The 71,757-nt window shown below is 48.7% G+C and overlaps 1 protein-coding gene across 1 annotated transcript; it reads left to right on the forward strand.

The window, feature by feature from the left end:
- The first annotated feature begins 17,064 nt into the window (after positions 1–17,064).
- Positions 17,065–56,304, forward strand: DAP (death associated protein). Its single transcript, XM_056862807.1, has 4 exons — positions 17,065–17,119; positions 22,346–22,445; positions 51,945–51,987; positions 56,124–56,304. The coding sequence occupies exons 1-4, from the start codon at positions 17,065–17,067 to the stop codon at positions 56,241–56,243; spliced, it is 318 nt and encodes a 105-aa protein (XP_056718785.1). The 3' UTR covers positions 56,244–56,304.
- The last annotated feature ends 15,453 nt before the right edge of the window (positions 56,305–71,757 follow it).

Genomic DNA, 71,757 nt, shown 5'->3' on the forward strand with positions numbered 1-71,757 from the left:
GGCACGTCGGGACGAGCCAGACAGTAACAAGGATGGGCGACGGCGAGGGCGGAGGTCGACTTACCTGTGTCAGCAGCATTTCCCATTGGAGCCCTTCCGCGACGGTACCATCCCGTATTTCCTCAGTGATCTCCAGTGGCAGGCTTACCACCAGGTCTTGCCGGTAGCCACTGTGAGGAGGGCGTGCGGGAGGGATCCGTGGCATGGCCGGCGAACAAGGAGGAGGCATGGAAGAGACGGGGTCGAGGAGGAGGAAGAGGAAGAGAAGGAGCAGGAGCAGGAGGAGGAGGAGGTGGGGAGACGGGAAGAAGAGCAGGCGGAGTGGGAGGAGACGGATTTGCAGGCGCTGCTTTGCAGCCCTGCCAAAAGACTGATGGCCACAAGAAGACGTTGAACATGCCATTAAGGGCTGCCCGGCGGCGAAGAGAGAGTGGGCTGGGCTTGCGAGGGTGTTGAGCTGGCCCTTCCTGGTGTATCAGACCTGGGAAACGATTGTTTCGGGTACTGAGCCAAAGGGAGGGGCAGGGCAGCCGAGGCAGAGGCAGGGGATGCAAGCACATGGCCGTGCGTGTGCTCCTCAGCCGCCACGGAGTGTCGTGCACCTCCTCAACCTGTTGATGTTACAAGCAATCATGGCCAATGGGGTTGTGGAGGCGCGCAGTGGTCGGCCGGTGCCCCTGAGGCTCACCTTGCGTGCCGTGCTGAATGGTTTGGGGCGGGTGCGAGATTGGGAGGAGCAAGGAGCCATGTCCAGGGGTAGATGGCTTCAGCGCTGGCAGTGGTTCAGAGATGCCAATCCACCTATTCCTTGAGGCGATAAAGGACTTCGGAGGCAGGTGGAACCAACAGACTATTACTACAGCATTGTTTGCGCTGCTCCCTCCTGCTGCTCCTTCCTGCTCCTCCCCTTAGGGGATGGAGGGCCAGAGACAGAATAAAGGTGATTGGACAGAAGGAGCAGCTTGTGGTTTCCCTGCCCCTGGCTACGTAGTAGAGTAATTGGGTAGGTAGGTTGGTGATGATAAACTCCAGTATTTCTGTATTTGTGTGCTTTTGTCGTATGGTTTGCAAAATAAAACTCATTTCAACTCATTTCATCTCATTAGGGTTAGGGTTAGGAAGGCTGTAGGAGCAGAGATAGCGGCCCCGGTCACCTTGGTAATGAGGGGAGAGAAGGAGACGGAGTTGGAGGTCAGCGTGGACTTCATCCCTGGCACAGAGTTGGAAGGCAAGGGGGCGCTGCGGCTGCCTCAAGGGGGGTGGCTGCCAAGCAGGCACCGCCTTCACTTGGGCTCTTGGCCTCCCCTCCCAGCCTGGACTGCCGAGGGAGGAGGAGGCTGTTAAAGGGCCAGCGACAGAGGAGGAACTTGTTTTCTAAATGGACTTGACAAAGAGGGGGGAAGATCCTGAGTGCACTCTTTTGCATGGACTGGAGCCTCAGCCACTGGGAGAGCCTCTGGAGGAGGCGGGGACTGCGACTGCGGCTGCTGGTGGGCCTGACCTGCCCCAAGAACCTGTAGCAGCAGCAGCAGGGGGAGTGGTGGGAGGTGAGCCCCCCTTTTCGTCCCTCTGAAGAAGTGGAGATATTAGAGGCTTGTCGCAGAGTGGAGGAAGCTCGGTAGAGCAGTGAGGAGCGTCTGGGCAGGATCAGGGGCGTGACCCTGAGCAGCACGTGCTCTTCCTCTTCACTGCAGGAGGCACCCATGGGGAAAGTGGCAGCTGCAGCGGCGACCACTCCCAGCAGGGAAGCCCGGCTGATGAAGGATTGGGAGAGGAAGAAGAGTGGCCTGGCTTTCTTGGTGCCTGACTCGGTGGAGCTCTCGGACTTGCTTGGTGCACTTTTGGGCGTTCCTCCTGGCTCACCTCCACTTGCCGGCCGTGCTGCTCCGCCAGGCATTGGGCAAGAGGGGCAGGGATGCTCTCATGCAGATGTTGGAGAGGGAGGCGGAGCTCTTGAAGGACTATTTGACTGGTGAGGGGAGGATGGAGGACCTGGAGTGGATGGTGGAGGTGCAGCATGCTCGCTCCCTGTCTGAGGCAGTGGCAGAGCGTTTGCTCCGGGGATGGAGAGCAAGGACTGCAACCCAGCCGCTGCCCAGGATGCTTCAGGAGCGAGGTCTCATGACTCTGCTCAGGGGCATCAGCCGTTTTTGGATGGAGGGGCAGAGGGGCAGAGAGCACATGGCGAGCACAACTGTGCTGAATCTGCCAGGCAGGGTAGAGACGGAACTGGACCCGGCTTCCTGTGTGAGGACCTGGATCTGGCGGAGTGGTGTGAGGAGGCGCACGCCAGACTGCGCGTGCGTCTGGAAAGGCCCAAGGCAGAGGAGGAGGAGAGAGCGCGGGCGTAGCACACAGCAGCAGCAGCAGCTCAGCCAGCAGCCCAGGCCAGGCGGGAGCTGACTTGGCTGCTCCTGGAGCAGAGGCCTCCACATGATTCCCGATGGCAAAGGCGACAGCAGCAGCAGCAACAAAAGGAGGAGGCGAAGCAACAGCAGCAGCAGCGAAGGGGGCAGGGGCAGTCTGAGCGGAGACAGTCACAGCGGCAGCCATGAAGGTCTGAGGCTAAACAGGCCTCTGCTCAGGCCTCTGTTCAAGCGTCTGCTCAGGCATCTGCTCGGGCATCGGGGGGGGAGACAACAGCTGGGGAGGGGGAGCCCCACAGTACAGGGGTTCCCCCCACCCCCTCCCTTGGACTTGGACATAGACATGGACGTAGATTTGGGAAAAGGAGGCGGTGAGGAGGAAGAGGAGGAGGAGATTCCGTTGACAGACCTACGCTGGCAGGGTCGTTTTCTCGCCTGCATAGAGAAGCAATACGGGAAAGAGGAGACGGATCGATGGTGGTCTGCGGGGGAGTGGCAGGCTGCTGGGGGCCACGAGAGACAGCTGGCCAACAAGAAGGGTCAAAGCTTGGAAGGGGGAGCAATGGGCGAGCTGCCAGAGGAGCCCATGGTGACCGGGCCGGCTCCAGGAAAAGGCTCCAGCTTGGGCTCTGGCTCCAAGGGCACCCCACAGACTCCCCAGACCCTACTGGTCCCACAGGAGGAGGTGGCGGCACCACAGGAGACTCAACAGGCTCTGTTGGCCTCAGTGAAAGCCCCACAGGCAATGACAGTGACACCTGTCTCCAGCGTGTCGCCAGCCGAACTCCACTGCACCAACTGTTGTGCTGACTGTTGTCCAGACTCTGCCCTCACTTCCTCCGTCTCTTCCTCCCAGTGATGGGGGCGGGGACAAAAGCTGCGGGTGTTACGGAAGGAGGAGGAGGAGGAAAAGGAAGGGGGACCAAGGCGGCAGTGGCAGCCATGTCAGAGCGCACGGGCTCCCCCTTCCTCGCCGCTGTTGTTGTCATTCCGGCAACCAGCCACCAGCTGCCCTTGGCTGCCTGGCCCATTCCCCTTTGCACCTGGCACTTGCCTCCTGCCACTGCCACCACTGCTACCGCTGCTGCCGCCGTCACCATTGTTGTTGTGGTAGTTGCAGTGGTTGCGGTTGTCTTTTCGGTGGCTGCAGTCGTTGTCGCCTCCTGCCAGTGCTGCTGCTGCTGCTGCCACTGCTGCTGCTGCCTCCAGAGATGCGGGTGCAGGCCCTTCAGGCGGCCGTAGACTTCCCCATAGCACCAATTGTAGTAGGCCTGAGGGCACAGCAGGTAGATGTGGCCGCCCTGCCCGCACATCTTTCAGCACAGGCCCACCAGGCAGCGCACCGACATGTGGCCCCTGTCTCCGCAGGTCGAGCAGAGCGGAGTGTGGCAATGGACACGGATGTGTTGATAGGAGCCACAGGCAAAGTATGCCCAAGGCTGCCTGCTGTACCGGGTGATGCCCCAGTCCGCCCCCAGGTAGAAGTACTTGGGCAGGTGGAGCTGGTCCCGATCAAGGCTCACCACCGCCTTGAACTCTCCAGTCCACACCTCCCACTCATTCAGCACCCTCCTTGGCGGGAGGAGGACCTCGCAATATTTTGCCAGACCTTGCGATATTTGGTCAGTCCTCGGCAGGGATGGTCATGGTATGGAAGGCAATGGTCACCACTCTGGTCTTGCCCCGACAGAGCAGCACCAGGTCAAAGTCGGCCAGCAGGTTGGCCTCCTCCCCGTCCGGCCTCCTCACCGCCGCTGCCGCTTGCACTGCAATCCAGAACTACCAATAAGCCGGCTCCGACAGAAGGCACACGTCTGTTTTGGTCAGGTCAGGCGGGCTCAGAATGGCCAAGATATCCTCCGTCCGAAGACGCAGGTAGCTGAGGAGAAGCTTGCCCACCACAAAGTCCTGCATGAGCTGATAAGGGTCCCTCCCCTTGTAGCGGAAGCGCACGACAAAGCGCTGCTGTGGATCAAAGTCCAGCTCGGCCGTGACGTCCATCGGCTTTTGTGCGCAGTCTCTATAGAACTGCTCCAAGAAAGCATCATCCTCCAGGAGCTGCTGCTCCTCGTCCACCTGCCACCGCCGCGGCCCTCCCTGGCCCACCTGTTGTTCCGGGGGGCCACCCGCTCCTCCTCCTCTTTGCCATGCCCCCCCTTCCGTCACCACCTTAGCATAGGAGAGCTTGGCCGTCACTCCCTTGTGGGGGGGCGCCCTTCCGTTCTTTCCCTGTCTCAATGGGACTGGTCCCTGTCTCTGTCTCCATCTCTGCCTCTGTTTCTGTCTCTGTGAGGGGCCCTGGGGTCCTCAAGGGCCTCGAGGACCGTGGGGACCGTCACTGGGGTAACTGGCACCGCCAATGTCATCTCTGTCGGCGACGGCGCCAATGGCAGCATTTGGACCACCTGAGGCTCGATCAGGTGGGGGGGAGGGCTCTGCTGTTGGAGAAAGAGTCGGCGCCCCGCCAGAGCCAGGAGCCCTGGATGGCTCGCCCCCCCTTCCCCCACATCATACGAGACCCTCTGTGGCCCCTGCTCAGCCATCTTCCACTTCTGACCCTTGGCAGCCTGCTGCTGCTGCTGCTCCTCCCCCTTCTCCTGCTGTGCAGTCCGCTTTTCTGCCTCTCCCCCTGGATCTCCCATCGTTGTCGCCTCCGAGGGAGAAAAGGTGGGGGGCAGGGGTGGGGGGCCCTGAAGAGGTGGGGGCATAGGGGTCCAGGGCCTCCACCAGCTGTTGTTGTTGCTGCTGCTGCTTCTCCTTCTTCTTCTGTCTCCATCCCTGCTGCTGCAGGAGAGAAGGGGGGGGCTCTGCTCCAAGAACAGCCACTCCAACTCCCGCCTGGCTGAGGGTCTTGGCGAAGTGGGGTGGGGTGGGGTGGCACAAGTGGATGCCCTCTGGGCGTCCCCCTTTGAGTCCGCTGCCAGCATGCGCTGTGTCCACTCTGCTCGCTTGCTCTCCTCCAGCTCTGCCTTCTTCCTCTCCAGCTGCACCTGCAGCCTAGCCCGTGCCTCCTTGCACCACAGACTCCACTCCTCCGCCTCCAGCTCCATGTCAGTCTGGCCCAGCAGGCCCAGCACGGCCATGCACCTTTCCCTCCACTGCCCCCCTTTGTCCAGGAGCGAGCAATCCCCTGCAAGAGAGCCATGGCACAGTGTACACATCTTTAGCGTTGGGAAAAAAAGGGGCATAGCAATATACATTAGAGATCCTACTATTAAAGTTTTGGAAACTATACAGGATGCCAAAGGCAGACAGCTAACACTTAAATTACAACTTCCAACAGGAGAAATAAAAATACTAACTTCTATATATGCACCATTGACATCAAAGGAAAAATATTTCACAGAGCTCTTTACAACAATAGTAGAACAATTGGAATATGAGATCATTGTCATCGGGGACATGAATGGAGTTCTGGATGCCAAATTGGATAGATCTAAAAATCAAAAAAGCGGCAAACTTCCAAAAAATGTAAAATTAGATATGCAGCGTCTCAACCTGCAGGATATCTGGAGAACTAAGAATCCTAATACCAAGGACTACACATTCTACTCAGATAGACATAGGACCTTTTCAAGAATCGATATGTGTTGGATTTTGACTACTTTGGTGAAAAATCTAGAATATATCAAAATACTACCTCGGATTTTGTCAGACCACAATCCATTAGTAATAAAATGGCAAAAACAGAAGAAGACAATATTCAGATGGAGACTAAATGATGCTCTACTTAATAAAGAGAACGATCTCAATACAGTCACGAAGAACTTAAGGAATTCTTGCAGAGAAATGAAACACAAGGAATGAGTCAAGCAACAATCTGGGACTGTTTGAAGGCCTACATGAGAGGTATCTTTATTTCAATAAACTCAAAAAATAATAAAGATAGGGAAAAATGCTTGATAGATCTCCAAACTAATCTGGCACAATTAGAAAAAACTCATCAACGATCAAATAGTAAAAAAGCTTTGAAAGAGCTCAGAAAGATAAGACATGAAATCGACTTACTTTATACAGATGAGATGGCAAAAAAATTAAAATTTATAAAACAGAGACACTTTGCATACGCAAATAAGCCGGGCAAGTATTTGGCATCTATGATCAAAACAGAGAAACAGAAAAGAACAATACTCGCAGCAAAAATAAAAGGGCAGCTAACACACAAAGAAGATGAAATAGCACAGTGTTTCCTAGAATATTTCGATGAACTGTACAAGAAGGAAAAACAAAATGAACAAACGGAGGAGATAAAAAATTATATCCAACAGAATCATCTGAATTATCTTTCAAAGGAAGATATAACCTTTTTAAATCAAGAAATCACTACAGAAGAAGTAAAACAGGCAATCAAGAAATTAAAGAGTGGGAAGACTCCAGGGCCAGATGGTTTTACCGCCATATATTATAAATTGTTTATGGAAGAAGTGGCCCCAACGTTAGTGAAAGTAATGAATGAAATATATAAGAAAAAGAAGGTGCCAGATTCTTGGAAAGAAGCATATATAACACTTATCCCCAAAGGAGGAACGGATCCAACATTACCTTCTTCATACAGGCCAATATCCTTGCTTAATACAGATTACAAAATATTTACAACAATAATCACACAGAGACTGTTAGCTCAGGTAGAAACACTGATTAATCCAGATCAGACAGGCTTCATACCTAAACGTCATATGGCAGACAATATTAGGTTTCTGATCAACGCGAGAGAGCTTGTAAAGTACAGAAAAGAAAAAATGGCCTTTATTTTCGTGGATGCTGAGAAAGCTTTTGATAACATCTCATGGAATTTTATAAGACAAGTAGTTCATAGTATAAGCAATGACGGTAATTTATTTCATTGGATATCTAGTATATATACGAAACAACAAGCGAAACTTATAATAAACGGTACCCTGACAAAAGATATTAACATTGAAAAAGGAACTAGACAAGGATGTCCTTTGTCCCCATTGTTATTCAATCTAACACTAGAAGTATTGGCAAATAAAATTAGAGCAAATCAGAAAATAACTGGTCTAAGTGTACAAGGAGAAGAATTTAAAATAAGAGCATATGCTGATGATGTTAACAATCACGCAACCAGAGACCAGCATTAAAGAACTTATGAATGATATTCAGGTTTATGGACGATTGGCGGGTTACAAACTCAACAAAATCAAAACAAAAATCTTTTTAGAACATCTAACAAAAGAAGAGGAAATAGAAATAACAACTATCTCAGGATTCACAATATCAACTAAACCAATAAAATATTTGGGAATAATCTTTCAAAAAAAAAATATATATCTATATGTCTACAATTATCAAATGGTCTGGAGTAAGATTGAATGTGATCTCCAAAATTGGACTAAGTTGGTTTCTTGGCTGGGCAGAATATCTTTAATTAAAATAAATATACTTCCAAGACTCAATTTCCTATTTCAAACGATCCCCATCAAAATTCCAGTCAAGGCTTTAAAATCCTGGCAACGAAAAATTAACAGATTTGTTTGGGACAAAAAACGTTCCCGAATAAAATTCAAAATTATGACGGACGAAAAGAAAAGAGGGGGCATGTCTCTTCCAAACTTAATAATGTATCATCAAGCGGCAACCTTGGTATGGATTAAAGACTGGATAATGCAGACTAACAAAAGGACTACTAAACTAGAGTTGGCAAGTTTGCAAGGTGGAGCACATCATCTATTATGGGGAAAGAACTGGAAGAAGAGTCTAGAAGAAATGGGAGGCCATCCAACTGTAGAAAATATGGTGGCAGTATGGAGGAAATTGAAACCGAGATTGAGTTTTGAAGGGTCACTATTGATGGCGCCCTTTAATGTTTATGGTTCAGTAACTGATAAGAAAACATATGGGACAATACAATATCAGGACTTGGTAAAAACAGATGGCTCTCTCAAGACACTAACAGAGTTACAAATCAACTATCCGCAGATGCCTTGGCTGACATACCACCAATTAATTTCAAGATTTAAAGAGGACTGCTGGACTCAGGGAGTTCCAAAAGGTAAAACAGAGTTCGAACAGTTGATAAGCAAGCCAACAGACCATCTTTTAGGTAAAATTTATTGGCTATTGTTGACATACGATACGGAAGACGAACAAATAAAATCATGTCAAATTAAATGGATGGAAAACCTTAACGAGATCATAACAACGGACGAATGGGAACAGCTATTTCGTGGAAATCTCAAATTTACTCTGTCAGGGGATTCAAGAAAATTGGCTGAAAATGTTGCACAGATGGTACATTACGCCGAGTGACATCCAGAACATGAACAGCTTGACATCTGGTTTGTGTTGGAAGTGTGGTAAAGCTAGAGGTACTTTCTATCACTGTTGGTGGACGTGTACATCAGTCCAAAATTTTTGGAAGAAAATTCATAAGAATGTAGAAACTATAATTGGTCAACCTATCACATATGATCCCAAACTTTTCCTCCTGAGTAAAATACCAGATGAATGCAGTAAAGATCAACAGATCATATTAAAATACCTAATAACAGCAGCAAGAATAGTGTTAGCATCACTATGGAAAACAGACAAAATACCAAAAATTGAAATTTGGATTGACAAAGCGTATGAATTTATAACAATGGCACACTTAACAGAACTATTACAAACAGATACTCAAAGATCAAATAAAGATAAATGGCATGCCTTCTATGAACATATTAAAACTAAAAAGGAACAATAAAATCTTGTAAGAGTTATGAAAGTTAAGTTGACGATTAAATATATTAAGTTAACAAATGATGACAATTTGAACCTTTTAAGGGGGTAAAAAAAATATGTATTTCCTTGCTGTTTTCCCCTACCCTTTTTTCCCCACAAGGAGTGGGAATCTCAAAACAAGGAGTGGGAATCTCAAAGCAAATGAACATCAAAGTAAACATGCGAAAACTGGCCTAACTCATGTCAGGAGCCTGACCGCTTGTATGGGCCAGCCCAAGCATGGCTAGGCAAGGACTCAGAAGACATTCAGTGAAGAACCAAAGGCATCGAAAGGCAACCTCTGACATTATTCAGTGAAGAACCAAAGGCATCGAAAGGATACCTCTGACAGTAGCGGTGGCAGCAACAGCAGCAGTGACAGCACCCAGGGCTGCCAAGCGGCCAGCGAGGCTATGGACCTGTAGCGGCAACACCTGGTCGGCAGGCTGAAAAATGGAAGGGGGGAAGGGGCCAGACGCTCTTGACCCTGGGCTCATCCCTGCCTTGGAGTCCCGCAAGAGGCGGAGCCGCAGAGAGCGGAGGCGTAAGTGGAGGAGGCTGGCAAGAGAGCAGTGGCGGCACGGGGACTTTGACAGAGGACTCGGGATGAGCAGGGCTCTTTTGCATGGCATGGCGGACGAGGAGCTGCACAGGGTCTCCAGTACCACAGTGTGGGAGCTCGACGTGATCCAGCAGCGCATCAGCGGCTTTGCAGGGGTGGAAGACTGGCCCGATGAGGAACAGCAGGAGCACTGGCTGAGAAGGCTGGAGGTCTTGCAGGTAGAGTTGGTGGACATCGTGGCTGAGCTGGAGTGTAGGCGAGTGCAGGCTTCGGAAGGAGAGGTGGAACAGCAGTCGCAGGATGTGGTACAGTAGTCGCAGGACGTGGAAGTGGTCCCTGAAGAGCCATCAATGCAGGGGACCGCCACTGTCACCACTGCCACTGCCACTACTAAAATGCCGGTGGTGGAGCTGGTGCAGCCGGTGCAGCTGATGGAGGCGGAGGGTGAAGACTACGGACTTCAGGTGTGGGAGCGGCAGGCCCAAGTGTGGTGGCAGCAACTCTGCCAGCACCAGCAGGCGAAGACAACGACGGCAGCAGCGGCGGAGGACATGGTTAAGGCCACGGACGACATGGGCGGGGCCGGCACTGCGGCTGCAGCCATCACAGTTCCTGAGATTGTGGGTAGAGTAGTGCCACACTTGCCCAGGGGGAAGGGCGAGAGGTGGGAATATAGGACGGTACAGGTCAGTGAGGTCACTGGGGACATGTACGGCAACTGCAGCAGCAGCAGCAGTTACACAGCACTTAAACAGTGGTTTCGGGTGAGGAATCTGCCTATCCCCTGGGGGGAGTCGACTGTTACAGGCTGTTACAGTGGTGTCATAGAGGTTGGTTACAGCGGTTCCTCACTGTTTCATCTCCTCCCAATAGGGGTTGGAGGGCCGACCGACTGAATAAAGGCCATAGGGCTGGAAAGAGTGAGGAAGTGTGAGGCAGGGTGAGGCAGAGATGGTGGGGAGGCTGGCCTTGGGCTGGGTTTTGACTGAGACCTGGACCTAGGTATTGACCTCTTCCCTCTTCCTTCCTGTATGATTGGTGTGTGATTTGGGTGGGGAGTTTGATGGCTGGCGATGGTTTTTGGTGGAGGTGTGCGTACTTGTGTATGCTTCTGTACTTGTGTATGCTATGCGTGCTCATGTATGCCCCTGTATAATTATCGGTGTTCTAGTATTTGTATACTGATTTTTACTGATTTTACTGATTTATACTGATTTATATTCATTTATACTCATTCCTTTATAGTCATTCATTTATATTCCTTTGTATTCTGTTATATTCATTTCTTTTTTATTCATTTGTATTCCAGTCTATTCATTTATCTTCATTTATACTCATTTATACTCATTTATGCTCATTTACTCATTTATTCTCATTTATAATCATTATCATTAGTAATCATTTATATTTCTTTGTTGATTTCATTTAATAATTTCTGTTTATGTTCTTTTGTGCTCAGAGATGCTTAGTATGTAGTTATTCTTAGTGTGTAATTATTCTTCATGTGTGGTTATTCTTTGTAGTATGGTTTACAACCAATAAATCTATTTCAATCTAACCCTAACCCCTACCCTCACCTCCACCCTCACCCCAAACCCCTCCCCCTCACCGTTAGGGTTAGGTGCCTCTTCACCCTCCTTTAATCATCCTCTCCCCTCATCCAGATGTAGACATCGTCGGCATGGGCCATACTCAACAACCTCAGCCGAGGGATCTTACTAGAGGTCAGGGTACCGATGACAGTGTCCCTCCAAATGGTCTGATACAAGGGCTCGAGCACCAGTACATACAATAACAGGCTCAAGGGACAGCCCTGCCTCAAACCCCTCCTTAACAAAACCTCTGCCCCCGATACCCTTCAACAAAGGGCTGCACAGTCGCACCCTCGTACAAAACCTTCAACAAGACCCTTAAACGTACAGGAAAGCCCAACCGTTCCAACAACAACCAAAGAAAAGGGTAGGAGACTCAATCGAATGCCTTGCTCTGATCGAGCTGAGCTAGCCACTGCTGTTTTCCCTCCCGCCTAATGATCTCAAAAGCTTGACAGAAAGCACAGGCCGTGTGGGTCATCTTTCGGTCGGGACCGGCGCTGGTTTGGCTGAGACTGAGCACTTTGGCTATGTGAGCCTTCAGTCTGGTGTTGATGATCCTGGTCAACACTCGGTAATCTGTATTAGTCACCATGATTGGCCTCCAGCTCAAGAGCAATGTGGCGTTCCCTCCCTTGAAGATAAACAACATGATCCCGTTTGAAACTATTCCCCAAACATGCCGCTTACCCTCACAAGCCAGCCACTGGGGGGTGAGGGGGGGCTTTTGGAGGGGCAGAATGTCAGGAGCAGGTCCTGGGAATGGTATGCTGTGGTTGCGAGCAGCTGCTGTTGTGTTCCTCGTTCAAGGTCTCGCCTGATTCCCTGTGAGAAGCACCATGAGAAGCACCGAGTGCCCCGTTGGTCTCCTTTGGTCTCCGGGGTGGTGGTGGTTACCATGGTCCCGTTATCAGTCTTCATTTTGCTACTTATGTTCTGTTTCTGCCTGTCGCCTGCATTAGAGTCCATTTGACTTTTAGGCTTCTGAAACCTGTTGACTTTTCTGAATAAACCTGATTTTCTGGACTAAACATCTCATGGAATTTATTCATTAAATTATCATGGGGCTAGAGCTGACAAACCCAACCCTAACCCCAACCCAACCCTGACCCTAACCCTACGGAAACCCAGGTGAGATTTGGAGGCCAGTTGAGGGAAATAATGAGGAAAACAATAAGGAAATAAATAGCAATGACAAAAAGACAAGGGCACAACTGGTGGAAGAAGTGGAGCTACAGATTAGAGGACAAAAAGGAAGTAAAAGAAAGGTTCCATGGTCCGTAGTAAGACTTATAAACTTATTATTTAATTCTTATGTGATGTTTAATAGAATAAAAGAACAACAGGAAAGCCAATGGAAATCTCCAAAACGGTGTTTTATATCTGGAACAGATTAAAACAGATGAAAAATTTGGGAGGGGAGAAAAAAAACCCCACACAGTGGTTAAAGCATTGGTTCTGGTTTCAGGAGGAGAACCCTCCAGTGACCTGAAAGAAAGTATAAAAAAAGTATTAAAATGTATGAAAATGTAAATTTTACATTTTACACGTAATGTAATCTTATTTGTCAACAGTAAACCAATGTACATTTATATAAACGTATGTAGCATGCTTAAAAATTTCTTACAGTTAATGGTTAAAGGTTAACGGTTTTCTTCAACTGCTCTTTCAAACGATTAAATGTTTAAACTGATTTTGTGATATGAAACTATGTAGAAAGATTTTATAAATAAATAAAAAAACATTTTCCTAAAAAAAAAATATTACCCTGACCCTAACCCCAACCCTAACCTTGACCCGACCCTATCCCTAGCTCTAACCCCTAACCCTAACCCGGTTCGGGTTCAATTTCAACCAGTTTAATTTGGATTTGATTTTAACCCGTTGGTTCTGGTCCAAACTTCTGGGGCAACAGAAAACAACTCTGCTCCATCGTCTATAATGATAGTCCTTCAAATACTTGAAGATGGTTATCGTATCACCTCTCTGTTGTCTCCTCTCCAGGCTAAACATATCCAGCTCCTTCAACCTTTCCTCATACAACTTGGTCTCCAGACGCCTTACCATCTTCGTTGTCCTCTAGATACGTTACAGACGTCAATATCCTTATTAAACTGAACACAATACTTTAGGTGAGGACTAACCAGAGTAGAGTAAAGTGATACTATCACTTCGCATGATCTGGACACTATACTTCTATTGATACGGCCCCAAATCACACTTGCCTTTTAAGCTACCACATCACACTGCTGACTCATGTATGGTCTAGCTCAGTTCTACTGCCAAGACAAGTCTCCCCCATCCTATAATTATTCATTTGATTTTTCCTACCCAAGTGCAGAACTTTACATTTATCTCTGTTGAAATGCATTTTGTTCATTGTAGCCCAGTTTTCCAGCCTGTCAAGATCATCCTGTATCCTGACTCTGTCTTCTGCCATATTTGCTACCCCTCCCAATTTGGTATCACCTGCAAAGGAATAGAGCATCCCCTCTATTCTTCATCCAAGTAATTTATAAAGATGTTGAACAACACAGGTCCCAGGACAAAACCCTGAGGCACTCCACTTGTCACTCCTCTCCAAGAGGATGACCAATCACACTCTTTGGGTGTGATTGGTCAACCAGTTACAGATCCACCAAACAGTAATAGGATCCAAACCACATTTTACTAACTTGTCAACCAGAATATCATGTGGAATCTTATCAAAACCCTTACTGAAATAAAAATTAACTATGTTCAAAGCATTCCCCTGATCCACCAAGGTACTAACTCTCTCAAAAAAGGAGAACAAGGTTAGTCTGACATGACTTGTTCTTGAGAAACCCGTGCTTGCTTAGACTCTGCAACTATACCAGCAAGTTCCTTTAGCACCATTGGATGCAATTCATCAGGTCCTGAAGACATCCAGCCCATTCCTGAGAGCTGCAGTGGCCAGGGACGGCATGACCACGGTGGTGCCAGTGCAGTGGGGGGGGGGATGCAGGGGGCAGCTATTTTTAAATGAAAATTAAGAAAACACCAATTAAAACACCAGTGCAGCACCACTGTCGCTTAAGGTGGGGTTCCCAGACTAAAAGGGGTTAGGAAGATGCCTAACGGCAACTCCACCCCCAGGAATGCCTCCGGGGATACCGGCACGAGGACTTGTACTAGGAGGACACCAAAAGGAGGCCAAGCTGGTATCTGAGGGCCACGCTGCCACCACAGTCCATGAGGTCCAGCATAAGTGCACCTATGCTTGCATCCATGCCAGTTTAGACAGTGCAAGTAGCACGGATGCTGGCATAGGGGTCCATTCAGCCCACAGCCTCAGGAATGGGCTGCTAATTTCATTTAAAGAAACGAAGTGTTCATGTACCACCTGTGCCTATCCTAGGTTGCAACTCCCGTCCCTCATCATCAGTTCTCTTTTTGCCAGCTTGATTACTGTTTCCCTCGCAAGAGAAGACTGGGGCAAAGTAGGAATTGAGCAGTTCTGCCCTCTCACCAACACCTGTTAAAATTTCGCTGTACTTCCCTGCAATGGGCCTACCGCTTCATTATTTTTTCTTGCTCTGAACATAACCAAAGAAACCTCCCCCCCTTTTTGTTGTGTAGCTTCTCTTGATACTGAGCTTTAGCTTGTCTAACACACTCCCTACAAAGGCTAGTTGTTTATATTCATTCCTGGTTATATGACCCTCCTTTCATTTGCTAAATGAGTCTTTTAAAATTCTCAGATCTTTAGAAAGTTGTTTATGGAGCCACCCTGGAATCTTTAGGCTCCTCCCATTTTTCCTTCTCATTGGAATCATTTGTGATTGTGACTGCAATATCTCGCTTTTAAGAAACTCCCACCCCTCTTGAACTCCCTTGTCATTAAGACGATGGGATTGTACCCAGCACAACTTTGCTAAAATTGTTTTTTATAAAATCCAATCAATACATCTGACTACATACAGCTTTTTCCTTCCGCAAGATCTTGAATTCCAAATAACAAGGCCACTACTACCCAGGGTGTCCAGTACTTTCACTTTATCAGCCAGTTCTTCTCTACTGGTGAGAATCAGGTCCAAGATAGCAGACCCCTTTCCCTCTCCAACTTCTGGAAAATGAAGTTGTCAGCAAGACAAACCAGGAATTTATTTTACCTTTCATTTTTAGTAGAGTATAACTTCTAACAGATACCTGGGTAACTGAAAACTCCCATGACCGCTATGTCCCGTCTCTTCGAGAACTTTGTAATCTGGTCTAGGAGTGCCTCATCGTCTGCTTGGCTTGGTGTTCTACAGCAAGCCCCCACCATGATATTACTGAGGTCCAAGTGCTTGGAAGAGAGGCATTTTGTAGGCATAACATTATACCTTGTTGTAGATATGCAACATTTCAGGTTGGCAACTCCAATGATTTTTTTAGCTGAGTAGAAAAGTGAATTTGGGCTACATGTACACTGGGTATAGGGTAGAGACTAGAGAATCTTAGTCCTAGAGATCAAGTTCAAGTCTCTACCTGGCTGATAGGGTGATCTTGGGGGACAGTTTTCCTCAACCTGATTTAACTTATGAAGTGGTAGTGAGAAAGTGAGGCAGGAATCACATCCCTCACCATGAGCTTCTTGAAGGGAAGACAGGATAAAAATGAAACGAATAAATGTGGTTTCTGCTGGTCAGAACTAAGCAGTGGGGTCAAACTCTTTGGGGGGTAACGGTGGACGGGTGTAAATGTCGGTCCTCCTTTTGCAGGTCACACAGAAGCAGAGGAAAGGCCTGTGGGGAGCAGCCATCCTGATGACGGCCATGACTCTTGGGCTTGTGGGTGCAGCAGCGGTTATGACACCAGCTCTGTTCAAGATCCAAAAGACGCAACGCCAATAAAACGGGATTAACCAGCTGACCTCATAGCGCCTCAGGGCCCATTTTGGGGTATAAACATTGGCCCTGTGCTCATTCGTAGTGTGCGCGCCACCCCTGCGTGTGTGTGTGTGTGTGAGAGAGAGAGAGAGAGAGAGAGAGCTCTTTCCTTTGCTCCTGAAAACACTGGTTGTTTTTCTCTTCAGCGCTGCTTTCCCTAGACGTAACTATCACCCATCCCTGAAACTTTCTCCAACTTTCTCTTCGTTAGCTCTTGCATGCGTGTGTGTGTGTGTGTGTGGACAATCATTGGCTGAAATCTATTTCTTTTTTTATGTACTATGTTTATTCTTCCACCACCCCATTTCAATGACACACCTGCCTGCTCACGGGAGACTCTTCCCGCAGGCCTCTCCTGGGATGCGGCCCCCAGCTGCCCCCTCTCGCCCTGTGTCTCCCCGGCTAAAGCGGAGGCCCCTCTGCCCTACGGAGGGTCGCAAGACAAAAACAGCCCCCCCTCCACAAACCCCGCCCCCTTCGCCCCCTCGGCCCCTCCGGCGGCGGCGGGAGGCCTCAGGCCCCACCGCTGATGGAGGCCCGTCGTTTCCTTGGAAACCGCCGCCCGCCCGAACGCCCGGCTCAGGCCCGCCGGACTCCCCCCCGCCGGCGAGGGGACCCGGGCAGCCCTCCCCTCCCCCCCGGTCTCCGTCTCGGCTGCCGCGGGGGCGCCGCTCGAGCTCCCCTCCCCTCGCCGCGGCCTAGTGGCTTTGACGGGGAGGGAGGGGGAGGGGGGAGGGAGGGGCTCCTCCCCTGCCCACGGCCCAGACGTCGGCGCGGGGGGGGCGGGCAGGCGCAAGAAGCCCCGCCCCCCGCCTGCCGCCGCCAGGAGCCACGTTGGCAAGGGGGCGGGGCGCGGAGGGGGCGGGGCTTCCCTCGGCCGCCTTCTTGCCTCCCGCGCCTGGCCTTGGGGGTCGCGGCTGCTCTCGGGCGACATGGCCTCGCCGCCCAGCGGGAAGACGGAGACCCGCGCCGGACACCTCCCCGCCGGTAAACCCCCCCGGCCCCCCTCCTCTGTCGAAAGGCGGCTCGGGCGGGGGGGGCGGGGGGGGCGCGCTCCCTCGAGCGACGTCTCCCTCTCGCCGGCCCTTGGTCCGCCTCCGCCGGGCCGCGGGGGTGGGGGGCCTTGCGAGGCCCGGGGGGGGGGCGCCTGCCTGCCGGCCTGCCTGCCTGCCGGAAAGCAGATCTCTGAGGCGAGGCGGGCGCAGGCAGAGAGGCCTGACTGAGGGGAAAGCTGCCCCACCCCCCTGGGAGGCCTCTGCCGTCCGGCCCGCGCAGGCGGGGGGGGGAGGGAGGGAGGGAGGGCCCCCGTCTCCCCCCGGGCTTCTCTCTCCCCTCCCCTCTCCCCCCGAGCGTGTTGTTTGCTCAGCGCGGCGTCTCCGTTGGGGGGGGGGGGGTCCGCCGGTCTGCCTGGCTCCCGGGTCGCGCTCGGCGGCGAAACGGGCCGGAGGGGGGGGGGCAGCGGGGCCGGTTTTCCCGCCCCTGGGGCCTGGAGGCAGAGCGGCCGCGGCCCGCGAGGGCGCCAGCGGAACCCGGTGGGCTGGGCGGTGTTGGCTGCGCCTTGAAGGGGGGCGGGGGCGGGGGGGGGGCGCACCCCGAGGCTCTAAGCAGCACAGAGTGGCTTGTGATTCAGGTTTTACAATTAAAACTCCAGAGCAGCCATAAAACATCAAAAATAAACATAAGTCTTAACAGTTGGAATTAAATTTTGAAGTTTTGCTATTAGAACATGTTTAAGTTTTTGAGTGTTGATTTTTTGTTTTGTTTTTTCAGTAGTAGAAATTTTCAACAGTAAAATAAAGTCTGAGCTGCGGGAGTATAGTGGATTGCATCATGCCACTAAAGGTGACAAACTGCATAGTGGCCGCGTGTTGATGTAGTGATTTCCTTTCTCTCAAACTCCAGCAGCTGTTCAGAAAGTCCAAGTAAGGTCTGTAATATTGTGTTGTGCTCTTAAAGTTAAAGGTCCTTTACCGGGTCATTCCTGACCCATGGGGTGACGTCACATCCCGACATTTACTAGGCAGACTTTGTTTGCGGGGTGGTTTGCCAGTGCCTTCCCCAGTCATCTCCCCTTTACCCCCAGCAAGCTGGGTACTCATTTTACCGACCTCGGAAGGATGGAAGGCTGAGTCAACCTTGAGCCGGCGCCCTGAAACCGACTTCTGTTGGGATTGAACTCAGGTCCTGAGCAGAGCTTTTGACTGCAGTACTGCAGCTTAACACTGCGCCACGGGGCTCCTTGTGCTCTTAGCCAGTGAATATGGAGCTCTCTTCAATTGGTTGGTGAAAGCCAGAACTGTGTTGTTGAATTTCTCTGCGTTTGGTTTCCCTTCCTCTTCCTGGAAGCTATTGATCAGTGGCCAGCTCTTATTTCTGACTCCTCCATCTTTTCTCAATCTGTTATTGAGTAACAGGTACTTTTTTACTTCTTGTTTTTGGGTTCTGCGGCGATTTCTGAGCACACTGTCTGGATGCCAAGCAGATGCGCTGACACTGAGACAAGGTCCCTCCCTGTATCCCTCCTTAAATTCTACACAGGCTGCTGCTGCATAAATGATAGTGCTTTGTAGAGGGATAATTCTTCACCTCCAGACTTGTGGTGAGAGCAAGCTGCCAGTTGGGGTCATTTCTTAGAGGTTCTTCAGACATTGAAGCATTGTTGTGACACTACTCTGGGAAGAAGAAGGAGAGTCAAATGCAGCAAGCTGCCACTGCAGTAAGAAAGCAAACCATGATCAATCAGGCTCTCTTCCGAGGCTGATCCTTTAATATGTCAGAAGAGTTCAGGATGGGCGTCGGCCCTGAGTGGCTACTGGCAGCAAGGAGGAAGCTGAGCCGCATGGCCCCTGGTGGGGGCTGGGAGTGCCCTGTAGGCCTCTCAGCTCAGATCTGCACCGTGGTGTCGATGGTGAGTGCAGTCTGTGCCTGCCACAGGGCTGCCTTGTGTTGAAGCAGACCCTCGGTCCATCAAGGTCAGTCTTGTCTACTCAGACTGGCAGCAGCTTCCCAGGGTCTCAGGTAGAGCCAGTGTGGTGCAGTGGTTAAGAGCAGTGGTTTGGAGCAGTGGATTCTGATCTGGTGAACCAGGTTTGATTCCTCACTCCTCCACATGAGTGGCGGAGGCTAATCTGGTGAACTGGATTTGTTTCCCCACTCCTCCACACGAAGCCAGTTGGGTGACCTTGGGCCAGTCACACACTCTCAGCCTCACCCACCTCACAGGGTGTCTGTTGTGGGGGGTGGAGGGAAGGTGATTGTAAGCCTGTCTGAGTCTTCCTTAAGTAGTAGAGAAAGTTGGCATACCAAAACCAACTCTTCTTCTTCTTCGTCTTCTTCTGCCTGGTCCTTTTAATGAAAGATGCTGGGGATTGAACCTTGGCATGCCAAGCAGGTGCTGTTACCACTTAGTCGTGGCCCCTTCCCTGTCTTCCTGGCAGGTTGAGGTGTTTGCACACTCTGTTACAGCAGCCAGACGACAGAGCCACTGAATCCCCACCCAGCATTATCCAAAGAAATGCCCAAACTCTTCTTCCCTCATGAGGACTTGTACAAGAGGCCACTTCTAACCCTCCCGTTCCTGACCTCAGCATGAAGCCCAGCACTAGTGGGGGCTGGACCTGACTTGTGTTGATCTTGGGGGCTGAACACAGCTAAAGCTGTTTTGCCAGAAGGATCAATATTCATTCATCTCCATCCATGGATCTTCCTGTCCCTTCCAAGGTTGTTTGCACATGGACCTTCTCATGCCTTCCCTAGGGCATTAAGGCAAAATAAGCACTTCTCCAGCTCATCTGCAAAACATTTGTCCCCTCATGCCACCCACCCCCCCCCCCCCCGTTGTTGCCATTGCTCTGAAGGGAATTGTTTGTAACAGGCAGTTGGTGCTGCTGGATCTTTTTGTGATGAAAAAAAGGGGCTTGTTATGTGTAGAATGTAGTATTCTATATAGAATGATGAATGTTTTATAGACTTGTTACAAGAGCTCAAGGATCTGTGTTGTGAGAAATTCTGCATATTTCCAATAGGGGGATTGTCCATTGTGATACACAAAGTGCTTTTCAGGTGTGCACATTGCAAATTTATGTCTACTCCCATTTTAAGTAGTCCCATTCAATCCCTGGGAGATCTCTGGAGATGTTAATATTGGGAGATTTTCCTTTACAACCCAGGTGACATTACCACCAGCAAAAATACAGTTTTCAGGCTCAGTGGAAAACCAGCGGACCCTGGACTCACTTGGGGCCCATTTTTGTGTCCAGCAGGGGCAATGAGGGAGGCGACGCTGGCTTGGTAGGCCCAGCAGCGCTGCTGGAAAGTGGCCAGGGAGGACTTCACTCATGCACAGACGTCCCTGCCTCCCCTGGCCTTCTGCGACCTTCCAGCCTTCTCCTCCTGGCCAGTCAGGTTTGTCCTGGCCTGGCTGGGAGTGTGGTCCTGACTGGTGGACCTTACTGGAGGTGGTTGGCCCTCCGCCTTGCAGGACCCGGATATCAATGCTTGGTGCACTGCCGCACCTCAGGCAGCATCGTGGCTTTTCCCACCCATCCCACCTTTTGCTGCAGAACGTTTTGGGGTTTTTGTTGCGCTGGGTTTATCTGCGCATTTATGGCTTTAAAAAAATTCTCTTTTTGTCACAGCTGCATTGGGCAATATCAGCATGGAGCCGGATACATTTTGTGGGGGAAGTGGCCTGGGTACCTGTTTCCCCCATCTTCAGGGACCCCCTTAAGGGCTTTCAGGGGACAGGCCCAGCTCGGGGGCTGTCAAGGTGCCCTCACTTTCAAGCGATAGGGGTAACCACGCAGTGGCTGATGCTCAGGTGGAATCCTGCAACCTACCATCCCATGGTATCACCCCTACCCAGCAGGCAAGTTGGGGCAGGGTGGAGTACATCGGTCAGCAGGCAGGTCTGTCGATGCGGGGATCTGTCACCACGCTGTGTCGAGGTTCTGTCAGCTGCTGTACCAATAAAGTTGTGGCTGTTTCAAATCCAGAAGATTGTTGTGTCATTAAATGTATTTTACTGTGGTGCGTGGTGCCTTGCCATCTCTTCAACCCTTCACCTCTAGGGCTGCAAAACCATGTTTGTGACACTGATTTTTAAATGTCTTGATTTGTTTTATGAGGAAGCACTTTCCCAGCAAATAACTTTAAGAATTTGATTTTTCCTAAACTGGCATGCCACTGTTCTTATCTGTTAAACTCGTAGCAATATGATTCAGTACGAGTGAAACTGAGTAGAGCTGAAAGTTAAGATTCGGTTATTGGGAACTGTGCAGGAATAAAATAAGATAATAACATAGCTGTGCAGGAAAGCTTTTGGTTAGGCAATTCTTCAGAGCAAACTTGGTGTCGGCTCCAACACCAAAACTAAAAAGGTTGATGGGTATTGCTCTTGTGGAACATAATGGAAATAATTACAGTGTTACTTTTAGAGACAGTTGTTATACAATTAAGTCATGGTCTTGCTGGCAATATCTATTAGTTTTGAATAATCAGAAGTTTGGATGAACAGGTTTATATTAACCCCATTTTTCTCCCCAGTGGGGAAGGAAACCAGCTTACTAAATAAATAAATAAGCAAGCAAAAACCAAACCCTGTACTCAGGGCTACTCTTGGTTCTACTGGCCCGGCTCAATCACAGCCATAGGCAACAAACCAACGATCCAGCATTGCTTGGTTCGTGCCTGATCTCCAAATGCCAGAAGCAGAGGAGGAAAAGATTCTGGGCCCATACCTCATTTCATCTCGCAAAAAGATGTTCTTAACTTTCTTCCTCTCCCTCCCTCCCTGCAAGGTGGTCCCAATGCCTGGTATAAGGCATGGGATATGGCAACCTTACAGGAACGGCGCAGTTCTAGTTCTGGGGCAGGAGACCTTCTGAGGACTCAGTTGTCTCCTGCCGCAGATTCCATGCCAGAGGAAAGCTGATATGGGATGTAAAGGTAATTCTGTCCTAATGATGGCTTCATAGGGATCATTCACAGTACTAACTTTTCCCATGTGCAGGACAGTTTTTTCATAATTTCTGTGGGCATTTTGCAGAACGATGGTTTTTACATGGGATGAGAAATCTGAGAGTGCAGAGATATGTTCTTTTGTATGACTGTAGCGTATTTTTATTTGTTTTATTAAAACACACACACACTTTGCTCACTTGCTTTGGTCATCTGCTTTGCCCCATCACCTAGCATATCTTCTTTTTATTGCAGTCAGAGCTGGTGGAATGAGAATTGTGCAGAAACACCCACATGCTGTGGACACCAAAGAGGAGAAAGATAAGGATGATCAGGAATGGGAAACCAACAGCAGGTGAGGCATCCATGTACATTAGAGAGACACTTGTTCTGTTCCAGCAAAGGGCTGATTCACACATTACAAAGTCCATGTGGTAGACTGCAGCAATGAAGCTGTAGCAATGATGGAACCTATGATTTTGCACAGGCCTCTTCCACTAAAATAACTGTAGGTGTGCTGTATCCTAGGGTTTTTAGTGGCTAAAAATTATACATTGAAATGGAAATTGAATAGTGTTCATGAGCTGATTGTGCACAGTTTCAGTGATATAGGTAGCCTGCACTTTTTAGACTCTTTGTAATTGCCCTATAAAAGCATAAGAAGCATCTTCAGATCCAGCATCCTATCTTGCATGTTAGCAGGTCAAAAGCCTTTTCCCTGTCTGTGTGTCCTAGAGGCAGCAGCTGTCTGCTGTCACCTGCACCTAGTATGCTGCCTCCGTCCATTGCTTCTGTCCATGTTTCAAATATGTGGTGCTTTCCACTTTTGTAGAGTTATTCATTTAACATGACCAAGGCATGTAAGATCCAGACCTTTTATCCTTTCAGTAGGCTCCAGGAAGAAGGCGTGTACCCTTATATTGTAGTAAATGGATTAATTGACCCACTTAACATTCTTGTGTAAAAATAATTTGTTCATTAATTTCTAATAAAAATAGCATGATAATTGGCATACACATAACACCTGTCAGCTCTTGGCTGCTTACACCTCTAGCATTTATTTGATAACTTCAATGTAAGAATTCCACTGGGTGTCCAATAATTTCAAATAATATATTTTTAAAAAACCTACTCTGGAGAAGTTTAACATTATACAGTGTTTCTTTCTGTGTTGTTTTCTGAATTTTGATTCTGAGTTTCATAGTTCTGTTGTAGTTGAGTTAGGTTCATGATCAGGTTTCAAGTAGGCATATAAAGATTTGTACACTTTTGGTGATAATTCTTTGGATGTTGGAAAAGGGAGTTCCAATTGGCAAGTACATCTGGGCCAGACTGCCCACAAAGGCAGTGGGTTAGTTGCCAATGACTGGGGGGGAGAAAATCGCAGTCCGTTTGTAAGTCTCTAAAAGGCATAATAACCTCATCAGGGTTTAATAGTAATGTTGATGAAATGATACTAGATTCGGCTAGGGTTGCTAGCCTCCAGGCGGGGCCTGGAGATCTCCCAGAATTGCAACTGATCTCCAGACAACAGAGATCAGTTCCCCTGGAGAAAATGCCTGCTTTGGAGGGTGGATTCTTCTAACCAGGTGCAAGGTTTTCACAAACCCAAAATGTCCCCCCGTTTTGGCACTATGGCTCCATCCCAACACCACCCTCCGTAACTCAGTGGGGACGTAGTGTTTATCCTCGTGGGCGCCTTCCCCTAATAGTACCTGGGATGGGAGTGACTTCTCCCTTCGCTGAAGAGCCTCCCCCCACCTACGCTTGAACGCCTCTGGGAGCTCCTCCGGGATTGCTAAGGAGCGCAGGGTAGATGCAGGTGACCCCTGAGGGGGGACCAGGATCGATTCCTCTGCCCTGTCTCCCCACTCTCTTTGATTCGGACCCAGTAGTAGGCTTCTGCCAGGTCAAGTTTCGAGAACTCACAGCCCTCCTGGAGAGCACTCAGGAATGGGGTAGGCATTAGTCTCGGTAATTGCTTTAAGCCCCCTATAGTCTACACACAGTCTGAGATCAGAGGTCCCCTTTTTCTTCACAAAGAAGCAGGGAGAAGAAAACGCAGCCTTGGACGGCCATATGAAACCCTGCTCCAAGTTCTTGTCCAGGAATTCCCGCAGTACCGCCTTCTCTTGGGGGCTCATGGGATAAACTCAGGCTTTGGAAGGCTTAATGTCCTTAAGTAGTTCTATAGTACAGTCCGTCGTGCGGTGAGGAGGTAACAGGTCACAGTCCGTCCCCTCAAACACATCTGCAAAGTCACTATACTCCGAGGGCAGCGCGTGGGTCTCAATCGCAGTGGCATCCCCCCCTTCACCTCCGGGAATGTCGTCCCGGCCGTGTCTCTCGCACTGGGGGCCCCCAAACACAACCCGCCTCTGTTCCCAATCGATGCTCGGGTTGTGCCCCGCCAGCCAGTTGCTGCCGAGAATTACTGGGTAGGAGATCTTAGGTACTACCGTGAAGTGGATCTGTTCCCAGTGGTTTCCCACCCCCAGCAACACTTTCCGAGAGCGCAAATGGACCGGACCCCCCCCCCCCGAAGATCACTCCCATCCATTTGATGGAAATGCAAGGGCTGGTCCAGTTCTTGAGTTCCGACTTTCAGGCGTTCTACCACAGCCTGATCAATCAAGGTCCGGGAACACCCGGAGTCTAGGATAGCAACCACCGCCACAGGTTCCCCTCCCCGGTGGTTCCGTAACACTACGGGTACCGTGTTTCCCCGAAAATAAGACACAGTCTTATATTTATTTTTCCTCAAGAAGACACACTATGGCTTATTTTCAGGGGATGTCTTATTTTTATTAAGTATGGTACAACAATCTACATTTATTCAAAGACTGCTTGCTGAAGCTTTTCCCCTATCCCCTATCCCCTGGTGTTTGTGTGGGGTGAGAGAGACCCACAGACTAGGGCGTCCGCCTAGGGGTGTTAAACAGCTGCTCCTCCCGCTCGCCCTCCCCGTCGCTATCGCTCGTGCCATTGCCATGGCCGCCCCGCTCCAATGGCTCCCGCCGTGGCCTTCGCCCCTCATGGCCACAGTTGCCGTCGCCGCCTCCTCCCCTCCACGCAGGGCTCCCCCCTGCCCCTTCCACACCCGGCTGCTCAGCGAGCCCATGGCCGCCCAGCTGTTGCTGCCGCCGCCGCCTCCTCATAGGGACTGAGCCAGGCAGCCAAAGCTCGGCGAACGCGATGCGGGGGGAACTGACAGAGTTATCACCGCGGAACCACCGCCATTATTTTCACAACCAGGCGGCCACTCTAAAGCGCATGTAATTCACAAAAGCCCATGCTTGGCTAAAAACTTGTTAATCTTTAAAGTACAAGGCTCCTGATTAGTTATGCCTATTTATTAGGGTTGCCAACCATGCAAAGCATGCAAAGCAACACCTGATGCCTGGGAGTTTGCTAACCATGGAAAGGGGCATGCAGTGTGAGGGGAAACTGCCTAACTTTGCCTGGTGGAAGTGCCTTCTGTAAGCTGAAAGGAAGGAAATGATCCAAGCCTCTGCCTTCCTTTCTGCCACAGACTAAGAAAATAAATTAATCCAACTGGTGCAGAAGACAAATATCATTAACCCCAACACATGGATCCCAATGAATTTCAAATGCAGAGCTCACTCAAGAGACAAAAACAGATTACCCTGCATGTGAACTAACTTTGATAACTTGGCCTAAAGGCAGCTAAATAAAAGGCTCCATGCAAAGCAACACATTTGCAACCATGCAAACCAAAGCTATACGTTTGCAACCATGCAAAGCATGCAAAGCAACACTTGACGCCTGGGAGTTTGCAAACCATGGAAAGGGACAGAGGCAAGTACCGGTAGCTACCGTATTCATAAGGAGCAGGAGGGGTGGAATTTCTCCTTTTGCATCGGACTCGGGACCAGGCAAATGCACAACTGCACAACTGAAGCCCCCCCCCTCCTGATGGGAGTTTCCGCGGCAGCCGGAGAGCCCGCTGGGGGTTGCTGCGGGGTCTGTCTGAGCTCCCTCACTTCCCCCAGAACAGTATTCAAGTCCCTCTGCAGTGCGTCCATTCGTGTCTGCAGGTCCCGATTCTGTAGAACCAACATCTGGTTCTGGCCGCGAAGCAGGGCAACTTCCTCCGAGGCGACGACAACTGGGGTGACGGGGGAGCCGGTGAGCGAGGGCTCCTCCAACCGTTCTGTAGGCATGGCCCCTCGGTTTCGTTCCCCCTCTTCACCGTACAGGGCGGTTAGTGACCCCCGGTAGAATCCGATGCCAGGGTCCGACGACGCCGTTCGTTGGCCCCAACTCTCCGTTGCTGCTCTGCTTGCGTGGGCAAGGAGGTCCACATTGGCATCCCGGTAAGCCCGGATGGGCGCTGCTCGGGGGTTGCCGCCTCCTGACCAAAATTAATCAGGATTTCCTCCCCCGTGAGGAGCAAGTGCGTGGATCGCGTAGACATACTAATACTAACTATTTACTAAACACAAAAATAAAAAAGAAGGCTTGGGGGATTCTGGCCTACACTCAGGCTTCAGTACCCCATCGCGTTTCAGCAATAAACTTTACTCCAGACGTAGCAGAGAGTTTAAAGATTTATTAAGAAAAGCTAACGGGTCAGTAGGTCTAACGAATTTAAGGTCAGAATGCAGGTATGGGGAATACAGGATGTCTTTATAGGGAAAATTCAATACATTTGGTTACATCATTGGAAGGACATGAAAGGGTAAGTTACATCAAAGGAAGAGTATTTGTCACCTCGAGAGCAGATAGCAGTTTTACCATTGGAAGGATTACTTTGAAGTGGAGATCGCTGCCTCCGGTCTTCACACCGATTCCTCAACTTCCCACGGGAAAGGAAGTGGCTTTGATACTAAACATATGCTTATCCGGGGCCCAAATGGATGCCATGGCTGACACCTGCCGAGGTCCTTCCCACCTCAAACCCTGCTCTCCACAGGGTCCACTCCCAAATCTGGGATCCTGCATGGTGGGGGGAGGTAGTTGTTAATTTCTTGCATTGTGCAGGGGGTTGGACTAGATGACCCTGGTGGCCCCTTCCAACTGTGAGAGTCCCTGACCTCCCTGTGCAAATTCCATAAAATCACTTGCTCAGGCTGTCATGCAGAAACAAGGATCTTTATTGAAAGCTTCAGGTAGTACAAGTCTTACACTGGAAAAGTTGCAAGTGAATTCAGATTCTCAAAGACAGAATTATAACCCCTACAGGGAAGCAGATGTCAAACGTGTATTATGGGAACCTACGAGATAATAGTGCATGGTACTAAACATCAAAAGAACTCAGAGCTTTGGTTCTTGTAGGTTATTCGGGTTGTGTAACCGTGGTCTTGGAATTTTCTTTCCTGACGTTTCGCCAGCAACTGTGGCAGGCATCTTCAGAGTAGTAACACTGAAGGACAGTGTCCTTCAGTGTTACTACTCTGAAGATGCCTGCCACAGTTGCTGGCGAAACGTCAGGAAAGAAAATTCCAAGACCACGGTTACACAACCCGAATAACCTACAAGAACCAATGAACTCTGACCGTGAAAGCCTTCGACAACTCAGAGCTTGTTAGTACTATCAACCACCAAGGCCACAGTGGTGAAAGGGAGTCAGTAGGAGCAGCAAGGGAGGGGTGTGGGAAGAGGGAGAGACATTCCAACTGGGGCCCGTAACACGCTGAGCCTGAAACAAGGAAGATCAAGAGACCTGAACTGCTTTTAAGAGTCCGGGGGGGGGGGAGCATACAAGCATACAAGACAAGGCATACAGACCCTCACATTCTGCCCCCCTTAAGGCCCCCCTTCCCCGAGTCCGGGCAGACGAGGCTTGTCGGGATAGGCAGAATGAAATTCTCGAACCAGACGGGGAGCCGCCACATGGGGAGCAGCTACCCACTCATCCTGGGCAGAGCCCAGGTGCTTCCAGCGTATCAAATAGAACAGTTTTCCCTTTTTCAGTTTTGAGTCCAACACTTTAGAAACTTCAAGATGCGATTCCCCTCCCACCACTGTAGGAACTTCAGTCTTAGGGAGGGGGTGGAACTGAGGGGCAGCGACGTACGGCTTCAGTAGGCTGATATGGAACACCGGATGTACCCCACGAAGAGACTTGGGGAGTTCCAATTCTACCGTGACGTCATTGATCACCCGGGTGATGGGGAAAGGACCTACATACTTGTTACTAAGCTTTTTACAAGGCCGAAGTGATCGTAGTTTCTTGGTGGAAAGGTAAACCTGCCCTCCCACTTTGAGTTCCCACCCCGGAGACCGATGTTTATCAGCCTGGTCTTTGTACTTGCGCTTGGCCCTTTCCAAGTTCTTTTGCAGCCAGGGCCAAGTGGTCTGCACTACTTGAACCCAATCCTGGACCTCCTGCACCCCCTCAAGCTTAGGAGTGATGTTAGGAGAGCCAAAGGGTCCAAAGTCCTTTCCATACACCACGTGAAAAGGACTGAAACCTGTGGAGGAATGGGGGGCGTTATTGTAGGCATACTCAGCAAAAGGCAGTAGGTCCACCCAATCGTCCTGGTGGTAATTGACATAACACCTTAGATAGCATTCTACAACAGCATTAACTCGTTCAGTCTGACCATCGGTTTGGGGGTGATAGGCTGAAGAGAGTCCCTGTTCTTCCACCCCCATGACTTTTAGGAAGGCCCTCCAGAATTTGGCTACGAACTGAGCCCCTCTGTCAGAGAGGACCTTTCTCGGGATCGAATGATGCTTCACCACGTGATTGATAAACAGTTTAGCCAACTTCTGGGCCGACGGTAGTCCTGCACAAGGAACAAAATGAACCTGTTTGGAAAATAAGTCTGTTATTACCCACAGTACAGTCTTCCCCCGACTTGGGGGCAAATCCGTGATGAAATCCATGGCGATCACTTCCCAGGGCATGGTCGGGGTTTCCAGAGGTTTCAAGAGTCCGGGGGGCTTCCCCATCCATTTTTTGGCTGTGGCGCAAATGGGGCAGCTGCGCACGTACAGTTCCACATCGGCCCTCATACCTGGCCACCAAAATTGAAGCCGCAATAAATGCAAAGTTTTTACAAACCCAAAAACTTGCCCCGCAAGTTTGGCCCCGTGAACCAGTCCCAGCACCTCTTTTCGGAGTATCTCGGGGACATAAAGCTTACCCCCTTGCAACCACAAGGAGCCCTGCTGGTTGAGCTGTGCGGGGAGGACCTGTTGATCCGCCTCCCTCAGAGAAGCGTCCCGGAGTCGCTGCTGGAAAGTCTCCGGGATGCCCTTGAGGAGAGGAATATCCTGGCGGTGGGACTGGGACTGGGTGGTCACTGCGAGTCCCGACACTTCCCCTCTCTGTTCGGGGGTAAACAGGGAATCCACCGGCCAGTCAAAGTCATTGCGATATTGGGGGAGCCTGGAAAGAGCATCCGCCAATGCATTGTCCTTCCCTGGCACATGTTTCAGGACAAAGCGGAATTTGGCAAAAAACTGTGCCCACCGAATCTGTTTCGCGGTGAGCTTTCTAGCCCCCTTTAGAGCCTCAAGATTCTTGTGATCGGTGCAAACCTCAAAAGGGATCTCTGCCCCTTCCAAAAAATGTCTCCAAATGGTGAGGGCGTGTTTAACAGCAGCTGCTTCCTTCTCCCAAATGGCCCAGTTGATTTCGGATTGGGATAATTTTTTAGAAAAATAGGCACAGGGTTTCAGTTGACCGTTCTCGTCCCGTTGCAAGAGAGCCCCCCCCCCCATGGCTACATCAGAGGCATCGACCTGGACCACGAAAGGTTTTTCACAATCAGGGTGCACAAGAACGGGTTCGGACAAAAAAAGCAGCTTGAGCGTATCGAAAGCCTGCTGGCAGTCCGAAGTCCATTGCAACCGAGCCGAGGGCAAGGTGGCTCCCGCTCCCTTCCCTTTCGTGCGTAGGAGCCAGGTGAGGGGGAGCGCTACTTGGGCAAAATTGGGAATGAAGTTCCGGTAAAAGTTATCAAAGCCCAAAAATTGCTGCAAATGTCTGCGCGTGGTGGGGGGGTCCCATTCCATTACCGCCCGAACCTTTTCGGGATCCATTTCCAAGCCTTGATGGGAAATCACATATCCCAAGAAGGTGATGGAGGGTTGGTGAAAATCACATTTAGAAACCTTGGCAAACAGTTTGTGCTCGCGCAGCCGCTTCAGCACTTCCCACACTAATTGTACATGCTCCTCCATGGTTTTAGTATAAATGAGAATATCGTCCAAGAAAACCACCACCCCGTGAAACAATAAATCATGAAGCACTTCATTAATTAATTGCATGAACACACTCGGGGGCCCCGAGAGTCCGAACGGCATCACTAAATACTCAAACATTCCAAAACAACTGGAGAAGGCAGTCTTTGGTTCGTCCCCTTCTCATATGCGGACTTGGTGGTAGGCCTCCACCAAATCCAATTTGGTGAAGATTCGCCCCTCTTTCAATTGTGCGAGAAGGTCTGGAATGAGAGGGAGGGGGTATGCATTAGACTGAGTGACAGCATTCAGTCTACGAAAGTCAATACACAGTCGCAAATCTCCCGTCTTTTTCTTGACAAAAAAGGCGGGGGCCGAGAATGGAGCCTTAGACGGGCGGATAAAGCCCCGTGCCAAATTGACGTCCAAATAGTCTCGCAACACTGCCTTTTCATTAGGACTCATGGGGTAAACCTTTCCCTTAGACAATTTGCCGTCCCCCACTATCTCGATGGCACAGTCTGTTTCCCGGTGGGGTGGCAGTTCGTTGCACTCCCGCACGTCAAACACATCAGCGAACTGGGAATACTCTTTGGGAAGTTGGGGCAATGGAAGTTCAATGGAAGGGGCCCCTACGAGGGCGGCCGCGGGGGTGTGCAGCACTCGGTCCTTGTCATGAAGTTCACACGGGTTGCGGGGAAAGGTGAGTGTTCGCTCAACCCAGTCTATGGAGGGATTGTGCCCCAGCAACCAATTCATCCCTAACACAATAGGTGCGACAATGGGGGCAATGGTAAAATAAAGGCGTTCCCAATGCTCCCCTATAGCCATGATGACCGCCGCGGTGCGATGAGTTACAGGTCCTTTCTTAAAATCACTGCCATCCATCTGAGAAAAACGGATGGGTTCGGGTAACCGCTTTCGCTTAACGCGCAACAGTTGGGCGGCCTCTTCGCTCATCATGGTGTGGGCACAACCCGAGTCAACTAGGGCCGTAAACTCTAACGTGGGCCCCCCTTTTGGCAAGGAGAGATTGACTTTTACATACACATTGTCCTCTTGAGCACTTACCATTAGTGGAGCTCCGTGCACAACTTTTGGAGCGGTCTGCTGAGGAGCCCCCCTTACAGCAGACCGACGGCGTTTTTTGCCGGCAGGTCCCAGTCCTCCTCTTCGCTGGAGGAAGCAGCTGTGGTATTTGTAATCCGTGACTCCGATGAGTCAAAGGCTTCCTTTGTAATCCATGACCCCGATGGGTCGGCAGAGTCCGAGGCTTCGACCTCTGTGCGAGCGTGCAAGGCCGAGGGCGCGCTGCGTCGGCTCGGTGTCGGTGCGCCGCTCCGGCGGCGAGGTTGCCCCTCGGGAGGGGGCTTCTCAGGTTCGGTCGTAGCCGGCCGAGTCGGTCCCGGACGTCCGGGTCGTGAGGGGCATTGAGAAGCAAAGTGTCCTTTCCCCCCGCAAACGAGACAGACCCCGCTCTCAAAGCACCTGCGGCGTTCGGCCATGGAGGGTCCCCCCCCGAGGGGGGTCGAGAGTCCTTCGGACCACCGGGTCTGTCTCCACGGGTCTTGGTCTCTCGCCCGGTGCGTTGTCGGGACAGGAGCAGCAGTTGCTTTCGGTTTTCGATGTCGGCGGCATGGCGAACCGAACCTTCAACATCGGGAGGGTTGCCCTGCATGAAAGCCCAGTGTTGCAATTCCGGGTTCAACCCTTCGCGGAAACACTGCACCCTGGTAGCTTCGCTCCAATCCAAAATTCGACTCGAGAGCGACTGGAACTCGCTTGCATACTGCGCGACAGTCTTAGTCCCTTGGCGCAGTTGTTGCAAGGCAGTCTTGGCTCGTCACCCAAATGCGGGTCCTCAAAGCGGTGTCGAAGGGCGACCATGAAGTCATCGAGGCTTCGCAATACCGGGGAGCGAAGTTCATACTGCTGTACCATCCAGGCGGCTGCCTCCCCTTGTAGGAGAGAAGCGACGTATTGGACCCGGGAGTCTTCTGAAGTAAAAGTCCGGGCCTGTTCACGCATAAAAACGTCCACTTGTACCATGAAAAACGTTAGCTGGTCACTCGACCCGTCATACGTGATTTTCAAATCTCTGCGAGCCAGTGGAGCGGGGCGGATGGGAGGTGCTGGGGCCGCGGCTGGCTGTTGTCCTCCGTCCGGCGGAGCCACGGGTGGAGCCTGAACTTTCAGTTCATCCATGGCCCGGGCCATCTCCAGCATCACTGCTTGCATAGTATCCATCCGTTCCAGTAAATCCTGGCGCTCTGTCTGCCAGCGCAGCCGCTCCTCATCCATCTGGTGAAGCAGCAGGGCTTCCTTTCGGGCGGGATAGTCCTCGAACCCCAACCCGTGAACCACAGTCCGTCTTGACTGCGCGTCGCTCTTCGAGAGCGACCAATGCTTGGGAGTTTCCAGCCAGCTCTCCAAGCGAGTTTGATTGGGCTTTGTTCCCAAACCTGATCTGGAGTCGGCTCCACTGGGCATCTTCCCAGTCGACTTCCCTTCCGAAGGGGGTAGAACAGGCTTCTTGGGTACAGCATCGTCCTTTTTGTCGCCGTCGTCCGGCTTGCCATTGGCGTCCCCGTTGCCTGCCATAGCTGTCCAGGAACGGTACAGGAGCAGGTCAACGCGGCGGGACTTGCAACTTAATGTGAGAGTCCCTGACCTCCCTGTGCAAATTCCATAAAATCACTTGCTCAGGCTGTCATGCAGAAACAAGGATCTTTATTGAAAGCTTCAGGTAATACAAGTCTTACACTGGAAAAGTTGCAAGTGAATTCAGATTCTCAAAGACAGAATTATAACCCCTACAGGGAAGCAGATGTCAAACGTGTATTATGGGAACCTACGAGATAATAGTGCATGGTACTAAACATCAAAAGAACTCAGAGCTTGTTAGTACTATCAACCACCAAGGCCACAGTGGTGAAAGGGAGTCAGTAGGAGCAGCAAGGGAGGGGTGTGGGAAGAGGGAGAGACATTCCAACTGGGGCCCGTAACACGCTGAGCCTGAACCAAGGAAGGTCAAGAGACCTGAACTGCTTTTACGAGTCTGGGGGGGGGGGAGCATACAAGCATACAAGACAAGGCATACAGACCCTCACACCAACTCTATGATTCTATCTCCAGGAATGACCAACCCAGAGCTGGCATCCTGTCAGGTTCTGACTAAAGTCACCTGAAGAAGGGCTCTTGGCAGGACCAGGCTAGGCTCTGGCTTCAGGTCAAGTTCTTGGTTCACAAACTCTGTGTATAGTTTCTCATCCTATTATCCTGTTATTCTCTCAGCCTGCAATCCACAGCTGTTGTACTGTCTACCTTGCCCTGGGAACTGTTATCTTGAATAGTTTTACTTTGTTTTGCTTTCTCTGGCTGGAGTGCTTTTAACCATGTATTCTACCCATGTCATGCCATTAGCAGCCTTCTTTGTTCTGTATACAGTCAGTTCTTTTAATTTACCTTTTTGCTCCTAATAAAATATTATTGCTTCAGGACCACCTGCCTGGATGAATTTGCTTTTAAGGGATTCTAGGGGTAAACGCCTGATCCTGACATTAGGCTGCTAATCCCTCTATTCTCTAACTTTGGACTGGGGGTCATGTTCCCTTCCAACGCTATGGCGGGGGCACCAGAGCAGGACCTCCGACAGTTGCTCCTGAGGGAGGCACGGCTCGCCCAGGAAGAAGCCGAGCGGCTCGCTGGGCTGGTAGCCGTGCAACATGCCCAGATGGAGGCTGACCAGTTGCTCCTGAGGGAGCTCGACCAAGCGACTCGACAGGCTGGGAGCAGCGCAACACGCCCAAGAGGACGCTAGGAGGCTCTCCCTTCTCCTGGAAGAGGCACAGCTTGCCCAGGAGGATGTAGAGCGGCTTGCCGGGCTGGTAGCCACGCACTGTGCCCATAAGGAGGACAACGGGCTCGCCGGACTAGAGACCAAGCTGCACGCCAGAGAGGAGGCCGCGCGGATTGCCACCGAAATTGCCGGACGGCTCGCCACAGAGGAAGCACACCGGCGCACACGGGAGGAGTCCGGGGGACTCGCCGAGCAGGGGGTCCAGCCGCTCGTCATCGAGAAGTTCAGTCGAGCCAAGGGAACGGGGGTTCCCCAACCAACCGAAGCAGATGCTGTCGGGGAAACACCTTCGGACCGCCCACGGAATGGGGGTGACGAACCGTGAGCGGGAGAGGACACTCAAGGAGCCGGACCCTGAGACCAGGGAGTCACAGGTTCCGCTGCCCCACCTTGGAAGCCCCTGGAGGGGTTGCCTTCCACTGTGAGCACCAGGCGGCGGCGCAAGGCGAGATCCGGTGCTCAAGAGGACCTTTGGGACTATCCGTTTGACACTGTGCAAGGGAGTTCAGAAGTTGCGGAGGCAGTAGGGACTTCCGGTGGTGACGCTGGGCTGAGTGCCACGTCCTCCCAGGGGCTCCTGGGGGGAATCCAAGTTTGCGCTAAATTTGGGGTGATTTATTGCACCCCAACCCAGCCCTTGCAAGTGGGCTGGGAAGCAGGAATTCCCTGCAGCCAAATATGCGGTTTGACCTCCTAAATACTCTGAGGGAGATTTAAATAGTCCCCCGGAGATTTAGACGCTGGTCCCGCGGGCACCAAGGGATTGAAATCGCCAGAGCGCAACTTCGGCATTAGACTCTACCCTCCACCACCTTATAACATCATAAGGACTACATTAAGATAAAAACCTCACCTCCAGACGCCCAAGTGAGTAGATAAGAATCTTTCATTCTTCACTGGCATTATCGAATAACGGGGGTAGAAGAAAACATTCCTGGCAACCTTGTCCCTCCCTTAATTGAACCGGATGATTTTGCTGCATGAGACCCATCAGATAAAGCAGCAGGAGCCTTATCAAACTGATCAGCTTTAACTAAAACAACGAGCTTGAATGACAGACTTAAGATCCACCAATCCGACGCGTTCTTAAAAGGAAGGGGAGGGAGAAACCTTTGAGAACTTATCTGGTGTAAAAAGAGTCCTCCAGCCACGTTTTATAACAATGGGGATATTTTAAACCGGAAGACTCTGCACCTCATCCATCATCCCTCTCTACTGCTCGGTAGCAAATCAACAGGAAGCAGGTTGTAGGACCGGAAATGCGTCTTACTCGTGTCACATTAAAATCGTTCCTGAAGGTAACAACCATCGAGAAGAGACGATAGAAGGTCCGTGACGAGGTAACTTCTGGAATACTTCCTGGTTTTGCCGATCTAGAGCGTCTAGCAAAACTCGTTGGTAGTGTTAAATTTTAAAAAGCTATTTTATGGCTAAATATCAACTTTTTCAACCCGAAAAAATACCTAAGCTGGTCAATGTACTATTCTTTTTTAATTACATGTAAGGGACTCCTGCCAAACGACTATCAATTTTTCAGTTTAATTACTTATGTAAATGTCTGGAACTCGTCCCTGCTCTGGCTTATTGCATAGCCCTGCCTCTATGAAATTAAAGGAAATTTCACAGAATTTAACTATGGAGAAAAAAGTGCAGGACATGTTAGCCAAACAAACTGAGGAGACAGTTAAACAATTAGTACAGATTTCAACACAGATGGATCAACTGATATCAATAATGACAACTCTTGACCAATCATCACAAACATGTAACCAGAAGTTGGATGCGGTTACAGAAGATATAAAAGAAGTTAAGGCTCAAATGATGACTACCAATACAGACATGCAAGTAATGGATTCTTCTGTCAAAAAATTAATGGAAGAACATAAGGATTTAAAGAAGGAGACAGAAAATCAAGAACGCAACCTGCCTGTAACAAAGAAAACAGATATGCAAACAATGGACCTTTCAGTTACAAAAGTTATCCACAGACAAAAGGAAATAAAGAAGAAGATAGAAGGTCAAGAAAAACAGATTGAAGTAACACAAACTACACAGAATGCAGTCAAGGATCAATCAGTCATGATGAAGATAAAGGTCAGAGAAAATTCTCTTTGTCTACGTAACCTGTCTAAAGTGATGAGAGAGAACAAGGAGAACCTGTTTTCACATTTGACTGACCTATTTCAAATGCAGAAGGAAATATTAGATCATGGCTAAAGGACTGGTTCTAATATGACTATTTGATTTGAAATGCTTCGACAATATAAAGGATTGGCATGGCTATTATGATTTCGAATGACACTTAAATTTAGAGGACATTTTAAATTTACAATATAATGGCTGCAAGATTGTTTAAAGCAGCCAAATGGAAAGGGACGGATGTTCCAGAAAAAAAAGGGATTGCATTATTAAAATGTTAGAACTGGTGGGGATGGAGAAATTAATATACTACATTTAACTAAGAGATAATGAATAATCAATGGAAAAATGGGAGGCTTGGATGAATTATTGTGAATGCATAAGATTTGGGAAAAATGGAAGGTCATTTTTTACTCTGATCCAGAATGTGAAACTTTATATGATATGAAATTTTAGAATGAGATTATTAGGATCAGAATATATTAATGATGGATTATAATACTTTATTAAGAGGTAGACGGAGGTGGGGGGGAAGTCAATTTCATCTTTCTATGATCACTTGCAATTAAGACAACAATTGATATAATCGTGATTATCATATTATTTTTAAATTGTTCAAATCATGAAGAATATATAGTTTTAAAAACTAATAAAATTTATTTTAAAAAAAAAGTTGCGGAGGCAGTTGACGAGATCTTCGACACCAGAGACAGGAGGTGCGTGAACGAGAAGCTGTGATGCGGTGATTTATAGAAGCCACTTTGGCAAGAGGTGGCCACTTTGGCAAGAGGTGGCCGACTTCCGTTGGGTGCAGTTAGCACCACCAGCTCCCCGCTGCTCTAGCAACCCGCGTCCCCGGCAGTTGCGCCCGCCACTTCGTTTGAGCCCACAGCTCCCCAAGTGCTCACCGCACCGCAAGGCCCTGCGGCTCCAGGGCGACCCGCCCCCCAACCTCCATCGCCATCTCCATGGAGGGAGTTGCAAGCCTCGTTTGATGGTTCAGGGGGGAAAAAACCCTACTTTTTGCTACAAGTAAACGGCTTCATGAGGGAGCAGGGGGCTGCTTTCATTTCGGAAGAGAGTCGGGTATGATATGTGGCTTCACTTCTGGAAGGAGAAGCGGCCAGCTGGGTGGTCCAGCAGTTTGATATTCATTCCCGTGCGCTGCGGTCCCTGAATGACTTTATGACGGCACTCAGACAGCATTTTGAGGACCCGTTCCAAAGTGAGCGAGCTAAGATGGCTCTCCTTCAACTTCGCCAGGGGACCAGGTCAGTGATGCAGTATGCGGGAGAATTTCAGTTGCTTGCCAGCAAGGTTGTGGATTGGAGTGAAGCTACTCTGGTGCAGTATTTCCGAGAAGGACTAAACCCAGAGATCCTCTGCTGGGCTTTCTTGCAAGGGGACCCTCCTGATTTGGAGGGTTGGATTTTACTGACAGTGGAGGTGGAGAACCGGCAACAGCTGTTGCACCTGTCTAGACAACGCCAAGCGCAGGGCTCCGAATCACGGCCGAAATGAGCCAGCTTGAGAGAGTCCGCAAGACCACCAGGAAAGGCGACTGCCCCGGCAGGGAAAAAAGCGAAGCGATTCCAGAGCGGGGTGTGCCTGATGTGTGGCGAAATGGGACATTTCACGCCCGTTTGCCCTTCCTGGCCTGAAGGGCCTCCTGCCACTTCTCTCATGAGCAAGGAGGAGACGGCGCAAGTCGGTAACAGGAATCGTCGGAGGAGCGCAGCGTCAGGAAGGCCACAGCCCTCCGCACCCAACCTCGTCCCGATCCACCTCAAGGATCAACATACCCCAAGGGACCAGCACATGACGCCACTCGATCCAACGGGATCGTGGATTACAAATGTGCCCGGGCAGAGCCCGGGCAGCTCGTCATCTCCAGATGAGGACAAGCCGTGGAGTCACCAGCCAAAAAACGGACCAGGTCAGCTGTAAAGGGAGCTCCAAAAAAGACCCCAACCGTGAAGAAGGAGCTCCACTGATGGTGAGCAATATAGGAGAGACTCTATTTGTAGATGTGGTTTTGCAGAATTATAAGGGGGGACCCCAAATAACAGTAGAAGCCCTAGTGGATTCGGGGTGCGCACGCATGTTAATTAATGAAGAGACTTTTAATGCTTTACAGGTTAAAGCAGTGCGCTTGCCCCAAGCTATCCAGTTCGCCCAGATGGATGGCAGTGGCTTTCAGGGGGGGGTACAGTCGACAGACATCCCGGCTGCGTGGCAATGGGAGTGGGGGCACACTGGGAACAGATTCATTTTACCATTGTTTCCAGCATTCGGTACCCAGTGGTACTGGGAGAAAATTGGTTTCAAGGACATGGCCCCACCATTGATTGGACAGCCAGGACTATTGCTTTTGCCCAGCCACAATGCGAGCGCCATCGCAGAGAGGTTGCCATGCGAGAGTGTGCGGCCATGGTTGCGGGACTCCAAAAGTCTATTTCCCCCGTATTGCCTAAACAGTACGTGGCGTTTGCAGATGTGTTCAATGAGAAGGAGTGTGATGTTCTGCCACCCCACCGCAAGACGGACTTTGCCATTGAACTGGTGGGGGAGGGCAAGTTGCCCAAAGGGAAAATTTATCCCATGAGTCCAAAAGAAAAAGTGTTACAGGAGTTTCTGGACAAAAATTTAGCCCGTGGTTTTATCCGCCCTTCATCTGCTCCTTGCTCCGCACCTGCATTTTTTGTGCGTAAAAAGACGGGTGATCTACGGTTGTGTATTGACTTTTGTAGACTCAATGCAGTTACCTAGACAAACTCTTGTCCCCTTCCGTTAATCCCTGACCTGCTGAGCCAACTGAAGGAAGGGCACATTTTTACCAAGTTGGACTTGGTTGAAGCTTATTATCGAGTTCGAATAAGGGAAGGGGACGAATGGAAAACAGCCTTCTCCAGCTGTTTTGGTATGTTCGAATACTTAGTGATGCACTTCGGGTTAAGTGGGGCTCCCAGTGTCTTCATGCAAATGATTAACGAGGTACTACATGATTTATTGTTCAAAGGGGTGATCGTCTATCTAGATGACATTTTAATTTATTCTTAAGACTCGCAAGGAGCATGTAAAGTTGGTCAAGGAAGTCCTGAGACGTCTCAGAGACAATCATTTATTTGCCAAGTTGTCCAAGTGTGAGTTTCACCAAGATAAACTGACTTTCTTGGGGTATGTGGTTTCGGCCAAGGACCCCGAAAAGGTGCGAGCAGTGTTGGAATGGGAACCCCCCACAACTCGCAAGCAGCTCCAGCAGTTTCTCGAGTTGGCAAATTTCTTCTGGGGTTTCCTCAACAACTTTGCGCGCAGTGGCGCTCCCCATCACGGACCTATTAAAAACTAAAGGAAGGGAAGTTCGGCACTTCTGCCCTCCTCCCGCCTGGCTTGGACGCCAGACTGTCAGCATGCGTTTGATACTCTGAAAAAATTGTTCACTTCAGAGCCCATTCTCAAACACCCTGACTGAAAAGCCATTCGTTGTTCAAGTAGACGCCTCAGATATGGCCATGGGGGGGGGCTCTTTTGCAAGAGTGGGAAGCAGGACAGCTTCAACCCTGTGCATACTTTTCTAAAAAGTTTTCTGCGGCTGAGTTGAACTGGCCCATTTGGGAGAACGAGGCTGCCGCTGTCAAACATGCCCTCACAGTGTGGAGACGTTTCCTGGAGGGGGCTGAACAGGACGGACCATAAAAATTTGGAGGTGTTAAAGAAAATGCACAAACTCACAGCCAAGCAGGTGCACTGGGCAGAATTTTTCTCCAAGTTTCGTTTTGAAGCATGTTCCTGGGAAACAAAATCATTTGGCAGATGCTTTTTCCCGGCTTCCCCATTATCAAAGCAAAGTGGAGCGCCCCACGGACTCGCTTTTCACACCGGGGCAGCGGGGGGTGTACCTAGTTTAGTCACCCTAACTTGTTCCCAAGTACAGAATTCTTCAACTCCAGAGGGGTTGCCGGACTCTTCCGAGCCCCCCACCTCATAGGGCAGTGATGGCGAACCTTTTAGAGACAGAGTGCCCAAACTGCAACCCAAAACCCACTTATTCATCGTAAAGTGCCAACACGGCAATTTAACCTGAATACTGAGGTTTTAGTTTAGAAAAAAAACTCATACGTTAACATCTTATGCTCACAAGCATATGATCCAAACAAAGTAAGGAAAGCAATCCCAAGTGCTTTCATTGACTTAAAATTATTTGGCAGAGAATTCCACACATTAAGGATTTCATTTTCAGAACTGTGCTATCCTTTGTCATCCATAAAATTAAATCATGGCAATGACTGACAAACACCATTTTCCCCATCTGCATTCTCAAAACTCTGCAGGGGGGCATATTGTTGAGTTGTGCATCTGAGTGGCAAGTCCAAGGCAAAACCTCCCATTCACAAATAGACAATAACCCCCCCCATGCAGTTTTGAGAATCTGGATGGGGGAAATGTGCATCTCAGTGGCAAGTCCAAGGCTAAACCTCACATTCACAAATAGACAACAACCCCCCCATGCAGTTTTGAGAATCTGGATGGGGGAAATGTGCATCTCAGTGGCAAGTCCAAGGCTAAACCTCCCATTCACAAATAGATAACAACCCCCCCCATGCAGTTTTGAGAATCTGGATGGGGGAAATGTGCATCTCAGTGGCAAGTCCAAGCGAAAGAGCCGCCCGCCGCCAGCCTCCCGCAAGCCTCCTGCCGCCCCACTCCGCCTCAGCAGCAGCGCCGCCGCCCCACCCAGGCGCCGCTCTGGACCCGCCACCGCCCGCTCATGCTCTGCCCCGAGGGCTGCCCTGCCAGCCGCACCGCTACACCCACCGAATCATCCCCGCGACAAAGTTGGCTGCGGCGTGGCAGAAACGTGCGCCGAGGCCGCAAGGAGGGGGGCGGGCAGCCGAGGGGGCGGGGGTGACTCGGGCGTAGCGGTGCGGCCGGCAGGGCAGCCCTCGGGGCCGAGCATGAGCGGGCGGCGGAGGGTCTGGAGCAGCGGCGCTGCTACTGCTGCTAAGGCGGAGCGGGGCGGTGGGAGGCAGATGGCGTCAAGGCCGCAAGGAGGGGGCGGGGGACAGGCGGGGGAGGCCGGCGGCTCCACCCGTGCCCATAGAAAGGGCTCAGCGTGCCGCAGGTTCACCAGCACGGTTATAGGGGGTCCCAAACCCTTCCACAGTTATGCCACAGTCCCCCCCTTGGAGGGGCTACCAGGTGCCTTTAAGGTCGCTTTAGTGAAAGCCTGTCAAGTGGAAGGAGCCGCAAATAGTCTGCCAGACAAACTGACGCAAAGGGGGGAGTTTTGGTTTAAAGAAAATAAACTGTACGTGCCTGCTTCTTTGCGGAGGGAGGTGATGGATCGGGGCCATGGTTCCAAAGTAGCCGGGCACTTTGGGTTCGTCAAGACCCTGCATTTGTTATGCAGGCAGTTCTGGTGGCCAGGGATGAGAATGGACTTGGACTCTTTCATTCGCAGTTGCCCTATGTGTGCTACAGCCAAAAGGGTGGTGGAGAAACCACCCGGACTTTTGAAGCCATTGGAGACATCTTTGGCTCCCTGGGAAGTCATTGCCATGGACTTTATTACTGACCTTCCTCCCTGTCGAGGGGAAACGATTCTTTGGGTAGTTATGGACCTTTTCTCCAAACAAGTGCATTTCGTCCCTTGCACGGGACTGCCCACAGCGCAAAAATTGGCAAAGATGTTTGTGTCACATGTCTTTAAATGTCACTCGTTTCCATGCAAGGTGATTTCCGACAGGTTCACAATATGTGGCTAAGTATTGGAAAGCTTTTTTGAAATTGGTGGGGGTGGAACAAGGGTTGTCTAGTGCATACCACCCCAAACCGATGGACAGACAGAACATGTCAATTCAGTGTTAGAATGTTATTTGCATTGCTATGTGAATTACCATCAAGACAATTGGGTAGATCTTCTACCCTTTGCAGAGTATGCTTACAATAGTGCCACCTATCAGTCCACAGGTTACAGCCCGTTCCATGTGGTGTATGGTAAAGAATTCGGGCCATTTGGTAATGTGGATTTGACAGGGGAGGGAGATGATGCTGAAATAGCTGATTGGGTTAACGTGATACGAGGCACCTGGCCCTGGTTGCAAAAGAATCTGGAGCAGGCCAAAAACAAGTACAAAGCACAAGCTGACAAACATTGTTCTCCAGGGTGGGATATCCAAGTGGGGGATCAGGTTTATCTGTCCACAAAAAACCTGCGCTTACTCTGCCCCAGCAAAAAACTGAGTGAAAAATATGTATGACCTTTTCCCGTCTTACGGATCATTAATGACGTCACGGTATAACTAAGCCTTCCCAAGTCCCTGAGGGGAATCCACCCCGTATTTCATGTCAGCCTTCTGAAGAAGTACGTACCCGACCCTGAGTGGCATCCTGAACCTCCGCCAGAGGTTCCGGTATTGGGGGGGAAACACTTCGAAGTGTCCAAGATTCTGGATTCCTGCATACGCAGGGGGGTCCTCTACTATCTAGCTCGCTGGAAACACTTAGGTTCTGGTCATGATGAGTGGGTTGCTGAACATCATGTGGCAGCCCCCCCAACTGATTCGTCAGTTCCACGACACCTATCCCCACAAACCTCGCCCAACTGCAGAACGGGAGGGGGGCCCTAGGGGGAGCAGAATGTCAGGTTCTGACTAAAGTCACCTGAAGAAGGGCTCTTGGCAGGACCAGGCCAGGCTCTGGCTTTAGGTCACGTTCTTGGTTCACAAACTGTGTATACCGTATTTTTCGCTCCATAAGATGCACTTTTTTCCTCCTCAAAAGGGAGGGGAAATGTCTGTGCGTCTTATGGAGTGAATGTTGAGCCGCATCACCAAGAGGGGGAGAGGGAGAATCAGGCAAGGAGTCCCGCGGCAGCTTAAAGAAGGACGTGTGTCATCCCAGCCCCCCCGGGGGGGCGGCCTCTCAACGGTCTCCGATGGGCTCTGCTCCAACTCGCAAAAGCCGGCCTGGAACAACATTTCGCCCCGGGGCTCTTCCGGGTGCCCCGCCGTTGCCGCCCCCGACCCACCCCGGGCTCTTTGGTACAGGCCGCTGCCGCCCAGGAGCAGGGAGGGAGGAAGGAGGCACGGACCAGGCCCACCCCCCACCCCCCCAGGAATTATTACCCAGGGAGGAAACGCGGGACTCGCACAAGGGTTCAAGTCTCGTTTGAGCCACCAAGCACCGCCCGCCACCGCTTCACAGAGGCCCGGTTATGAGACATCCCTCCCCTTTCCTCCCCCAAAGTAACCCTAGCCCTGTCTGTCCGCCAACTGACCTCCCGAGCGGTGGTCCTGGAGGCTTCCTTGCCCGGGGCCGGCGAGAAAGGTGTGCGGCGAGACCCTCCGGGCGGGGTTGTCGTCGCGGGGGCTCCGCCCCCAGCAGGCCACAAGGAACACACGGCCGCTACGCTGCCATGGCGACGGCCCCTCCCCTCCCTCCCCCTGGCAATGGCGTCATCGTCAGGCGCGCGCAGGAGACACGGCCAACATCCGGGCACTGCGCCGCGGGGAGGGGGCAGGTGGGTGGAACTGCCTCTTCCCCCCACCTCACCCACCTCACCCCGGGTTCGCTCGCCTCGGAGGGCCACCCCCCCCGCAGCCCGTCCGAACAGGACCTGTTAAAGGCAGCCGCCAGCGACGTTTTCATCCCACCTCAGATAAATGTGATTCGATCTATTAATTGAAGTGCAAAATAAGGGAGGGCAGCGGGAGATGTCGGAGCACAGGAGAGGCTCCGCACGAGGGGTTTTGGGGGGCTAATAAGCTTTGTGTCCTAATAAGAGCAAAATAAGTGGGCGTGGACCCCTGGTAAGACCCTCATGGGTGTAAGAGAGTTGGGAATGGGCCCTAGTAATTTCACTGTGGGGGGGTACGAAGTGCCAAATGAGTGTGGGGTCCTCATAACTGTGAAATGCAGGCGAAGAAGAGTTGGGGTCTTTATATTGCTGGCTCTCTCTGCCGCTTAGGGGAGACTGAAACCGGCTTACAATCGCCTTCTGTTCCCCTCCCCACAACAGGCACCCTGTGAGGCGGGTGGGGCTGAGAGAGCTCTAAGGGAGCTGTGACTAGCCCAAGGTCACCCACCTGGCTTCGTGAACAAATACAGTTCACCAGATCAGAGTCCACCATTCCAAACCAATGACACCACGCTGGCACTCATTAAGGCAGGGGTAGGGAACCTTTTTTTTGCCAAGGGCCATTTGGATATCTTGGACATTATTCGGGGGCCATACAAAATTTATATAAAATGTATATATATAAAACAGAAAGTGATCAGCAGTGCAATCTTATGCAGGTCCACTCTAAATCCTACTCAAGTCTAGTCAGCAGGGCTTACTCATTGGAAATTGTCAGTAGGTTTGTCCTGCAGATGCCTAGGATCTTAACCTATTGGCAACCTACCCATTTTGGCCCAGAGAAACTATGAAGTACATTTTGTTTATTGAGAAATTTTATATGCTGCCTGGATCTCGACTTGGATGGCCCAGCCCAGCCTGATCTCATCAGATCTCAAAAGCTAAGCAAGGTCGGCCCTGGTTAGTACTTGGATATGAGACCACCAAGGAATACCAGAGTCGTTATGCAGAGAAAGGCAATGGCAACCCACCTCTGTTCATTTCCTTTCCAAGCTAGCAGTGCCGTGGTTTGAACTCCCTCTGATCCACAGCCCCTGCCAAGGAGGTGCTCCCCCTCCCCCCCTGATTCACAGCCCCTCCCAAGCAGATGCTCTCCCCCTGATTCACATCCCCTGCCAAGGAGATGCTATACCACTGATCCACAGCCCCTACCAAGGAGATGCTCTCCCCCTGATCCACAGCCCCTCCCAAGGAGATGCTCTCCCCCTGATCCACAGCCCCTCCCAAGGAGATGCTCTCCCCCTGATCCACAGCCCCTGCCAAGGAGATGCTCTCTCCCTGATTCACAGCCCCTGCCAAGGAGATGCTCTCCCCCTGATCCACAGCACCTCCCAAGCAGTTGCTCTCCCCCTGATCCACAGCACCTCCCAAGCAGATGCTCTCCCCCGATCCACAGCACCTCCCAAGCAGATGCTCTCCCTAGATCCACAGCCCCTCCCAAGCAGATGCTCTCCCCCTGGTCCACAGCACCTCCCAAGCAGATGCTCTACCACTGATCCACAGCCCCTGCCAAGACGCTCTACTGAAGAGCGCCAGCCGAGAGATCCAGCAGGGAGGGGCGGTCCAGGGGGCCCTCAGGCTGCCGTGCGGGAAGTGTGCGTCAGCTGGGAGGGGGTGGCCAGGGGGGCCTTGGGCGACTGTGCAGGAAGCTCGCTCCCGCTAGAGGTTCAAGCAGGGAGGGGCTTGGCAGGGGCCATTCTGGCTGCCGCATGGGAAGCACGCGCCAGCCGGAAGATCCAGCGGGGAGGGGGTGGCCAGGGGACTCTTTGGTGGCTGAGCAGGAAGCTCGCTCGGGAGGGGCTTGGCAGGGGCCCCTCCAGCTGCCGCACGGGAAGTGCACACCAGCCGGGCGATCCAGCGGGGAGGGGGTGGCCAGGGGACTCTTTGGCGGGCGCTTGGGAAGAGCGCACCAGCTGAAGGTTCAAGTGGGGAGGGGCTTGGCAGGTGTCCCTCTGGCTGCTGCGGAGGAAGCACGCGCCAGCTGGGAGATCCAGTGGGGAGGGGCTGGCCAGGGGGCCCTCCGGCAGCCGCTCGGGAAGCGCATGCCAGCCGGGGGTTCAAGCGGGGAGGGGCTTGGCAGGTGGCCCTCTGCAGGTGGGCTGGGGGCCGGATGAAATGATCCCACGGGCCATAAACAGCCCCCGGGCCGGAGGTTCCCCATCCCTGCATTAAGGCCTGAAGCCACTTATTTGGCACTTACGGTAGACAGTTACTTCGTTACTGTATTTTCTTGCAGAAAACCTCCCCCATTCTACATGCAAGGATGATAAAGCAGAAGACACTAGCATATAAGATTCCTTTTAAAGTAGAGGTAGTAAAATATGCTAAGGAGCATGGAAACAGAGCAGCAGAGACATTTTGGGTCACCTCCAACTGAAAAAATGGTAAGAGAGTGGAGGAAACAGGAGGATCAGCTGCAAAAAGCAGATAAAAGTAAGCACACTTTTCGTGGAAATGCTGCAAAGTGGCCACAGTTAGACGTGGCCATGAAAGAATGGATCACACATCACCAGAATAATGGCTTCTCAGTCTCTTCAAAACTGATAAGATATGAAGCCAAACGCATTGCTGTAGAGAAAGGCGTTCATGATTTTGCTGGATCACCATCATGGTGCTACAGATTTATGAGGTGATGTGGCCTTGCTATGCGCACCAAAACCAGAATTGCACAAAAAATGCCAAAACAATATGAATCTAAGATTCTGTCTTTTCATAAATTTGTAATTGATGCTAGGAAGAAATGTGGGTTTGAAATTGGCCAGATTGAGAATATGAAGTCCCGCTAACCTTTGATGTGCCATCTAATAGGACTGTTGATCTGAAAGGTGCCAAAACTATCACCGTGAAAATCTCCAGACATGAGAAAACCCATTACACGGTTGTGTTGTCTTGCTGTGCAGATGGCACCAAATTGCCACCCATGTTAATTTTCAAAAGGAAAACATTTCCAAAAGAAGTGATTCCAAGAGGAGTTGGTGTACATGTTCATGAGAAAGGCTGGATGGACGAAAATGGAATGAGAGTATGGGTTGAAAAAGTGTGGTCCACACGTCCTGGAGGGCTTCTGAAAAAACCTGCCTTATTAGTACTAGATCAGTTTAGCGCACATATTAGTGAAAGTACAAAAAAGTGCTTTAGAGAAGTGAAGACTCATCTAGATGTAATTCCTGGAGGTCTTACCAGCCAGTTGCAACCTCTCGACGTTTCCATCAACAAACCATTTAAGGTCTATATGTGAGAAGAGTGGAACAAATGGATGGCTGCTGGTAATCATGATCTGACACCTACTGGACGAATGAAAAGGCCCACTATCACTCAAGTTTGTGAATGGGTGAAAACATCATGTACTCGGTGAAGGAGGAAATCGTTGTCCAGTCATTCAAAAAATGTGGCGTTAGCAATGCTTTGGATGGTAACGAAGATGGTATCTTATATGAAGATAGCGACGAAAGTGATGTCAGTGATTGTGAGCAACTGAGCTTTCTAAATTCTGACTCTAGCACTGATTTCTGGGGGTTCACAGAAGACTAGAAGAGTACTCGAACCTTAAAGTCTCTCTTCATTTGTTAATAGAAAAGAGCAAGAGTCCAGTAGCACCTTAAAGACTAACAAAAATATTTTCTGGCAGGGTATGAGCTTTCGTGAGCTACAGCTCACTTCTTCAGATACAGCTAGAATGTGAATCCATCTGTCTTTAAGTAGAGGAGAGTGAATTCAGACAAGCATTAGTATGTAAATGTTAACAGTATGTAAATGTGAATAGCAGGCATGATGGGATTAGGTATGGTATGCAGAAGAGTCTGTGATGTCCAGGGGAGAGATGGGTGTGGAGAAATCAGCATTGGTAATGAGCCATGAATGCAATGTCTGTATTCAGCCCAGGTAATATCAACTGTAATTCAGCAGTTTCTCTTTCCAATCTCCCTTTGAAATTCCTTTGTAAGAGAACTGCTACTCTTAAATCTGCAAAGAATGTCCTGGAAGGTTGAAATGTTCTCCCACTGGTTTTTGAATGTTGTGGTTTCTGATGTCAGACTTATGTCCATTTAATCTTTGTCTAAGAGACTGACCTGTTTGTCCAATGTAGATTGTGGAAGGGCGTTGCATAAATCACATTAGAAGATGAGCAGGAGTATGAACCTGAGATAGTATGGCTGACGTTGGTGTGTCCAGAGATGATGTTCCTAGAATCTATATGAACAGTATAGGAACATCATCTCTGGACCCACCAATGCAATGTGCTATGACAATATTTTATTTTATTTTATTGTTATAATATTATAGTACATTACTGATCCACTATTTGCCATCTGGTATGGGTAAGAAAAGAGGTTTTCTTTTTGACTCAGACCTTCATAACCTCTCTTCTACCAAACAAAGTAAGCTGGAAGATTTCATTACTTTTGGAGTTAATACCAGTAATGGGTTTCAGGTGCTTCAAGATGTGTCTGTTGATTGTATCTGCACAGAGGGGGGCGGGGTTTCCAGGAAAATACATTACTTAGCCCTAGCCCTACCTTTGTTTCTAGTATACCCTCAGCTGTAGACAAACGTCAGTTCCTTGCTTAGGGGAAGGACAACTTTGATCATTGTGATACCTTAAGTCTACTAGCACCCCAGACATTTTTGGTTTCTGAAACTCTCCAGAAGATATACAATAAGATTAATTCTTCTGCAGCATAACTTACGTTTTGTAATCCTTTTGATTTTGGGCCTAAAAGGCATCTTCAGAGGAACAATTCTGCTGGTTTTATGAATAAATTACCATTTCATCCACAACGCACTATACAAAAATCTGACCACTCCATTCTTATTCCTGATAGAGGCATATATAGATAAGGAAAACTGGAACCTAACAGGGACAGATCATAAACTGGCACGGGATATATTAAAGAGCACTGAGTTCTATTAAAGAGCACTGAGCATGTATATTGCAGTGTCATCCTAGGGATATTTAAATATGTTGATAGATTTGGGATTATTAAGAGAAGATTGCTTGTTCCTTACTGTTTATTCTACTTGGATCCCTGCGCTGATTTTAGGCAGTCAAGACCGGTTGAACTCTTTTGGCATTTTCCCTAAAAAATGCTTCCGTACATCAGCAATAATGCCCTTGTTTCTAACCAAAGCCCCATCGAAGTCCCTGCCCCTCAAAATCAAGACAGGTTACATATGGGTGATAAGCCTCTGATAGATTTGTTTCCGATTAAAACTAAGAGTGACCTTCTAGCTGACCAGAATCAAAACTCCATGAATTGTAATTCTAGACAATTGGCAGCTCCTAAATGTCGCCCTATGTTGCCAACTATGTCAAAGGATGATATATTTGATAATGCGGATTCAAATTTAATTCACTCTTTTTGTGCTCTCCCAGTGGAAGAACAAAATAATGTAATTGATAGGCTAGGGAACCTTAAGGACAGTCTCAGGATCAAATATTAACGGCTAGAACTAAGGCTCCTACATTCTCGCTCAGATGGAGGAGGGCATCTTATAGTAGGGTGATTCCATTCCTCTTGCTTCGGGAGGCAGGAACCAAAATCAAACCTCCTGTCACTTGAGGGAAACGCCCCTCACTGCCCATTTCGGTTTCCTGCCTAGCACGGGAGAGCAGCCTTTTAGCAGCTCTCTGCTACATCTTAGGAAATCCTATCTAAATTAACTATTCTTACCAAATATATTTCTATTCTATTTCTATTCTGTTCCTATCTACCCTAACCCCCCCCCCCCGGTCACCTTTTCAGCCTTTTAAAGTCTTTTTCTCGGGGGGGGGGAGAAATTCCCGCCAAAACAAAATGGCGGCCTATCACCCCGACATGTATATCATACCAGGGGATTTAGACCTGGGCCTACTAGTGGCTATGCCACTGGCCCAAGAACAGTCCTCATGCAGTCACACTAGTGACTTGAAGGGCAAAAGCAAGAAAGGGGGAAGTGGGAGCAGCAAGAGGAAGCGAGCCAGTTCGTCGCACAGGAGCACCAAGCACCTGCTTGCTGCCGCCCGCTATCAGCTGCAGCCAACAAAACTGGTGCAAAGGGCAGTCAGGGAAGTTCAACAGCGGCTGCCATTTCCCCAGCGATGAGCAGTTTGGAGCCGGAGCGTTCAGTAGCGGCTGGCACCTCGCCTTCATATAAATATATAAACTTCTCAGCTGCTTACAGGGGCCCCGGCCTGACCCCCAGGCTAAGAGCCCCGTCTTCAACTGGGTGAGCCTTTAATTGAGTTACGCTCCATCTCACACCAAAGGCTTGTGCCTCTGGCGAGGTGGAGCCTAACTCAATTAAAGGCTCACCCAGCCGAAGACGGGCCAGCCGTCAGCCCAGGCAGAGCAGAACCACCCTAATCAAGGACAATCAGCTGCTGCAATCACCTTCCTCAATTAGGCACACTGAGCAGTCCAGTAGCTTTCTTTCCCACTCCTACTCAGAGCCCAGCTAACTGTGATCTACCTCACATGGTGACTGTTGTGGGAAGAGGAAGGGAAGGCGACTGAAAGCTGCTTTGAGACTCCTTAAAGGTAGAGAAAACCGGGGTATAAAAACTCTTCCTCCTCCTCTGAGTGCAGACTAGGTTACATATAATTCCCAAGTAGGGTTGTGCAAAAATAATAATAATAATTTTCGGGTTCATGTTTATAGGGCCTGGTTTTTTCCCCCGGGAAACCTGAAATAAGCCAAATACCCATACTGGTAAATATGGGCATTCAGCTTATTTTCGGGTTTCCTGAAAAAATTTGGCCCGGGGGGTCATTTTTCAAGGTAGAGCCCCCAAATTCACTGCGCAGCTTGAAGGGAGAGGGATACAGTTATAGATGTAAAAAGTGTCTGCATTCTCAGCTTTGAAAAAATGTACAGTACAGAGTGGTAAGCTTCAGTATTGCAGTCAAAACTCTGCTCACAACCTGAGTTTGATCCCGACGGAAGTTAATTTCAAGTAACCAGCTCAAGGTTGACTTATCCTTCCATCCTTCCATGGTCTGTAAAATGAGTACCTAGATTGTGGGGGGTAAAAGTGTAGATGGCTGAGGAAGGCAATGGCAAACCACCCTGTAAACACAGTCTGCCTAGTAAATGTTGTGATTTGATGGCATTCCATGGGTCAGTAATGACCCGGTGCTTGCACAGGGCACTACCTTTACCTTTACAGCTATACTGTTGTTTTTCCCCCAAAAGGTGCTAGGGAGGCAGTGATATACTTTTGTAAGAGAGAGAATATGAACAGAATTGATCAGATTGAGTAGGAATGTCTCAATATCATGGTGTAAATGGCAAGGGAGAAAATGAGGGAAAGGAAGGAAGTGGCTATTGCAGGATGGGTGGGAGAGACTGGGTGGAAATGACTGGGGAGGGGGAGGAATCTCTGCTAACTTCCTGATCCTGTTGCTAGTGAATACCGGTATCTCTGTAAAACAAAATCAGAACACTAGAAGGTTACAAGCAGAGATAATCACAGATACACATCCTCTGCATTCTGTTTAGCCATGTTGCTTCCTTGCTATTGATAGACCCATTCTCCATGAATTGGGGACAGACTGCAGGAAATGATTGTCACCTTTAAACATTGCTTGTGAGCTTCCAAATAGTTCATGGCATGCATTTGCTAGAAACAGAATGGGGACATTGTTCAGACCCAAGCTGGAAATGTTTGTTTTATTATTAGCAAGTGCATTCTGCATATGTATTTGGGAGCATGATCTAAGGTCTGGCACAGAATGTCTTCAGTGACAGCTTCAGGTTTCTTTTTTCCCTTTAAAAAACCCCCAAGCATCTAAATGATTTGACACTTTTTTTAAACACCTTCTCCATCAGTTTAATATTAAACCTAAAGCAGTTAATAATAAACCTCCTGGATGGAGTCAAATGTCTGTAGTTCTGATGTCCTGATAGGAGTAGCAAAAGAAGGCTGAATGAAGAGGTCTACCTGGCTAATTTGAGAATGTTCATTTTCAAGAATATCTGTGACTTTATCTTGAATTGCTAGTAAAATCTTCCTTGGGAATTATTGGTTTTCTGTGGAAATTTTGCAATTGAAAAAATAAATGCCCTTCTTTCATTTTCAGTCCACCTAAACAAACGGTGTTCATTTCTGGAGTCATTGCAAGGGTGAGTCATTGCACAGATTTTTATTTATTGCTTAGCTTTGAAATCATGCCTTGTCAATTTGTAAAATTAACCGTAAAATTAGGCTTTGGGGTTAGATTCCACTAGCGGAGGCACTTTTTCCCACCAAAAGAAGCATCTTGTGTCCAGATAAGTCTCCTTCTGCCAGAAGAAAATTCCTCCACTAGTAGAGCGGATCCACAGGATCCAGCCCTTAGCTTCAACTTAACGTCTTCTGCTTTCACCTTTTTCTCTTTGTAGCTTTAATGATCTGAACAGGTTCTTTGCTTCCTCTACTTTCTGAGTTCCTTAGCTGCATTCTTAATAGGTGTACTATAGAATTCCCATTGCCTAAATTACTGTTCTGAAGGAGAGAAAGGGCTTTCTCCCTCTAACTGCAACAATGATGATGATCGTACAACGTGTTTATGCCTGCACATTCACACTCCCAATCTGTTGCTTCAAAAGGTGCCAAATTGTACCATAGAAAAATTGTAACCTGGTTTTAGATAACGTTTAGGAGGGGAAGAGAAAAATACATTAAGAAGAACCCAGGGTTGATTCTCTTAAAGGCAGCTTGAGAATTTCTTATTGGCATTTTGATGGTGACAAGAGAAAAACAAAGACAGATGTGTGGAGGAAGAGAATACTATACACATTCTTTTGGCTATGTTCTACCAAAGACCCTCAGTCTTTTTATCCTGGCACTGTGATTGGCACTTGTTTGCAAAGGTCTTAAGCATTGGTCTCTTTCAGTCCTCCTGCAGGAGATCCTTTAACTGAAGATGCCAGAGATTGAACTTGGGAGCTGCAAAATGTCAGCTCACCCACTTAACATGAGCTCTTCAGAATATTGATAGCCAGCCTATCCTGTAACTAGCTGGAGAGTGATAGAGAATGAGGCGCCTACCATTGGCTGGCTTGGACTAACTTCCTCTTCTCCTCCTGAAGTATTATTCCAATGAAACTGAAACATGTCAATATGACCCCTGCATCTCATGGTGTTTCATAGATTACAGCAAAGATTTTGACTGTGGATCATGAAAAGCTATGGCTAGTTTTAAAGGAAATGGGTGTGCCACTACATCTGATCGTTTTGATGCGCAACCTGTACTCTGAACAAGAGGCCTCAGTTAGAACAGAATATGGAGAAAAGGAATGGTTTCCAATTGGCAAAGGTGTCAGACAAGGATGTATTTTATCTCCCTATCTCTTCAATCTATATGCAGAACATATAATTAGGAAAGCTGGATTAGATTTAGATGAAGGTGGAGTGAAAATTGGAGGGAGAAACATTAATAATTTGAGATATGCTGATGACACTACATTATTGGCAGAAAATAGTGAAGATTTGAAACAACTACTGCTGAAAGTTAAAAGAGAAAGTGCCAAAGCATGACTACAGCTGAACATCAAGAAAACAAAAGTAATGACTACAGGAGAATTACACAACTTTAAGATTGACAATAAGGAAATTGAAATTGTTCAAGACTTTCTATTCCTTGGCTCCACCATCAACCAAAAGGGAGACTGCAGCCAAGAAATTAGAAGGAGATTGAGACTGGGAAGGGCAGCCATGAAGGAGCTAGAAAAGATTTTGAAGAGTAAGGATGTGACTCTGGCCACCAAGACTAGATTAATTCATGCCATCATATTCCCTATTACTATGTATGGGTGTGAAAGCTGGACAGTGAAGAAAGCTGATAGGAAGAAAATAGATTCCTTTGAAATGTGGTGTTGGAGGAGAGTGTTACGGATTCCGTGGACTTCCAAAAAAACAAATCAGTGGGTTATAGATCAAATCAGGCCTGAACTGACCTTAGAAGCTAAAATGACTAAACTGAGGCTATCGTATTTTGGTCACGTCATGAGACGACAAGAGTCACTGGAAAAGACTGTCATGATAGGAAAAGTTGAGGGCAGCAGGAAAAGAGGAAGACCCAACAAGAGATGGATTGACTCAATAAAGGAAGCCACAGCCTTCAATTTGCAAGATCTGAGCAAGGCTGTCAAAGATAGGACATTTTGGGGGACTTTCATTCATAAGGTCGCCATGATTCGGAAGTGACTGGACGGCACTTAACACACACGCATCTCATGGTGGGGAGAGGAATTGCACTCCACCTTAGCATTTTGGCAGGACTCTGCTGGTGATGTGGTTGATGTATGTTTCTGGAGTATTTTATGGTCTGTTTTTCCCCCAGCATAAGCAGGATATAACAATTTACTTTCTCTATATTTAACAGCCATTAGGTATTCATCTGCCATTTCACACTTTTAAAAAAGTGAAAATGAAGATTAATATCTTCTTAACAATATAAAGAGAAAAGTTGTCATGTCTCTCACACAATCTACTTGTTAGCAGATAGCTCAGTATCCGCTTCTCAGAAAATGTTGTTAGCTGTTTTATCCAGGGAGTGATATATTTAGTTCATGCAATATTGTTTTGTGAAGTCTAATTGGTATGGACAAAATGGGCATTTGCATTCTTTTGCACTAATTTTATTGTATCTCCCATGTGTCTCGGCTGAGTCTAAGGTACTACTCCTTGCCGATAAAAAAGCTCATCCAAACTTGTTTATTTCTAACCAGCATAAATTGTCTGGCAAGGAAAAGGTACCGCTAAAGGGTATCTGGAAGAAGAGAGGTAAACAGTTACGATTTGCTTCCTTGAACACTAAGGGCCAATCCTCATTTAAGATCTTATTTTGAAACTGTTTACAGCTTGCTTTTCAAATACTATTCCTTGCAGCTTTCAATGACTCTGTTAGAAGTGTTCTGGAGAGTGCGAGGTACTGTACTCTGCCACAGGGTTTTTCGTTTTATCTTATTTGGGCCATTTTTAACATATTTATTTTCACATTTTTACTTTCAATCTTAAGCAGGATTTCTGTTGGGTTGTGGGATGAGTAGGGAGGGAAATTTCAGCTCGTCGTGTGTAGGTTTACATGGAGATAAAAAGTGTTTTTGTGAGCTTTCTGTTTTAGCTTGGCATTTCATGCACTATTCATTTACTTTTATTTCTTCCTGACTCTTCCTATCTTATCTAAGTTTATCCTCTTTTACACGCTGTAGGTTTCAATAGCGAGCTTATTCACTCTTATGTTTTGGGAGTGAGTTTTCTCTCATGTCAGGACTTTTAGCCCACTGCAGTCTGAATTAATTAGGTAATGTTAACCCATAGAAAGAAGTTAGGGCTGCCAGCTGTAAGGCAAGTTTGAAGATGGATCCATGGAATGAGCCGGAGTGATTGTGGAGGGGAGAATAGTTCAGCATATAATTCCATTTACTTATACTGTTTATTATTTTATATCTGATTTATATCTTATATTTCTTCATATTTGATTCATAAGGAAGGAGGGGGAAGACAAGGAAAAAAGAAAGTAAATATTTACTTGAATAAAGTAAATGTGCCTCCCACATGGAGCTTGACTGGGGAGGGGCGGAATGGAAGGTCCTGCTGTCTCCCGGCCTGGGAGGCAACGCAATCTTCCCTCCCTCCCCAGCCAAGGCCCACTGGAGCTTGACTGGGAGGGGGGAGATGGAAGATTGAGTTGTCTCCTGACCAGGAGGCAAAGTGATCTTCACTGGCTTTCCTCCTTTGTGCTGCTGCCTCCTTGGGGATGTACTAAAACAAATGACAGGATTGTCCATTAGAAACAATGGGAGAGGCTGCACAGCCCATTGAAAATAATGGGAACCTAGATTGCCAATTGACTTGCATGGGCTCCATTGAAATACACTACAGCACAAAAAGAGTTGCAAAGAAAATGTGGGATGCATTTTCCAGCACCCAAGGTAGAATGACAGCCCCTGGGAAGAGCAGAGGTGTTCTGTGACTGATTTTGAGAATTGCACAAGTCAATACAATGAATCTATCTTTAGACATTCTGGGTTGAATGCCTACAGATCCAACTTTCCGCTGGCCACGGGAGCCTCCTCATGCAGCAAGGAGCTCTTTGAGCATCTTGTGTCAAAGGAAGGCTCCCACCGCTGGAAAACAGCATTCACGTTAGCTCAACAGATCACAAGATCCAACCATTGGGTACATCAAACAGGAGCAGCAGTGCACAGATTGTCATTTTGCCTTGCGGAGATGTGCGTTCTTCTCATTGCTATGCATTCTTTTCTTTAATCAGGGTGATAAAGATTTCCCTCCTGCAGCAGCTCAGGTGGCTCATCAGAAACCTCATCCATCTGTGGAAAAGCTGCCTCCTCCTCAGCACATCAACCAGCACATCCACCAGCCCCGCAAATGAATGGACTGTGCAAGACCAGCCGTACACTTTTAGAGAAGGAATGATTGCAGAGTTTGTTCTACCAGAGCTTTGAAAAGTGATCTCATGTTTTTTGCCTTAATTGTTTAATTAAAGGGGGAAGGAAGGGCTGGGGAATTTACAGTTCTGTCACCCCAGCCGAATCATGCTGCCAATCAAAAGTGTTATGGTCATAGAAATGTAACAGGGAGGGAGTAATAGCACAGATCAAGCCAATATTTTAGTGAATAATTATTTTTAACTTTTTCGTTCCTGGATTTTGGCTCTATAGGAATGTGTAAGAGTTGGGTGGGAGGAGGGAAGCTAACTTGTGCCTTTCTTCCACTTCTTTCTAATTTGAAGTTTTCAACATGTGTCAGCCGGACTTTTATGAAATCATTTTGATTTAAAAAAAACCCTACTCTGTTCTTAGATACATCAGAGGAAGATTCAGCTTCTTAATTTTATTTTTTAGTAAAAATTTACATTTTTATGTAAACTGTATACTGTTAAATTGTTGTCGACTGATCTCTTGATTGTAATAAATGTTGGTTTGTTTTTCTTAAAAAAGAATATCAAAGGACCACAAATGTTTCTCAGATGAGAAAGAGATCTCTTGGAAGATGTGAACCCTTGGGGGATTTTTGGCATAGTTTCTGTAACCTAGCCAAAGATTTTTGCAGTCAGTCATACAAGGTCTGTCTGCATCCCAAAACAACTGAGCAGTAACACCTAGTAATCGGATTTAGTTTTCTAGATATCGTAGCACTAGAAGATCTTTGTCAAACCCTTTTTGTAAATGTGCAGGAATTGGCATTAGAGCCAGGATGAGGATCGCATGATTGGGCACTCCCCAAATTTCAGCATGTGCTGAGCTAGAACGGCAAACTTGGCTAAAATACTTCTCCCATATGTTAGCTTTCCATGTGCAGAGAATTCTTGCATGAGAGAACATTCAACACCTACCTGCAATGTGAAATGCTTCATTTCTGAGAAGAGTGTACCAAGTACTTTTCTGCAGGTTTTTCTTGGCTGCACATTGGCAAAAAAACCCTATGTGGACAGGAATTTTGTTCTTGTCCTTTTAATCACAGCAAGCAAACACCAAATGACAGCTAAAGGCCATGAATCAGTTCTAGGTCACTTTGTTGTATGCAGCTGTGATCCCTGAATGGAGATAGGTGCATTTGGTAGGTGCTTCAGAGGTATCTGTTACTTTCTGTGGGAAGCAGATGAACATTTGAGATGGAATTCTAAATGCACATCTCCATTAGCGGCATATGAAGACGTTCCTTGCTGGATTAAGGCAATGGTGTAAAAGTTGCTATTTTAACTAAAGTCTTCTAATTAATTAACTAAAATAGGCCTTATCATCTGTACAAACTTGTAACAATCTAAGAATTAGAATCCAAGAATTACTTAGAATTACTTAGCTCTGCATATTTAGGTTTAACTGGCATTTTAATTGATAATCTTGAAACTAAATCACTTCTCAGTTGATAAACTAAAAAGCTTTTGCCAACTTCAGAAAAATTGTCTACGGTGAAATTGCTGTTCTTGGAGGTGATCTTCTGGCAAACTATGGAAAATTTATGAGACCGCTCCTATGGGGGAGGTCAAATTAAAACCCTCTTGTGTTATTCAGTACCATCTCCCTTACCTGCCCTCTAAATCTTGCTCAATAAATGTGTAATTGTTTCATGACTGACTATTTTGAAATAAACAAACAAAATAGCAACCAGGCCTGCTTGTTTTCTTCAGGATAATTGGCTGTGGATAAAAACAGTCACCTTGCATGGAATCCTTTTGCAGAAGTAAATATACCACTATAGCTGGCATATTCCTTAAATATTTTTTTAACTTCATCTGCATTTGAACCTAGACAATAAAACTACATCCGTTTTTTTACTTTTTTGGGGGGACGGGACCAAAAATACAGAAATGATGGGTTGTCAGACATTTTATCCCAAGTACAAAGTATAAGGATTTTCTGTCTGCTGCAAGGGAAGGAAGGAAGAGGTCATAGAAGTCTCTTGTACAAGTAGACAAACATTGGAAACACGGCAGTAGTCAATATTCTAGACAATAGTTCTATGAGGTTTGTTTTGGTCTGTCTGCAGTTAGGGCTGATGGTGTATTGGGGTGTTGATTTGTTGGTCCACAAGTCACTGAAAGTAAAAGATGACATAATGCATCATGTTCAAGACTAGGGATGTTTTTCTGCCAGTGAATGGAATAGGACCTGAATGCTGAATGCCTCCATTCTTCATTTTTGAACATCAGAATTCACTTTCTCTTAAAAGCTCTCCTGTATCAGAACAGTGGTTGATCCAGCCTGCTATTTCACACAGCAGCCAACCAGTTGGCATAGGGGCCAAGGCTTTCCCTGCATGTTGCCGGCTGGCTCTGGTATTGAGAGAATGTAGAAGTTACCATGCCTAGTGACCTCCTTCCTGAATCTGTCAAATCTTGATTTAGGCCAGCTTCTTCCACATTAAGCATTAGTAAATGCTGGCTGAATATTCTCCTTTGTTTACTCCTATTCCCTTTCCACCCATGTTGTCCCTTAAATTACAAATCTGTGTTTATAGGTGGTTTATGAATATAGCCCATATGTACAGGGTCAGCTAGTAGGTAGATATGGCCTATCCATACTAGATTAGTAACTGGAGACAAGATACCCCAAAACGTATACTGACCATTCTCTAAATGGAGGGATGCTGTGGAGGGAGGAAGCTGATGAACTGATTCACATGGTCTGGCCACTCCTAGTTAATCTGGATGTTTGAAAATGGCTTTGTGTAAGCACTTGTCCCCGTGGTGATCCCCCAAACAACATCCACAGATGAGGAGTCCAAAAGAGAGTTGATTTATTGTAAAACCTCCAGGTATGCAGAGTGAACAGGTAAATTGGCACGAATGGGAACTGGTAGCACAGTACAGGGCCTATATGGGAAAGCATCAGTCACAACGGGTCATGGCAACCCCCCTCCTGACGAGGAGCCGTTCCCACGGGAGATAGCGCCGGAACAGGAATTCAACAGCAGGCTCGACCTTGAGAGGCACCTAGTGGAACCGAAAGCAAAACATTCTCAGTTCGACAGGCTGCTGAGAGCAGAGGAATGCAGGCCTGACATCCTGCCCTCCTTTAGCCCCCCCCCCCTACCGTTCCCCCACCTGTCCATTCAGAGGCGCTGGTTTGTGAGGGTAGGCAGTATGGAATTGGCGGACCAAACGGGGTGCAGACACTCATCGTGAGCGGAACCAAAATGTTTCCAACGAACTAAATAGTGGAGAGACCCATGATGGATACGCAAGTCCAAGATCTTTGCAATCTCAAAATGTTCCTCCCCCCCCCCCCCCAACCATCACCGGTATTTCAGGAAGTGGTTCAGGATGCCACTCGGGAGAAGGCACATGTGGTTTCAGCAAACTGACATGAAAGACAGGATGGACCCGCCTGAGTGATTTTGGGAGTGAAAGTTCCACAGTCTCTGGGTTAATGATATGAGCAATGGGGAAAGGACCCACGTACTTGGCACTGAGTTTGTTACACGGGCGGTTGGACCGTAGATTTTTGGTGGACAAATACACCATGTCCCCCACTGAGTAGTCCTTGCCTGGTGAACGACGTTTATCAGCTTGAGCTTTGTATTTACGTTTAGCTCGCTCCAGATTTCGTACCAGCCAAGGCCAGGTTGTCTGAATCGTGTGAACCCAGTCAGCAACACTTTCACCTCCCTCCACCCTGGAGACATCGTTATGGCTTATGGGTCCGACGTCTTGCCCATAAATGGCCTGAAAGGGGCTAAATCCAGTGGATTGATGCACAGCATTATTGTATGCATATTCAGCAAAGGGTAACAATTCAACCCAATCATCCTGATGATAGTTAACATAACAGCGCAAGTAGCATTCTAGTACAGCATTCACCCGTTCCGTCTGGCCATCGGTTTGGGGGTGGAAAGCACTTGAGAGACCTTGTTCTACCCCCACTAACTTTAAGAAAGCTTTCCAAAATTTAGCCAGGTAGTTACTTCCGCGGTCGCTGTCCACCTTGCGCGGAAAGGAATGTAGACGGAAGACATGTGACACAAAGAGGCGGGCCAGTTTTGTGGCGGACGGGATACCTTCGCAAGGGATGAGATGCACCTATTTAGAGAACAGGTCCATGATTACCCAAAGTACAGTTTTTCCCTCGCTGAGGGGGAGGTCAGTCATAAAATCCATAGCAATTACTTCCCAAGGTCTAGTGGGGGTCTCTAATGGTTGCAACAATCCGGGAGGTTTCCCTTGGTGTCAGGCCTGCATTCCTCTGCTCTCAGCAGCCTGTCGAACTGAGAATGTTTTGCTTTCGGGGCCTCTCAAGATCGAACCTGCTAACTGTTGAATTCCTGTTCCAGGGCTATCTCCCGTGGGAACGGCTCCTCGTTGGGAGGGGGGTACCATGACCCGTTGTGACTCATAGTTTCCAATATAGGCCTTACACTGTGCTACCCGTTCCCAGTTGTGCCAATTTACCTGTTAGCTCTGCAAACCTGTATGTTTTCCAATAAATCAGCTCTCTTTTGGACTTCTCATCTGTGGATGCTGTTTGTGGGATTACCATGGGGGGATTACCACATCTTGACACAACTCCCTCCTCTATTTTTTATCTGCCTGACTGGAGCCCTGGAGGGTTTGCCGGAGTCTCGGATTGAAGCAGGGGACGTGCTGTCCGATTAAATTGCCTGTGGTGGAGCCCCGGAGGGTTCACCTGGGTCCCGGGTGGGAGTTGAGACAGCACTCCCCGGGTGGAGGGTTTCTGGCCGAAACCCTGGAGGGTCCTGAACCTTGGTACCCTCTGTTGGAACTGTCAGACAAGTACCCCGACGACCCTTCCTTGCTGAATGACATTCTTGCTGAGGTGCTGCGGATGGATGCGGAGATCAATCGCCTGATTGTACTCATTCGAGTTCAGTGGCGTCTGTAGATGCTGTTTGTGGGATTACCACGGGGACTAGTGCTCACACTTGGGCCCTTTTGACAGTAGCGCAGACTGGGCAACTGCGGATGAACGAATCCACCTCAGTTCGCATGCCTGCCCACCAAAACTGCCTCTGTAACAAATGTAATGTTTTTAGACACCCAAAGTGTCCCGCGGTCTTGGCTCCATGGACTAGCTGTAGGACTTCCTTCGGTAGCTCTTTAGGCACATACAGCTTAGAGTCTTTGTACCACAAACCTCCACATTCAGTCAGAGCGGAGGGGAGGGTTTGTGCAGAGAGTTCGGTTTGGCAAGCAGAACGAAGCGAGGCCAAAAAAGAGTCTGTGAGATCCAACCTATCTGGCGGTGTGGGCTCTGTGTTGGAGGGAGGGGATGTCCCCGAGGGGGGTTGGATGGCTGGACTGTCAAGAACAACTGGGTGCCAGCGGAGCTGGCGCAGGAGGCGAGGGGTAGCACGGTCGGGCCGACCGGCGTGGTTGGGCTTGAAGTGCCCCCCCTGTGGAGGCTGTGGTGGAAGCCAGGTTTGCGATCGGGTTTGGACTGCTAGAGTGAGCAGCAAACCTCTTTGAGCAGGAGTGAACAGGGACTCCATGGGGCGTTCAACCTTGGTTGGATATTGGGGAAGTCTGGAAAGAGCATCAGCCAGCCATTTTGTTTCCCCAGCACATGTTTTAACATGAAACGGAACTGAGCAAAGAAGTCCGCCCAGCGAACTTGTTTCGTGGACACTTTACGGGTCCCCGTGAGCGCCTCCAGGTTCTTGTGATCGCTCCATACTTCAAAAGGGACTTTAGAACCCTCCAAAAACTGTCTCCACACCGTAAGGGCATGGTGGACGGCAGCCACTTCCTTTTCCCAGATTGGCCAGTTGAGCGGAGATTGCGCAAACTTCTTAGAGAAGTAAGCACATGGATGCAGAAGACCGTCCCTCCCCTCCTGTAAAAGTGCACCCCCCATTGCCACGGCTGAGGTGTCAACCTGAACTATAAACATCTGATCGGGATCAGAGTGCTTTAACACTGGTTCAGAGGTAAACAGTCGCTTGAGAGTATCAAAAGCGGTTTGGCACTGGGGGGGTCCAACTGATTCTAGCTGAGGGCAACGCGGCGGCACTGCCTTTTCCCTTAGTCTTAAGGAGATCCGTGATGGGGAGTGCGATTTGAGCGAAGTTGGGGATGAACCCCCTGTAGAAGTTAGCGAACCCAAGAAATTGCTGAACTTGCTTACGGGTGGAGTGTGGTTCCCAACTGGTTACCGACTGCACCTTGTCAGGGTCCATAGTGAGTCTGTGGTGTGAAATTATATAGCCCAGGAATGTTAATTGTTTTTGGTGAAATTCACACTTGGACACCTTAGCATAGAGCTGATTGTCTCTGAGGCGTTGCAATACTTCCCTCACCAGGGTAACGTGTTCATCCATAGTTTTAGAGTAAATAAGAATATCATACAAATATGATATACAACAAGTCATGTTGGATCTTGTTAATGAACTGCATGAAGACCCCCAGGGCCCCTTTTAATCTGAAAGGCATCACTAAGATTGGTTCTTGTAGGTTATCCGGGCTGTGTAACCGTGGTCTTGGAATTTTCTTTCCTGACGTTTCGCCAGCAACTGTGGCAGGCATCTTCAGAGTAGTAACACTAAGCATCACTAAGAATTCATACATGCCAAAGCAACTGGAAAAGGCTGTTAGAGGTACATCACCCTCCCGAATCCTGATTCTGTAATTCCACCAAGTCACGTTTTGTAAAGATACGCCCTTCCTTTAATTTTCCCAAGAAATCCGAGATCAAAGGAATGGGATAGGCATTGGACTGGGTGACTGCATTGAGTTTTTGAAAGTCGATGCATAAGCGCAAGTCGCCCGTTTTTTTGCGCACAAAGAAAGCAGGAGCCGAAGAAGGGGCGGTAGACGGCCGGATGAAGCCTCGAGCCAAATTCTTGTCCAAGAATTCACGTAGTACGGTACGTTCGGTAGCGCTCATGGGCTAAATCTTACTTTTAGGCAGTTTTTCATTGCCCACTACTTCAATAGCACAGTCTGTTTGGCGGGGGGGGGGAATACATCACATTCCTGCACGTCAAAAATGTCCGCGAAGTCTTGATATTCAACAGGTAGTGGACAGGACGAGGGGGTGTCTGAATAACTATAAATTGCCTTCTCCTGTAATAGTAGAAAAGGGCAAGAGTCCAGTAGCACCTTAAAGACTAACAAAAATATTTTCTGGTAGGGTACCAGAAAATATTTAAAAATATTTTTGTTAGTCTTTAAGGTGCTACTGGGCTCTTGCCCTTTTCTACTACTGCAGACAGACTAACACAGCTACCCACTGTGAATTATCTTCTATAAGTTTAGCAGTTTCAATTGTAATGCATAACTATACATTTGGAGAAACTGTACTGGTACTTTATTAATTTTATATATACCACAAAAGTGACATTCCTTATTTTTCAAAAGATATGAGAAATTGCAACATAACACTTGAAAGGGAATTTTATCCACCATCAGCTACAATCGGCACTCCAGCAGCTCTCTTTCCTGCTCCTTCACCAAGAAGAGTTGATTTTTATACCCCACTTTTCTCTACCTGAAGCGGCTTACAATCATAATCTGTCAGCCAGGGCATCCATTCGGGCCCCGGATAAGCATATGTTTAGTATCAAAGCCACTTCCTTTCCCGTGGGAAGTTGAGGTATCGGTGTGAAGACCGGAGGCAGCGATCTCCACTTCAAAGTAAGCCTTCCAATGGTAAAACTGCTATCTGCTCTTGAGGTGACAAATACTCTTCCTTTGATGTAGCTTACCCTTTCATGTCCTACCAATGATGTAACCAAATGTATTGTATGTTCCCTATAAAGATGCCGTTTTCCCCATACCTACATTCTGACCTTAAGTTCGTTAGACCTACTGACCCGTTAGCTTTTCTTAATAAATCTTTAAACTCTCTGCTACGTCTGGAGTAAAGTTTATTGCTGAGAAGTGAACTTCCGGCAAGATGGCTGATCTTATCGCAACTTCTCTCAAGAGCTCTTGAGAGAATGAAACCCGGGGTGGGGGGTTGGAGCTGTCCCGCTCGGCTGAGGGAAGACCATCGCTGCGAGCGCCTCTTATGGAATCGGGACCAGATCTTCTCTACCTAATACCAGCTATTGAAATATTTTAATCATCAGAAACCCCAACATCCGAGACCTGTAAGTGCCAAGAACTTCTTTTGTTTGCTTTTCTTAACAAAAAGAGAGACTGAGTTTCTTTAAACTAGCTGTACACCTGCACACACCCCTTCCCAAGACCACGAGATAACTTGATAATAAATAAGAAAAATCACCAACCAGACTGAGGATTATAAATCTTTCTTGTGGCTTGACATAACAACTAAGGATTTGAGTGACATTGTATGCAGCAACTGAAGACTCCGAGTCAGAAGGGGGAGGGAAGAAGATTTATTTCTGATTTGAAATACTTTCGCTTTTGAGTCTTCCTACCATGTTTCATTGTGAGAGCGAGCAGACTCAGTGAGAGATACCGGATGTCCCTACAGACCTAACTAGAAGACTCTTGAAACTCGATGGTGGGTGTTACATCAATATTGCCCGCCTATGCAACTAATTATACAGGGAACCATGGATTACAAAAGAGTGGAGTAACTTTTGATGCAGCAAACTGAAACACTTAACAAGCAAATTCAACATTAAACACAGCATATGAGTCAACTACTCGACCAGAAACTTGACAATCTTATGAATGAGGTTAAGTCAATTAAAGAACAAGTGAAGGTATTAAAAATAGACATTAATAAGATGGAAGTTACTATAACAAAAGTGGAGGAGGAACAAAAGGAAATTTACAAGGAAACTAAAGATAATGAGAAACAAATTGAAAACCTACAAATACAAGGAGAAATTTTGATGGACCAGATGGCATTTTTGGATATGAAATCGAGAAAATCAAATCTACGATTACGCAATCTCGTGGAAAAATATGGGGATACCATAGAGATTATGATAAAGTCACTTGCTGACATTTTCCATTTAAGTGATCAAAAATTAAACTATGCAATAGATAAAATTTACAGAGTTCCCCTGTCACCAAACATACAGAAATCAACACCCAAGGAGATTGTGATTGTCTTTTTTGATCTCAAAATGAGGAATACAATCATTCAAATCCAATATGATAATCCTCTTTCGGTAGATGGATTACCATTAATAATGCTAAAAGATATACCTCGCCACTTGGTTGCAAAGAAAAATGTTTACAAAGACTTCACAACGATACTGAGGAAAAATGGAATAAAGTATGCCTGGTTAATACCACAAGGACTTACGTTCATCTATAAACAGAGCAGATGTGCTCTCCATTCACCAGCTGAGGCTGAAAGATTTTTATTAAGCCACAAAGAATTGACAGATCCAATTCAAGGCAAAGACCCAAGAAGAAAAGCGACGGGATGAAGACTCAACTGGGCAAGATGTAGTAACTGGACGCCATCGACTTCAAGAGACTATACCGAGGAAGCAAGAAAAGAACAGTAGAAACCCCCGACAGAAGAAGTCTTTTAAAAAGAAGGGATGAAGGGTTGGAGGGTATTAAAATAATGGGAATAAGGGGAGGTGTAGAGAAATAATTATATATTTTTTCTTTTTTAAATTTACATGATAAGTAGTTCTATCCTAGTTTTTGGAATAATTTATACTCTTTTAGCACTTTTAATTACTTTCAATGTTAATTAATCATATCAGATAGGGTTACAAAGTTATGGCATATGCGTGGATATAAGAAAGAAATACATAAATAAAAATAAATATATAATGTTCTAGAAGGATAGGCAAAGAGTAATCCAAAGAAGTGACTGGATTAAGAATGGGTTAGAGGAAGTTGGGGGGGAAGTTCAAATTGTTATATGTATTTTACTATGAGGATATCCATTCAGCACTGTATTATTATTGTTTATATATGGAAAAATAAGCTAGATGGTATATTGAATGGGATTATTGTATCAACTTTATGGAAAAAGTAATAAAAAATTTTATTAAAAAAAAGTTTATTGCTGAGACGCAATGGGGTACTGAAGCCTGACAGTAGGTCAGAATCACCAAGCCTTCTTTTTTATTTTTGTGTTTAGGAAATAGTATTAGTATGTCTACGTGACCCAAGCACTCGCTCCTCTCGGGGGAGGAAATCCTGATTGATTTTGGTCCAGAGGCGACCCCCGAGCAGCGCCCATCTTACTGGGATGCCAACGTGGACCTCCTTGCCCATGCAAGCAGAGCAGCGACGGAGAGTCGGGGCAAACGAACGGGTGGCGTTGGACCCTGGCGGCGGATACTACCGGGGGTCACTAACCACCCGGTACGGTGAAGAGGGGGAACAAAACTGAGGGGCCGTGCCTACACAATGGTTGGAGGAGCCCTCGCTCACCCGCTCCCCTGTTACCCCGGTTGTTGTCGCCTCGGAGGAAGTTGCCCTGCTTCACGGCCAGAACCAGATGTTGGTTCTACAGAATCGGGACCTGCAGACACGGATGGACGCACTGCAGAGGGACTTGGGTACTGTTCTGGGGGAAGTGAGGGAGCTCAGACAGACCCCGCAGCAACAGACCCTCCAGCGGGCTCTCTGGCCGCAGCGGAAACTCCCGTCAGTAGAGAGGCACCTGCACCCAGGCGACCTACCGCCAGAGATCTGAAGGTGTCCTTCGACGGATCCAGCACTCAGCTACCCCACTTTCTACTCCAAGTGTCCGGGTTCATGAAATATCAAGGGGAATGTAAGCACTTGTCCCGTGGTAATCCCACAAACAGCATCCAGAGACAAAGAGTCCAAAAGAGAGCTGATTTAATGGAAAACATACAGGTATGCAGAGCTTACAGGTACATTGGCACAAATGGCAATTGGGAGCACGGGGTAGGCCTATAAGGGAAAGCATTAGCCACAACAGGTCAAGGCGGCCCCCCTTCTACTGAGGAACCGTTCCCACAGGAGATAGCACTGGAACAGGAATTCAGCAGTTAGCAAGTTGGCCATGAGAGGCACCTGGTAGAACCGAAAGTAAACAGTCAGAGTCTGACAGGCTGCTTAGAGCTGTGGAAAGCAGGCCTGACATTCTGCCCTCCTTTAGCCCCCACCACCACCATCCACCACCGGTCCAGGCTTGTCAGGGTAGGCAGTATGGAATTGGCAGACCAAGCGGGGTGCTGACACGTCACATGCGCATACCCACTAATCATGAGCAGGACCGAAATGTTTCCAACAGACCAGGTAGTGGAGAGATCCATGACGGACGCGAGAGTCCAAGATTTTTGGAACCTCAAAATGTTCCTCCCCCTCCAACCATCACTGGTACATCAGGAAGTGGTTCAGGATGCCACTCGGGGGCAGGCACGGGTGGCTTCAGCAAACTGACGTGAAAGACAGGATGGACTCTCCTGAGTGATTTCCACAGTGACTGGGTTGATGATACGAGCAATGGGGAAGCGATCCACGTACTTGGCACTGAGTTTGTTACACGGGCGGTTAGACCGTAGATTCTTGGTGGACAAATAAACCATGCCTCCTACTGAATAGTCCTTGCCTGGTGAGCGATGCTTATCAGCTTGACTATTGTATTTACGTTTAGCTCGCTCTAGATTACGTACCAGCCAAGGCCAGGTTGTCTGAATCGTGTGCACCCAGTCAGCAACACTTTCTCCCCCCTCCACCCCGGAGACATCGTTATGGCTTATGGGTCCGAAGTCTTGCCCATAAACGGCCCGAAAGGGGCTAAATCCAGTGGATTGATGCACAGCATTATTATACGCATATTCAGCAAAGGGTAACAATTCGACCCAATCATCCTGATGATAGTTAACATAACAGCGTAAGTAGCATTCCAATACAGCATTTACCCGTTCGGTTTGGCCATCGGTTTGGGGGTGGAAAGCACTTGAGAGTCCTTGTTCCACCCCCACTAATTTTAAGAAAGCTTTCCAGAACTTAGCCACATAGCTACTTCCGCGGTCGCTGATCACCTTGCGCGGAAAGGAATGTAGACGGAAGACATGTGACACAAAGAGGCGGGCCAGTTTTGGGGCGGATGGGATACCTGCGCAAGGGACCAGATGCACCTGTTTAAAGAACAGGTCCGTGATTACCCAAAGTACAGTTTTCCCCTTGCTGAGGGGGAGGTCAGTCATAAAATCCATAGCAATAACCTCCCAAGGTCTAGTGGGGGTCTCCAGCAGCTGAAACAACCCAGGAGGCTTCCCTTTGGCCCTTTTTACCGTAGCGCAGACTGGGCAACTGCAAATGAAGAAATCCACGTCAGTTCGCATGCCCGCCCACCAAAACTGCCTCCGTAACAAGTGCAATGTTTTTAGAAACCCAAAGTGTCCCACGGTCTTGGCTCCATGGACCAGCTGTAGGACTTCTTTTCGGAGCTCTTTAGGCACGTACAGCTTAGAGTCTTTGTACCATAAGCCTCTACGTTCAGTTAGAGCAGAGAGGAAGGTTTGCTTAGAGAGTTTGGCTTGGTATGCGAAACGAAGTGAGGTTAAAAAAGAGTCTGTGAGATCCAGCCCATCTGGCAGTGTGGCCTCTGTAGTGGAAGGAGGGGACGTCCCTGAGGGGGGTTGGACGTCTGGATTGTCCGAGTGACTGGGCGCCGACGGAGCTGGCAAAGGAGGCGAGGGGGTGGCACGGTCAGGCTGACCAGTGTGGTTGGGCTTGAAGTGTCCCCCCCTTGTGAGGGTTGCAGTGGGAGCCAGGTTTGCGCTCGGGTTTGGACTGCTAGAGTGGGTAGCAAACCCCTTTGAGCAGGAGTGAACAGGGACTCTGTGGGGCGTTCAACCTTGGTTGGATATTGGGGAAGACTGGAAAGAGCATCAGCCAGCCATTTTGTTTCCCCAGCACATGTTTTAATACAAAACGGAACTGAGCAAAGAAGTCCGCCCAGCGAACTTGTTTCGCGGACAGTTTCCGGGCCCCCGTGAGTGCTTCCAGGTTCTTGTGATCGCTCCACACTTCAAAAGGGACTTTAGACCCCTCCAAAAATTGTCTCCACACTGTAAGGGCATGGTGGACAGCAGCCGCTTCATCCCCCTCTTTGGCCAGTTGAGCTGAGATTGCGCGAACCTTTTAGAGAAGTAAGCACAGGGATGCAGAAGACCATCCCCCCCCGCTGTAAAAGTGCCCCCCATTGCCACATCTGAGGCATCAACCTGAACTATAAACATTTGATCAGGATCGGGATGCTTCAACACTGGTTCAGAGGTAAACATTTGTTTGAGAGTATCAAAGGCGGTTTGGCACTGGGGGGTCCAGTCAATTTTGGCTGAGGGCAACGTGGCGGCGGTGCCCTTCCCCTTAGTCTTAAGGAGATCTGTGATGGGGAGTGCGATTTGAGCGAAGTTGGGAACGAACCCCCTGTAGAAGTTAGCGAACCCAAGAAATTGCTGGACCTGCTTACGGGTGGAGGGTGGTTCCCAATCGGTTACTGACTGCACCTTGTCAGGATCCATGGTAAGTCCGTGGTGTGAAATTATATAGCCCAGGAAGGTTAACTGTTTTTGGTGAAACTCACATTTAGACACTTTAGCATAGAGCTGATTGTCTCTGAGGCGTTGCAGTACTTCTCTCACCAAGGCAATGTGTTCGTCCATAGTTTTAGAGTAAATAAGAATATCATCCAAATAAACCACCACACCCCTATACAACAAGTCATGTAGGATCTCATTAATGAATTGCATGAAGACCCCCGGGGCCCCTTTTAATCCAAAAGGCATCACTAAGAATTCATACATGCCAAAGCAACTGGAAAAGGCAGTGAGAGGCACGTCGCTCTCTCGAATCCTGATTCTGTAGTAGGCTTCCACCAAGTCAAGTTTTGTAAAAATGCGCCCTTCCTTTAATTGTCCCAAGAGATCCAAGATCAGAGGGATAGGATAGGCATTGGATTGGGTGACTGCATTGAGTTTCCGAAAGTCGATGCATAAGCGCAAGTCACCCGTCTTTTTGCGCACAAAGAAGGCAGGGGCTGAAGAAGGGGCGGTAGACGGCCGAATGAAACCCCTCGCTAAATTCTTGTTCAAGAATTCAAGTAACATGGTACGTTCGGTAGCGCTCATGGGATAAATCTTACTTTGGGGCAGTTTTTCATTTCCCACCACTTCAATAGCAGTCTGTCTGGTGGGGGGGGGCAGTACATCACATTCCTGTACATCAAAAACTTCCGAAAAGTCTCGATATTCAACAGGTAGAGGAAAGGACGTGGGGGGGTCTGAGACTAAAGTTGAGGCCGACGGAGGTGCAACCGCTAACTCGAGACGGTGTTGATCGCAATTAGGATCAGAATTTTATAGTTCCACCCCCCCCAGTCAATTCAAGGGCTGTGCCCTTTGAGCCAGTTGATTCCTAATACCACGTCGTATCTGATAGGGGCTATGGTAAAGTCAATTTGTTCCCAGTGGTGGCCGATGCCCATTGCTAACCCGCGAGTGCGGCGATCCACTGGGCCCCCTTTAAAGTCACTGCCATCCATCTGGGTGAACTGGATGGGAGCAGGTAGGGGTACTGACTTGGCTTTGAGCGCCTTGAAAGTGGTTTCATTGATCAGGGAGCGGGCACACCCAGAGTCTATAAGTGCTTTAACTGGTAACTGGGGGCCCCCTTTATGGCGTTGTAACACTACGTCCACATATACAGTCTCTTCGACCTCACTCACCTTCACCAGAGTATTGGGTTTTGCAGAAATAGCTGCGAGGGTCCGTGGTGTCGCTCCACTCACCGCAGACCCTGCCCATTTTTTGACAGATCCAGAGGAGATTTGAGATTCAAAGCCGGGGGGTCCCAGCCTACGTCCTCATCCGAAGACGGCGAGTTGTCCCCCAATGGGGCACTTGTAATCCGGAACCCTGATGGGTTCGTTGGTGCAGGATCGAGGGGCGCTTCTCCGACGTGGAGAGCTGATGGTGTGGTCTATCCAGGAGCAGCGCTACGGTTGGCCGCAGTGCCTCTGCGCTGAGGTCGCCCCCCATTCTGGGGCGGTCCATCTTGCCGAGGAGGGACCAACCGGTCCGGCCGAAGCGGGCAGGCGGCTGCAAAGTGGCCCATGGTTCAGCAAACAAGACAGGCTCCCCTCTGAAACCGAGACGTGCGGTCTTGCGAGGGTAGAGCAGGTCTCCGCGGTGTAGGAGTTGTGGCTTTGGCCGGGGGCTTTTGAGTGCCCCCTTCCCTGGCTTGACGGTGGGCCAGCGAAATGAATTGGTGGCGACTCTCCACTTCCTCGGCCAGTAAAATCCATTCTTCAAGAGTGTCTGGGTCTTGTTGCATATAAGCCCAGTTCAATACGTCTGGATGTAAGGCTTCCTGGAAATAATGTATTTGGGTGGCCTCGGTCCAGTCCACTATTTTACTGGTGAGCCTTTGGAACTCGTCTGCGAATTCCTGCACCGGCGTACAGCCTTGTCGAAGTTGCAGGAGAGCTGCCTTGACCTTTTCTCCCAGGAAGGGGTCCTCAAAGCGGCGCCATAATGCTTGCATGAACTCATTGAGCGAG

This window comes from Euleptes europaea, chromosome 17 (assembly GCF_029931775.1).
Source record: "Euleptes europaea isolate rEulEur1 chromosome 17, rEulEur1.hap1, whole genome shotgun sequence".
Taxonomy (NCBI): Eukaryota; Metazoa; Chordata; class Lepidosauria; order Squamata; family Sphaerodactylidae; genus Euleptes; species Euleptes europaea.

Coding starts and splice junctions, on each gene's coding strand:
- DAP (XM_056862807.1), top strand. CDS start 17,065: ATGGCCTCGCCGCCCAGCGGGAAGACGGAGACCCGCGCCGGACACCTC. Junction 17,120..22,345: donor CGCCGGACACCTCCCCGCCG/GTAAACCCCCCC, acceptor TTTTTATTGCAG/TCAGAGCTGGTGGAATGAGA. Junction 22,446..51,944: donor GAATGGGAAACCAACAGCAG/GTGAGGCATCCA, acceptor TTTCATTTTCAG/TCCACCTAAACAAACGGTGT.